The following is a 71,764-nucleotide window of genomic DNA, read 5'->3' on the forward strand; positions in this document are numbered from 1 at the left end:
AATTTTATATTCGTTACGAAATAATATTATGCAATCGAAAACAAGATTTATTAGATTATTGCTGTAACAAAATATAATAACGAAATTCCAAAAGAAATTGAAGTTATTTAGGTGCCAAAGTAATGTAAATGGATATGGATGAGCTCATCAAAATGCCCTATAAGAATGAGTCGAATAATCTTAAATAAAAAATTGCCCAACCTTTATGAAAGCTGCAATTTGCTGGAAAGTCTCTATTTTAATAGGTTGGAAATCCAAAAATAATAACTACTGTATCTCCGTATATAAACAAAAATAGTGTATAATTTAAACAATGCAAGTTGGCGTTACACAGAAATTTACACAACAAATGTAATCCAATTCGAAGAAGAGAGCGAAGACTTGCGTAATTTGACGACCAACGGCCAACGGGAAACGGAGTCACACTAATTTATACAGCGCTGTTACATTTTGATTTTAAATAATTTTATTATAATATAAACTGTTAGTTAAACAACTCTCACTAAACCCTAATCATTTAAATACTTAGCGCACACACGCGCACACACATTCCTCGCTGTCCTTCCTCTCCCGGTGTCTCTCCTCGCTTGTCTCTCTCTCTCTAAACCCTAGAAAGAGAAATCAATACGAATAATTCCATCACGGAATCTTCTTCTCCTGGGGTTTAGATTTTTATTCGCCCTTCGTTTCTCCGTCCTTGTTTTGTGGCTATAGAATTGCGGGATGGATCTCCCGAGTTTGGCTTTGATCCTGCAGGGTGCACTCAGCACCAATCCTGACCAACGGAGGGCCGCTGAAGAGAGTCTCAATCAGGTTCTGTTTTTGATTGCTTCTGCTTCAGTTTTCATTGATTGTGTTTTTCATTTCTTGGTTAGAAGATTGTAGGAGCTATGATGAACTGGGTGGCAATTTACTTTCACAGTTTGCATGATTGATGATTGATGCTTGTTGCTGGAAATGAGTGAGGAATGACTCTTGTGTATCTTTGGTGTACCTTTTGCAGATTCAGTATGCGCCGCAGCATTTAGTGAGGCTGTTGCAGATCATAGTAGAAGTCAGCTGCGATATAGCGGTTAGACAAGTCGCTAGCATTACCTTCAAGAATTTCATTGCTAAAAATTGGGTTTCTCATGAAGCAGGTACGTTTAGGAATCCGTGGCAAAAAAGTTTTATCGTTTGAATCTTTTCCTGTCAGGAGTTCTATTTTTGGTTTCAGATTCTTGGGATACTTGGAAATAGTGAATGGACGAGTTAATTTGAATATTTATTTGCAATGTTTTTTTGAAGTAGTGGTTTGATATCTTGGCCAAGAAATTTGAGATAAAACTTTCTACTAACTTTATAGGGTCTAGTTGCAAGCCAAACTATCCTTGTATCTATCTGTCTGTAAGACCACACATAATACTCAAGGATTGGAATTCTTCAGAGAGTTCCATCTAAAGTAATAAAAGATTATGCCTTTCAGATCTGTTCCGAGCATTTGCAGCTCCTTCTTCCTGGAGATTTACTGCAGACATTAGTAGTTTTCTCTTGTCTATCTCTCAGGAGCTGGCATTGTTCATTTTAATGAAGCAAACTGATAGTTTTAGATACAAATCTATTTGTGCTAGCCAAATTATGTTTATGTTTTGATGAACTTCTATTTGATACTAAAATAAATCTTGTTACACGGGGTTGTAGGCCAACAATCAAGGATCTTGCCTGAGGACAAGGAAGTTGTGAGACAGAACATACTGAACTTTATTGCTCAGGTTCCACCAATTTTAAGGTACCATTACCTTTACCTACTTTACTGTTGGCTTGTTAATTGGGTGCTGGTTGTGTTCTTAAACTATGCCTTTTGATGATACAATTTGATTAGAAGCACATTTACGTCAAAGCAGCAATGACACTTGAATAAGCTGGTGTAGAATGTCTGTTTAGATCACTAACTTTGGAATTTAATCCATTCTTAAACAGAGCACAGCTGGGTGAGTGCTTGAAAACAATTGTACATGCAGATTACCCAGAACAATGGCCAGCTCTTTTGCACTGGGTGAAGCATAATTTGCAGGATCAGCAAGTTTATGGAGCTTTGTTTGTGCTTAGGATTCTCTCCAGGAAATACGAGTGAGTTCATATGTTGTTTTCTGTCTGAAATATATATCATGTGGTGAAAACCATGGCATTGTTAATTGTGGTAAAAGTGGTTGATGCAGGAAGTGTTTGGTTATAAACTAGGAACAATAATTTTTAAGATGAAGAAACATATGACTTATTTCAATTGATGGATATGCTGGCATTATGGTCATGCTTGTGCTGACTGTGTTTGTCATTTTCAGGTTTAAATCAGATGACGAGAGATTACCAGTTAATCACATTGTGGAAGAAACATTTCCCAATCTCCTTAATATATTTAACCGGCTCGTTCAGGTTGCTAACCCCTCGATTGAAGTAGCAGATTTGATCAAGCTGATTTGCAAAATATTTTGGTCATCTATCTATGTAAGCACATCTCCTTTGGTTCAAGCTTATTTTCTAGGCTGCTAGTTGAAGTTTGTTGTATTAGAGCATTTATTATTATTATTGTTGTTGTTGTTATTGCTATTGTTATTATTATTTACCTGGTAATACTTTGCAGCCATTGAGATAAAGAGCTTGTGCATGACAAATGTGTAGATCTTACCCATTTCCTCTGGATTGTCACGTCCTTTTCTAACTCACCATGGGCAGATGTATCATCACATTTTGCTTATTAAAATGAACTTTTTGTTAGCTACCATTTATTTGATTTCTTTGTGAAAGCCTTACCAAAACAGATCTGTATTTGGCATCAAGTTTAGTACATTTGATTCCTGCAACATCCTACTCTTGTCATCTCTCTCAACTACTCCGGTACCTTTAATGCCAGTTGGAGATCCCAAAGCAGTTATTTGATCCAAATGTATTCAATGGCTGGATGATTCTTTTCTTGAATATATTGGAGAGGCCTGTCCCTGCAGAAGGACAACCTGAAGATCCCGAGCTACGAAAAACATGGGGATGGTGGAAAGTAAAGAAGTGGACTGTTCACATATTAAACCGCCTTTACACTCGGTAGGTTCTTATCTATCGTCATTCTATGACCATGGAGTTGGACTTGATTTCATTAATGCTCCTGTTTTCCCTTGCTTCTCCCAGGTTTGGGGATGTAAAACTTCAAAACCCAGAAAACAAAGCTTTTGCCCAAATGTTCCAGAAGAATTATGCAGGGAAGATTTTGGAGTGCCATCTAAATTTGTTAAATGTGATCCGTGTTGGAGGCTATTTGCCTGACAGAGTTATCAATCTTATCTTGCAATATCTTAGCAATAGGTTCGTAATCAATCTTGTGTTTGTGTTTTACTTTATTACTCTCTCAATTCCTTCCCCAGCCTGTTTTCGTGAGCATATATTTATCTCTGTGTATGAGATAGGGGACTTTAGTACCTACCCACTATTGTCTAGAATGGGCAGCAACAAACTATGGTGCAAGCACATAAATATTTATTACGATTTACGATTAGTCGATTACCAATACTCTGGGCATGAGCAGTATGATTGAGGAATATGTGGGTAACAACTTTTAAAATAAATCCAAGTGTAATTTATGAAAATGAACTCGTACCCCAATTGTTGAGTTAATTTCAAATTTGAAGTTTATATAAGAGTAGATTATTAGAGGCTAAATGTAGTTTTTCTGTCCTCTAGTTGTAGTAAAGTGAAGATTGTGCTTTTGTTTTGTCCCAACTGACAGATCTTAATAACAAAAAGAACGAATTATTCCATCGCTAGATATTCCATTTAATTCGCACATACCATGTCAGAGGGTCGATCCTGAGTTTACCTAAGACTAATATTCACAATATTAAAATATCTCCGCTTTGTTTTCTCCTAAATAATGTGAGCAGCTTGAAGCTAATGTACCCTTGTGCTTGCTTGTGCTTGTGCTTGTGCTTGAGTTTGTTTGATTGCAATTCCCTTTGAGCAAAATTTGTATCTATCAGGTTTATTCCTTGATACTTGAACCAAGTTTGCAAATATTAATGCACGTTTGAAGGTTTTTAAATACTTTCTGATCACTTTTTTCCTTATACATATAAAGGTTACTGGCTTTTAGATTATTTGTTGAGAAGTCTGACAATTCTGTTGTTCCAATGATCTTTACAAGCCTTATCTGATGTTCCAACTATTGTGCAGTATCTCGAAAAGTAATATGTATAGTCAGCTGCAACCAAGACTTGATGTTGTTCTTTTCGAGATCATATTTCCCCTGATGTGCTTCAGTGACAACGATCAAAGGCTCTGGGATGAAGACCCCCATGAGTATGTGAGGAAAGGATATGGTGAGTTAACACTGTCATCTCATTTTTAGTTTTCTTTTTTTTTGCTTGGATATTGGAACCGTATTTAATATTTGTACCTTTTTGTAGACATAATTGAGGATTTATACAGTCCTAGAACTGCTGCAATGGATTTCGTCAGTGAGTTGGTAAGGAAACGTCAAAAGGAGAATCTTCAAAAGTTCTTATTGTTTATTGTAGAGGTTTTTAAGAGGTATGTAAATCATGGTACTTATTATTAATCGAGTGATACAAATAAGTTGTATTTGATTGATGGAAATGTATCCACTTATCTTAAATTAGATATGATGAGGCAGCACCAGAATATAAGTCCTTCAGACAGAAAGATGGTGCTCTTCTTGCTATTGGAGCTTTGTGTGACAAACTAAAGCAAACAGAACCATACAAATCTGAGCTGGAGCGTATGCTTGTACAGCATGTTTTCCCCGAGTTTAGCAGTCCTGTAGGGCATCTTAGAGCCTAAGGTTAGATTCACTTTTCGTTTTGTTTCTACCTTCTTGAGGTTCTAACTGCTGTTGAAGCTAATTAATTTTTAAGTCCAGCTCTGTTTGCTCCAATGTAGTCCTGTGAAGACTGATGCATAATATGATAAGCAAAGTGTAAAATTAAAGGAATTTTAATGTCTATTTCTTGTAAAATACGCAGCTATTGTAACACTTGATTTATGATATTGTGCATTTCTGCTTTTCCTTTGGAAATATGCCGTATTCTAGGCTGCATGGGTTGCAGGACAATATGCATACATCAATTTTTCCGACCCAAACAACTTCCGAAGAGCATTACACAGCGTTGTTGCTGGGATGCGTGACCCGGAACTTCCTGTTCGTGTTGATTCTGTCTTTGCCCTGCGATCTTTTGTGGAAGCCTGCAGTGGTACATTTGCCTGGCTTTCTATTGCTTTATGTTTATCTGGACTTGTCACTGACTCAAATATTATTTTAATTGACAGACTTGGGTGAGATCCGCCCAATTCTTCCACAACTACTTGATGGTATATAAGTCCTATCACCCTCTCAAAAAATTCAAAGTCCTATCACTATTGGTCTTTATCCAACATGGTGCATGCTAACTGAGTTTCTTTTTCTTCTTAAATCTTATCAGAGTTTTTTAAACTTATGAATGAGGTTGAGAATGAAGATCTTGTGTTTACACTCGAGACAATAGTTGATAAGTTTGGAGAGGAGATGGCTCCATATGCCCTTGGGCTATGCCAAAACTTGGTAATGCTAATCTGCCTGCATATGAGTATGTTGACGTCATTTCTGTTGTCCTTTTAATGATTACTATTTGATTTTCAGGCTGCTGCATTTTGGAAATGCATGAATACCGCCGAGGCAGATGAGGAAGGTGATGATCCTGGTGCTTTGGCTGCTGTTGGTTGCTTGCGTGCCATAAGCACAATCCTCGAGTCGGTCAATAGCTTGCCTGATCTATTTATTCACATTGAGCCTACTTTACTGCCAATAATGCGCAGAATGCTGACTACTGATGGACAAGGTAGCTGTCATATGCTCATTATGCTTAGTCATTACTTTGTGTATTTTGATCTCAATACATCTCACTTTGCTGCTACAATTTGTCAAAACTTGTATTTCTTAATCTCAAGTAGCAATTCAATTGCAACCATCATTATATCTAGTATAATTCATAATCGTACCCGTTCTTTGTACTTGTCATATCTTTAGATTTAGATGATACAATAATCTTAAGGTCAACCGCTCTTTGTACACCTTCCACTAACATGTTAATCGAGGATTTGCCACATATGGGATATGGCCATGTTTGGTCTTGTTTGTACCTGACAAAACCATGTTCGATCTCTCTCTCTAATCTTATCTTCTGTTGTACCTTAAATCATTACTAATCCTCGCGATCCTAATTCTATCCTTACTGGTGTTTTTCGACTTGATACATAGGTATTCTAAATGCATCTTTATGAATCTTTGTCATGAAATTTAGAAAGGACTTTGACGATATTCCTGTGTCTTATAAATCGATGAGATAATTTATGCACGAAGTGGTTTGATTGGTATACCTGAGATTGAAGTGATATCAGATGGTCTTTTAAATGCTAATCTCTAATCATTCCTCTTTATTGTTTCATTGAATGCATTTTTTCAGAGGTCTTTGAGGAAGTTTTGGAGATAGTGTCATATATGACTTTCTTCTCACCTACTATATCACTCGAGATGTGGAGCCTTTGGCCATTGATGATGGAAGCGCTGGCTGATTGGGCCATTGATTTTTTCCCAAGTATGCTGCAATTTTCTGGCAAAGCCTTTATTCATCACTACATGGCTGTGTATTCTGTTGTGTTTGTTTATTATGCTTTTTTAATAATTAATAACCCTTTGTCTTTTCTGTTGTGCTTGTGATGCATGTATTTTCTTTTAGTTTGGTACTGCCCAAAGGATGTAAATTCTTCTGTAACTATAGTTTTGATCCTGTTGATGTTATGCCCCCCACTTGTATTGAACTATGAAGAGACTGAGATGTTAGATCACTTCGTTTAGCTTCCCTTACACCTTGTTATTTTTGTGGAATTCTCAGATATCTTAGTTCCATTAGATAACTACATATCAAGAAGTACAGCACATTTTCTCACATGCAAGGAACCGGATTACCAGCAAAGCCTTTGGAACATGATTTCATCTGTAAGTTAGTGCTTTATCAAATTTATCCCTTACCCAGTTGATTGTTTCAGGACTAATGATTTATGCTAATCATGCAGGTCATGGGTGATAAAAATCTGGAAGACGGTGATATTGAGCCAGCACCTAAGCTCATTCAAGTATTATTCCAGAACTGCAGAGGTCAGGTTGATCACTGGGTTGAGCCTTACTTGAGAATAAGTGTGGAGCGCTTGCGTCGTACTGACAAGCCTTACTTGAAATGCCTATTGATGGAAGTGGTAAGGATGTCCATGCTTTTCTCGTGTTCATTTCCAGGCTATCTGGCTATACGTATGTAAACTTTGGGATGTTACAAATGACATGTCAGTGTGGATCTTGCGATATTTTATTTACTGCCTCTGGCCAATTGTCTGATAAAGATAAGGGTAATGGCTTTTGACAGGTTGCTGATGCTTTGTACTATAATGCATCATTGACCCTCAACATACTGCAAAAGCTTAATGTTGCCACCGAAGTTTTCAATCTCTGGTTCCAGATGTTGCAACAAACAAAGAAAAGTGGAGCACGAGCTAATTTTAAAAGGTACTTGTATATCTTCTTGGTTGTATCTGAACCCTGCTTAATGCTGAAAAGTTACTTATATATCTTTGTGCTTGCAGAGAACACGATAAAAAGGTATGCTGTTTGGGATTGACATCATTGCTTCCTCTTCCTGCTGATCAGCTACCAGGAGAAGCATTGGAACGTGTTTTTAAGTCTACTCTTGATCTGCTTGTTGCGTATAAGGATCAAGTAGCAGGTTCATGCTTTTATTACTTCATCTGCTGCTAATTTTTCAAATTGCTTTTCAGGCCTGCTTTTTTCATCTGCAGATCATCCCTGTTCTGTGGATTATCAATTTCTATATTGTATGTGTGTTTTTACTTCGTTTCTTTGAACAGAGGCTGCTAAGGAGGAGGAAGAAGATGGTGACGAAGAAGATGATGATATGAGCAATTTTCAAAGTGATGATGAGGAAGATGGTGATGATACCGACAAAGAGATGGGGGTTGATGCTGAGGATGGTGACGAAGCTGAGAGCCTTAAACTTCAGAAGTTGGCTGCCAGGGTGGGTAATTTAGAAAAATTTGAATTGTATTTGAGATCCTTCTATTCTCTAGGTGAGCCAGGTTCAGATGAGAATTGTAGTCGAGAATTGAATAAGATGATGAAGTCTGTGTTAAATTGTAAGACTTAAGTTTCGTTTATAATGTAATGTACTATACAAATAAATTAGGCATAGATTGTAGGACATGAAGCTTGTATCGTATTAGGAAACAAGATAGATTCTTAAAAGTCATAGATTTTGTGATGCTGCTTTCTGAAAATATTCATGTTGTTATCACTAACTGGATGCAGGCTAAGGCTTTCCGTAGCACTGAATTTGATGATGAAGATTCAGATGATGATTTCAGTGATGACGAAGAATTGCAATCACCAATTGATGATGTTGACCCTTTCATTTTCTTTGTGGATACTATCAAAGGTAAGCTGCTGCTGTTTATGCTATTTTGTAGCCAAATATTTTCTTACTTGGGGGTATCCTAATTCCTGCTGTGTTTTGTTCTGAAGTCCTGCAAGCATCGGATCCCTTGAGGTTCCAGAACATTAGCCAAACACTTGATTTTCATTATCAGGCTCTTGCAAATGGTGTTGCGCAGCATGCTGAACTAAGAAGGGTGGAGATTGAAAAGAAAAAATTGGAGAAGGCTACAGGTGCAGTTGCTGCTGCTTCATGATAGTCGTCGGATCCCTCTGAATTTTTTGGTCAGTCACAATGTTGAAGGAAGCTGATGGTCGTCCAATTTCCTATTTTCTGGGGTTGCTCAATTGTGGCTCTTGGGGTCTATGATTATGTGGTCAATCAGGTTCTAGCATTTCCCAAGGTATCTATCTCAATGGGGCCTCGGATCCTGGCATCGATTAGCTAGGTGCCGTTTTGGTAAATGATTGTCTTGTGAATTGGTTCTTCTACATCAGAAGGTTCCAATTGCCTGCCTGTTGGTCCTTGCAGGTGTCCATTTGTACCATTCTTATACAAATGACAGTTTCTCGTCAAGGTAAAAAAAAAAGTTCATACTTTTGAAATCCTTTCTGTTTTGGTTCGGCAGGTAGAGTGAAATGCATATGCATCCTCAGTCGTGTCTTGATAGGTAGTCGGTTGCTGTACTTTGTATTTTTTTTGGATGGGTCGCGTCCTAAAATTTTTGTCTCTGGATGTTGTTGTGCCTATTTATTTTTTCCAGCGTTGGTCTGTCTAGTTGAGAGGTTCTGATCTTTCGCGAGGTGCAGTGCATAGCTGAATTTTCTGCGGAATGTAAACCGACTGTATTCTTTTCACCTGTGTCGTCACTTTTGGGAGAGAAAAAAATATTCAATTTATTCTCGCCGTTTGTACCTCGTCTCTCTTGCTTTCGCTTTGTTTTTTGCTCGTGGTTGTCCATCTTTATTCATTTGTTTGTAATTAAAGTACTTATTCAGCTCAACAATAAACGTATTGATTGTGTTTTTCAGTCTGTACCTTTGATCTTTACCAACGCTTAAGCCATCTTCTGCCAACACTCTTTCTATAGCAAACCATTAATATTGGTTTACTAGTGATCCTATTGGTATGATGCATTTGGCTTCTTTATTATAAGATTCATAATAGTTTGTATCGGAAATATTTGTGATTCTGGTGATAACATTTGTATTGTTTGCTCAAAAAAGAAGTATACATGTTACACAAAATCAGATTACAACAATGTGATTCTTTCCACAACAATATCAAACCCCTATAGCTAACAAGGCATCAAACTCTGTAAAACGATTGTGAGGTCACGATTTCACCGCCATGCAGAATATAACACGCAAAATTATGGTCATTGTAATGAGACATCATTCGTTTCACTTCATCATTACATGAAAGTCACTTCAAGATGAACTGGACAGTAGAATCAGTGCATGTTTTCTCTATCGAAGGTAACACATTTCCGATCAGCAAACCATGGCAGTCTGCATTTTACTTTTGAGTACACAATTCTCGAGGACAAAGGTGTTATAGCTGACTTCTCTACTTCAGCATGACATCAACGAAATAAGCATTCATGGAGATTCATCAACCATGTCATCTATCACTCTCATCTCTAACTCTTCTATGATGGTGCCCAAAAGTATCTCTATCACGATCTGACCTACTGTCTTTTCCTCTACTATATTTGTCTTCCCGGTGATGGGATTCAGACTCATATTTTCTTGGTCTCTTCTCACTTCTCCAATCACGTTCATCCCTGGAGTCTGGCTCACTGTAGCTGGACCTCGACCTTCTATCAGTATTTGAGCCATCACGTGTATCCTTAAGCTCCAACTGTGTTTTAACAACTCTTCTCTCATCATCTTTTGCATTAAATTCAGCTCTTTCATTATTGCCCTTCCCCTGTGAATATCGATAGCCGTCACTACCTCCATGACCTTGACGAGATGACCTGCTCAGCATGATTAGGTCGCCCAGATCTTCTATCCATTTCTGGATTTTGAAACTTGTCCTGCACCCACTTTGAAGGTCTATCTTCTTCAGCACCCCATCCCGTATTAGCAGCTCTCTGATTCAACACAAGTGAAGATTATATGAGGGAGTTGGGGTATTTGAGCTCAAGACTAAATCATAGGAACAAGCTAAATCAACCAATGCCTTCACCAAATCCTTTCCATTAAGGAACAAATCAATATCTAAAACCAAGACAATCAGTCATATCTGTTGTACCTAACAATTTCACAAGACCATATAACCAGATAATGTTTAACATGAAGCACTTCCCCGATTGTAGAAGTAGAAAACTAAATCATATGAGCATAAATACATGTTTGAATGGATTTACAAGTAAAAAACTAAATCATATGAACTTAAAACACATGTTGAATGGATTAACAAGGGATAAAGAGAAATAGATATCTAGTTTAGCGAAGCTTTCCAGATATTGAAGATTTGCGGAACGACCAAATAAACTTATTATTAAAAACATGCAGTCACACATCAAATGGTTTATGGAGTAAAATTTTCTACTTACCTTACCTGTTTATATATTTGGTCCCATGTTTCTGGGACATGAACAACCATAGAAATGTAAGACTACATACTTATTGGTTTTATAGCTTTCTAACATGTTGGTCAGTGTATAATGATTAGAAGAATATTAACATTAAACAAGAGGGTAAGAGAAAAAGAGAGATCCTAATCTTCTTGTAACTTTTGACATATTTCCATAATGCCTTGTAGGCATAATTACCATCTAGCTAAATTCTATCAATCTTTCTGAGCCATGTTATAAGTAGCCACAATCAGTCTTACAGAAAAATCCCTCTATCCTAAGATACCATTCTCCACAAAGTCCTAGCTGTTATTCATGTCTAACAGTTTCCTGTAACATTTTCTTCTTGAGCACATGATAAAATTCTCTGTTTCGTACTGAACTCTAAACTGTTCAAACAAAGAAAATGAGCAGATATTTCTTAAGTCTAGCCTAACTCAGCAATCTAAAAGCAATGGTAACGTCATCTTTCTACCATGTTTCCATCTTTTAACTCTTATGCAGCTGGTTTTTCTATTATAAAAAAAAAATAAAGACCATTTGGACCATTAGGTTGCAGCTAAGTTCAGTACTGAAACGCTCAGGTTCCTCGTTGAACCAACCAATAGGTAGGTAAGGTTTTCAAACCACTAAACTCCCTTATATGATTGAACAATCATTTCTTACAATAATTTGCTGACACTAGGCAAATTTTATATGAAATAATATAAAAAGAAATTGTAACAGGTTTGGCAGCTCAATAACATTTGAAGCAACTGATATTTTTTTCTTTTCTTATCCTGACAGCGGTAAGCTCAAGAATAATCAGAACCTCCTCCACCTGAACTAACGGAGCAACAAATGCAACACCATAACCATAAAATCAATATCATTTTATTACAAACTAACATGTTTTACATTGAACATACAAATTTATACCCCTTAAACTTAGCATAGCACTTAAGTGTGAACCATAAAGTAAGACTGTAAGAGCAGTAAAAAAATCATTGTTTAAATACATACTTGCTCATCATGAGAAAATTTGCAGCTGTCTCCGCGATTACACTCTCCTTTCTGAAAAGCTCGACAGACACCTCGTTCCTCCCTCTTCTGCTGCTTTGTTTCCTCATCCTCTTCCTCCAACTTTTTGTATTTGGTCACGTGATCAACCCTAATAGTCCGACCCAAAATTTGAGCTCCATTTAAATTGTCTGCGCATTTACCCAAAATAGACATGGAAGACATATTCAGAAGAATAAAATTGAGGCATGAGGTAAATAGACTGACCAACAGCGAGATTTGTGCTTCTTTGATCCTCATAGGCAACAAAAGCAAACCCTTTGGACTTTCCAGTAGCTTTGTCTCTGACTAGGTTAACATCCACAATCTCTCCATACCTACATAGAAATTGAGCACAAAAAAAAAAAAAATCAAATCCTATCAACACAATAAATTACAAAGAGAAACTGTATATATGCAGCTGCAGGGGAAGAAAAAGATACAAACTTACTGCGCAAAGACGGCTAGGAGATCACCTTCAGTCAAGTCAAAGGGGATGCCACCAACATAAACATAAGCAGAATCTCTGTACTTAGCATGCCATGATGCATCTTCTGATATTCCTAGAGTTGCCTCCCTTTTGTTTATATTCTGAATACGTTTCACCAATGTCAAGGGATTCATGGCGAGAATGGTGAGATGAAGGCGGCGGCAGTGAGTGTTGAACGGCGAGGGTTCGCTGGATTTAAGAGAGAAATTCAAATTTTGACGGGAATGAATAATAATGTGAGGAAAGAGAAGAAGAAGACAAGGGCGACAGCCTCTCTCTTTTCTTTTCTTTTTTTCTTTTTTTTTCAGAAAAAAAAAAAAAAGGCGAGATGTATTATTATGTGGGTCTTTTACTTTTTTAGTTGGGCCAAAGTTTGGGGTTCAGTTAAATTGGGAATGAGATTTTATTGTTGGGCTTCGTACCAGATTGGGACATCTTAAGAAATTTTTTCACATGATGTAATTTTTTTTAGGGTTAATTGCCCATAAAATACTGAATTTTCATCCAATTTTGATTTTGCACACAAACTTTGAACTGTAGCGTGAAAATTATTAAACTTTAGATTTTATCTGATTTTGCTACTAATCCAATTTCTGGTCAAATATCAGACTAATATGACGTGTCCAATATTTGACGTGACGTATTTATTGTTAATTTCTTATTAATAAAAAAAACACAAAGCAAATAACCCAAATTGTCAATAACTTAATATATCAAATCAAATAATAGTATTTTTTTAACTCTCAAGTTTAAATCAATTTTTTTCTAGTTCACTATTTCACAACTGATTACTCCAATATATAAAATAGAAGTCATTCAATAGTATAAATATATATACTCCCTCCGTCCCACGAATCTTGACACATTTTGCCTTTTTGGGCCATCCCACGAATCTTGACACGTTTCCATTTTGGTTATTAATTATTACCTTATCTCTCCTACTTTATCACTTTTATTACCTTCTCTCTGCTACTTTATCATTTTTATATTTTATTAACTACACACTTAAAACAATAATCTACAACTCCTTAATTCCCGTGCCGAATCCAAACGTGTCAAGATTCGTGGGACGAAGAGAATAGTTTATAAAATAATTAATCTTTAGATAATGAAAATTTAATAAACTTTATTACTTAGCTAAATAATTTTTTAGATTATATTAAGTTATTAATAATTAAAATGTTTTTTGGCTGACACACCTAAAGTCGAAAAATCCCCTTACTATTATTGAATTTATTCAATTAATTAATTCAACTTAAAAAAATACTTGATTTAATATATTAAATTATTGACAATTTGGATTATTTGCTTTGTGTTCTTTTTTTATTGATAAGAAATTAAATAAAAATATTATTTTTCCAATTAATTGTCACGCAAGAATAAATATGCCACGTCAAAATTGACACACCATATTATATATTAGCTTGGTATTTGACCGAAATTTAGATCAGTAGCAAACAAATGAATTACTGAATTTGAGGGGCATTTGGTAATCTGCTTTCTGAATGGATGCCGACTCTTTAGCCATCTATATGATATGAGGTTGGCCAAATCTATACAAATTGATGATCAGAAAGCCGAATTCGATATGGCTTCACGGATAAATACATATGTAAAACTCAATTTTTTAAGTCTAAGTTCAAAACGACAACATTTTTTGAAGCTGAAATTTTGACTAACAAAATATGAAAAATTGAGCTTACATGGCAACTAAAAAAAAAAAAAATTGTTTTTGGACATAATTCCAATTTGTGAGGATCTACTTAATTTTTTTTTTTTGATAAATTAATAGTATTAAATAAAAAAATTTAAAAGTCGCATCACAGAGAATTTGAATCCAAGACTTTTGGACTTAGGCATCAACCCCTAAGATAGCGAAAAACTGACATAGAGAGTTATAAACCTGATACATATTGGAGTAATAAATTTTGGACAAGACAAATTAAGATGTTCAAACCTCTATGATTGGTAGATATTATAGTGGATAATAATGGCAAAATCCTCGAGTTCCCAAAATATCAAAATCCTTGATTTATTTACCCATGTGAGTCAAGATCCTGCTGACCAGAGCTTCCTTCTTGCCAGTAACCGGAAGGTTGTGTACATTCAGGTAATACTTCAGTTCTGACACTGTCAACTCCTTCAACTGCCAAAAATACAAACAACCATTTAAATCTTCATTTCCGCACACAAATGGAACTATTTTACTTTTTCCCAAAAGCATAAATATAAGAATATAAAACTACTACTGAGACTATCGACCATTATTTAATCTGGGAGATATAAATAATAGCGAAAGGCCAGTGTCACCTTTCCATTGTCCGCAAGTTTAGGCCACTCATAGTTTGCATACTCCTTAGTTGCATGATCGGCAATTGCTTTCCTTTTTTTGGAGGCTTCACTTGTTTTTTCACTGCCCATCACGTCATTCTCCTGTTCGAAGTTATCTCCATACACGCAAATCTTGAGCTCTTCTAATGCTTTCACAACACCCGGTCTTCCAAAAGAATAGACAAGCCAACGTTAAGTACAGATTTAAATGATAAGCACAGAACAAGAATGGTGGAGAAGAATACTGATAGTGCAGCTTACGACATTATCAAATCTCACTTACCTGGCCAAGCCTTCTTCATCGGGAAGCGTTTCATCCTTGACATCAGGCATTTCATCTTCATCCAGAGCTAGAGCCTGTAACACAGCATAGTGTTTCTGCAGGGCTGTAAAAGGAATTGAAATAATGTTGTTAGTAGCAGACTACAGAGGGCTTGGCCTTGAAATATATCATTTCAGGATTTTAAGCAGCCACTGATTGTTGTTTCCATGCTGCTGCTTGGTTCTTAAATTGCAACAAATACAAAACATCAAATATTGATTCTCCATTACTTTGGACAACTGACATCAAATATAATAATGCTCATCCATGTTTCTCGGGATAATCCATAAAACAGAGGTTACCAGGGTTCGCAAATTGGCATACTGAAAAGTTTTTCAGTTCAATGCGCTTCAGTAACGAAGAGGCACTCTTTATTTGATCTTCAGATGCTCGGGGTGCCAAATGAGTTGTATCAGTGTGTAACTGCAGACCCACCATATTGTCGTCAATGTTAAATTCTCCCATTGAGAAAGTGAACATAAGTACTATTACCTCTTCAATGGGTCTGATATCATCAGAATATGGAAGATATATCATATGCATTCCAGGTGGCTCAATCTGACCACTGGGACTCATTACCTCATCCTAGAGGCAATTACAAAGGCAATTGTAATATTCAGATTTGGTCTGTTTGGAATAGTGGAATCAAACTAACAACCATTGAAGTCATAATGCTGAACAGTTATTGAACTAATCGTTGCTCAAGATAAAAGATACCCTAACTAATATAAGAAGAAAGAGATAAAAGATCTAAGGGATAAACTATGTGAAGCCTTAATCTTGATTACAGGTATACTCTAGTACAAAAAATACATAAGGAGTTTATTTATTTCATTGAATATAATTTCACAATTCTAGAATAAGCCAAAATAGCATCTCAGATATGATGAATAAATTTGATTCATAGTTGAGTTTCAACTATATAAAAGCTAAGCTCAAATCACTGAAACATATTACTTCATTATTTAAAATGACTTCTTACTTGTGCAACTAATGCAACTAATTGTGGATGTGTGGAACTTCCATAAAATGCAACAGCAAATCTGCAAGTCAAAGTGAGACATTATATAAATTAAAAACTCAAAGGCAAGATCGTTGCAAGAACCCAACATCCAACAGCGCTTGCTCAAACCTGTGACAGCAGACTTGTTACCTCAAAACGGTCGAAACAGATTGCAAAGAAAGCAAATTAAGGCCCCAAAGGTGGGTCGAGGGGTTTGTCAAGGAAGGCAACAAGGGCCAAAGAAGGGGAATTATTACTTTTGATTAATTATCCCCTAATATTTCTTTTCACATTTCAGGATCATTGACCAAATAACATGAGGACTTCATATCAGGCCCACAAACATTTACCTATATGCTTGAAGTAATGGTTAGAAAAGCCATATGTTAGTGGTTGTTGAAGTTCAATGGGAAAATTGGGCGCTTCTCAATTTAAGTTTCCCACATGATTCTAAGGAAGAAAGTAACTCAACCTAACCTTTTACCCCCCCCCCCCCCCCCCCCCCCCAACACCCAAAAAAAAAAAAAACAAATGACTGAAGCAAAACATACCCCCCCCCCCCTCCTCCCCCCAGCACCCAAAAAAAAAAAAAACACAAATGATGAAGCAAAAACAAATGACTGAAGCAAAACATAATATCTTTTCAAATAATTCCTTTAGTCAAATATACTCACCGCTTCAGCCGCAACATGGATCTATGTAGAGCAATGAAAATACAAGTACTTCCAACCACTTCCTGCACGAAAACCATAAAAATAGAGAAAAATCAGAACAATTGCTGCAATTCGTATATAAGGTGAAACAAGAAAATGATGCTAAATCAGAATAAAAAAATACTCCCTTCGTCCTCCAAATGTGACCCATATTTTTCCTTTTTGAGCCGTCACCTGTGTCATTCTCAAATGGGAACTCATTTGGGAGACAGAGGGAGTAATTGGCAAGAAGATTAGCTAGGCTCTTAGTACAAGCAACATGCAAACTTCCTTGATTGAACACAATTCAATTGAGAATCCATCAACCCAATTCATACAGGAGCTCATAGCACATAATCAAGACAAGAAAAATTCTAAAAGTGATAAGAATATAGTAACCTCATCACTAGGAAAAAGAAAGGTGGATGGTCTCAAGTTGTGGTAATCTTCTAAGCAACTTAAAGGCTTGAAACCAAGGAGACGAAGCTGCCCAGTAGACACCCTCTTGATTTCAGAAAGTTCATTGGCTGTGAACATGATATTTTCACTGGCAAAATAAAATGCAAGTTACTGAATACAAAATCAGATAAACAAATTATATGGCAATAAGGACATGTTTACAACGACTGAAGCCAAGAAGCTGTCTGGAATAATGCCCTGAATACAGAAGAATAATTGCATCTAAGAAATAAAAAAGGCTTTCATGAGAGCATTGCCATCTGAAAAAGAGAAAAACGCTACAAAAATTTGTAGTCATTGTTTTCCTAAATACGTCATGACATTAATATTTTGATAATTAGCTTCCTATCCTTGAAGAAAACATTAAATGGTGGGAAATGCAGCAGATTGAAGCTCACAAAGATTTCCTTTTACGTAATTTTGACATTCAAATTCAGTTCAACAATTGGCATCATGTTAGACTAATATACCATCATAAATACAGAACTACAGCTCTGAAGAATCAAATCTATACAGCCAATGCTTCTTAACATAAAGGTCAACTCAATAGAGTAGCCTCACTTTTTGTAAGTCTGAAAATATTTTGGAGGATCCTGCAGCAGAGCACCAGTATCTGAACAGAAGAACGATCTCTCTGCCTGGAAAATCGTGAAAGTCAACACTGGTATCATAAGTTGCGTTTAAGTAACTACTAGAACTAATACAACTCTTTAATTGACATTGGAAAAGAACTACAAGGTCTTAACTTCTAAAAATTTCAAGCAAAACTACTTTTCCTTACAAAATACCTTTATAGGAAGGTTGGTAACTGAATCGAGCCAAGTGATATTCCCTGAGTGGAAAAGAAAACATAAGAGATGCTTCACATTAAGGGAATACAAAGAAGAACACAGAAGTAAAACAGACCAGGATTGGTTGGACGAACAAGAGCATATGTATTTAGTTCAATGGATTTGCCAGCAATGATGAAGTTAATTCTTCGAACTTTGCGTTTTCTGAACATACGCTTTCTCAGCTGATTTTTTATGTCCTCAAATCTGGTACAAGAGGGCTTTGTGAAGATAAATGGAAGAGAGTAAACAAGCAAGCACAATTGAAGTATCCCTTGATATCAACAATATCCATCTCTCCTCTTGTAATTAACAAAGATGGAAAACCCCTTACCACCAATTGGAAAGTATGCATGCCATGATAAATTGAGTACCAATAGAAATGTAAATGATGGATCCACAAGCAATGAATCTGCTTTCCTCTTGACTTAAAATAAAATATGCAGCTATTTTACTAGATCAATAGCATATTCCAATGATGCACTTATTACCTTTAATAATATCATTACAAGATTTGTTAGAAGGAGACACGTAGCATAAAGCAAACATAAGGAGAAAACATAAGAACTATTACTTAATGGTAATGGTATTTGACTTTATCTTTACATTCAAACTTTAAGTATCTGAGTAATCACTTGCGAAATAATCTTTTGTAACCATAATCACCATTGTTATCCAATTAAAAGTACAACATATACATAAAATATAAGTTACATCTGATTCACTCAAATTTCTACAAAAAATAAAGAAACTGGATTTATACAACAGAATAAATTACATCTGCTTGGAATGTTGAACAACATAAGAACATGTCAACTTAACCAAGTTTATAATCAAATAGAAATAATTACCAAAAATCTGGATCACCAAAGCAAAATTAAGTTATAGGCAGCTTAGTCCCTGGGCAAGATTTTGTTAGATCAGACAGGGGAAATTAGAAAGGAAACTGGTGGATTCAAACCTTTCAGCAGCTAAGGCCTTAAACTCAGCCAGATTATTTCCCTCTAATCCCAATAAGTCCTGAATATATGAGAAGCCGAATCAGATGTGCAATTACAAATATATAAACTCAAATACAAATATATCAGGAGGAGGGGAAAAGCTTGTGAGCATGAACCCACAGCATAAAAAGTAGACACATTGAAGTCATCATCTGGTTTACTCAAGGGAAGGAGTTCAATTGAGATTCCAAGATCTTGAGCATCCTGAAAAGAACCCAAAATAGCTTCTTCAAGTTTCTCATAATTTTCAATGCACAACCTATGCTGAAAACAGCATATTTAAACCTCAAAAGTTTTACTATATCTTTAAGAAACACAATATTTTTTACAAATTTAGATGCATGAGCATGAGTGACACCTTACTTTGGCACGTTGTATTGTTGTTCTCATCATATCCAGTTTTGTCACTCCCTTCATATTCCCAAAAGGATCATCTTCATTTGTAAATAACAAAATCCTTTTGTCAGCTGTTTTGGTAGACCTGATCGAATATATCATTATCACCAAAATTATATGAAGATAAATATCTGACAATTGAAATAAGCAAAATAATATGCCCAAAAAGTTAAATAATTGGGTATCATTGTGATTCTCCATATTTAATATCAAAGTACTCATTGCAAGATCACAAATAAAGTATACCCTTTCCGTAACAGTGCTTGTGCAGCCCAAAGAGCATTGTAAAGAGAATTATCACGAGTTCCCTGGTAAGATGCCATACTTGCTCCCGATTTGTTTACTGAATGACTCTGTCCTCATAAAGAATCAGATAAAAGGGGTAAGCCTCAAGACACCAAAAAGAAGGATTTTCATAGAATGAGAATTCCCAATCATTAGGTTCTCTAAATTAAGAACAAAATAATTTTCAGGATAACCAATTGATTTTTTTTTTCTTTTTTTTCATTTCATTATACAGTGTTATGTGGAATGAAAACCATAGTCATATTTTTTCACAGATTGGTTATTGGTAAATTATCAATCTCATACTTGAAATTTTCTCATCCAATACACTGTTTCCATTCTAATAAATTACTGGAAATGAAGCTAACCAAAGCTAATCACAGCTGACCTTGTACGTAGTCAAATTCTTTGATAAGCCTGGCTGTTGGTCGATCTAAATCCTCTCGTTCAGGAACATTAAAAACATATACACCATTCAAGTCCTGCAGATTCTTCTTTTCCCTCTATAAATCAAACATTTAAAATTCATGAGACAATGGTACTTCAGTAGTAAAACTAGTTTTTAAATCAAAAGATTAAGTTCTATCAATTGAATACAAAACGTAGTTTGGTTTTTGGGCAACTAGGTGAATGATTCTTGCTTCAAGTATAATAATTTATCCACCTTTATCTCCTTCTCCATGCATTTTTTAAATACTGTAAATATAATTCTTAAAGACCTATGTTCAAAGAGGGCATCTAAAGGTGACAACAAATCAAACATATCCATTTTCCTCATAAAAGATGGTAAAAGTATAGGAGTCCAAAGGCCCCAAAGCTTACAGTGTTAAAGAAGCATATTGCGACTTCATCATAAGACCTATTGATAATTTGAGTCTTCAAGGACGCCAATATGCTACTGACAGCAACTTCAAAGTGACTAATATCGTTCTGATCTTCCTGCACAAATCATCAGTCCCTCATTAGAAGGAATATCATAAAATCATATATATGCTAATATTCTAATACATCCTGCTTGGATGTGTCCATGCACAGTATGCAGCACTCTTAAAACTATTACAAATAAGTGACATAGATCGTCGTTTAGAATGAATGACCAGCAAACCAAACAAGCCCATAAGAAATAGGACTTGATGCTTATGTCATACAAATTCAAATAAAACTGAACAAAGAGATAAACAAGAGAGAAATAAAAGCTTAAAAATAAAACTATACTTAGAGGGTGTTAGGTTGAGCTTATAAGCTCTCTTTAAAACAGTTTATAAATTGTTTAGGAGCTTATAAGCTCCTTCAAAGTGTTTAGCAAAATAAGCTTCTAACAACTTATAAAAATAAGCTTCAAGAGTTTATAAGCTCCCCAATAAGTTCCTCTACCCCAACTTATTTTTTTATAATCTTATACGTAATACGGAGTAATCATTTTATAAATATAATTCAACTATGGTTTGTTACTTTCATTATATACCCCTTTCAAGGTCATCTCTTTTTTATTTTCTATCTCTAGCTTATAAGCTCAATTATCTAAATACTTTGACAACTTATAAGCTCTTCAAAAACTACATCTTATGCACTTAAAATATCTTATAAGTTGTTGGAGTCTATGAGATCTTTAAAACAAACTTAGCCAAATACCGTCTTAATCATGAAGCATATGATAAAACAAATTCTTAAGCCAGTGAAGGGAAGAAAAATAAACACAACGCAAAACAAAAAATTAAGGGGTGGGGAAAAAAAGCAAGAAAAACTAACTGAAGGGCAAGTGGTGGAGAACATTTTTGGGGAAGCGTCCACCAAATACACCAAAAACTCTTTAGTGGCATTTCTCTCCTGCGCATTTTTTCAAGCAATTTGTTAGCACGCTAGAATTGAGCATTTGCACCAAAATGAAAAGAGGAACTGCTTTCTTTGATCAATATAACCTGGTAGAATTCATTTTCGGGGTCGTCGTCGTCGCCAAAAACATCTTCGGGGTCGATATCCATGAAAAATTAAGCTGGTAGCAGGCTGTCGAGAAGAGCAGGTGCGATTCTTAGAGAAGTAGAATGAAGGAGTGGTTTTTCATTTCATTTTTTTGTGATTTTATAGTACGGTATTGGCTCTTCGGAATCCCGCCTCCTCTTGGCTCTTGCTCTGAGTGCTTGAGAAGCTTCGGCTTCATTTTGTATGGTATCAGTTTTTGCCCCCTTAATTTAGTCGTTTTACCATTTAGGGGTGAAATTTTGCTAATTCGATCAATTTTGCCCTGAAATTTTATGGAATTAAAATAATGGGATCTATATCTATAATACTACTATTAAAAAGTAAACTCTTAATTTCAAATTAATTTCTTTTATTTCATTTTCCATTGTTGTATTCTTTGTTATGTTTTGAGATTCCGATGTTAGAGATTAAAACTTACCATTATTCAAAAATCAAATCCTAATAACTATTTGAATTGTTTTTAAATTATAGCTCAAACTTTGGCCTTATATCTACTGTTAGAACTCTTGATCATATAAGTTAAGTATTTTTTATTCTATAATTTAACTTTAAGACTAACACTATTTTTAATTGTGAATTCAAAATTTAAAACTTGAATTCATGACTAGTACTAGTTTTAATTGTGTATTCAAGTTTTAAAACTCGAATTCACAACCACACCAATTATGTAGCTATGAATACGAGTTTTAAAGTTTGGATTCACAACTAAAATTAGTACTAGTTGTGAATTCGAGTTCAGTGGATAATTTCTAAATTTTTTGGTAATTAGGGATGTCAATCGGGCCAGCTTATTGAGTTTCGGGCTAGCCCTATCGGGTTACAAGCTATTTGGGTGCAAGCTAATCGGATTGGAAAAAAATTCAGGTTAAAAATATTTAACCCTAACCTAAATATTTGGGTTTCGGACTAGTCGGGCTCAAAATTTTATTTTTAAAAGATTTACTAATATATTTCTCCTGACAAGTATAATAAGTAACATTTCAACGTCACTTACATTGCATAATAGCTAATATGCAAGTCTTAAAGATATAAAGATGCAATATTTTTATTAGATAGTAAGTACTCTTTTTAAATTTTTACATCTAAATTTTTTATGTTAAGTATTGAATTAAAGATACAAAGAAGTGAAATGATGAGTATAGCTTTCAAATATTGAATCAAAATACATTTCTTAAACTTTTGAAAAAAATATCTTATTATACTACTCCCTCCGTCCACTAATTGTTGGCATACTTTCCTTTTTGGTCCGTCCACCAATTTATGTCCTACCCATTTATAGTAAGTCTTTATAATTTTTTAATTGGTGGGTCCCAATAAACAATACACTTTTTGTCCACTCAATTAATAAACAATACACTTTGTGGGTCCCTTTCTTCACTCAACTAATAAACAACATATTTTGTGGGTCTCTTTCTCCCCTCACTACACTTTTTCTTAAAATCCGTGTTTTGCCTTCTAGGCCAACAATTAGTGGACGGAGGGAGTAATTTTTATAAGCAAAATAATAAAGTTGAAAATCAAATGACAATAAAATTTTCATATATTCAAGCGAACACATTATTTTCGGATCAATTCTATTGGATTTCGGGTTAATTTCGGGCTGACCTTATCCAGTGTCGGGCTATTCGGTTACGAACTATTTGAGTTGTAATTTTTATTAAGTTGAAAATTTTCAATTCTAACTCTTTTGCATTGGCGATTTAATCGAGTCAGTTCACGAATTTCGAGTTGAATTAACATCCCTATATACGAAGAATAAAATAATAAATGTGATTAATTTTTAATTTTAATAAATATTTTTAATTTTTATAATTTTAAAATGATCATTTTCAAAATCTACTATTTTAAAAATCCATTGTTTCCGATGATTTACAGTAATAAAAGTTCAGCTTCCGCCTCAAAAAAAAAAGTACTGCCTCACACCACAAGTCACACCGTTTGGTCCAAATCAATGAAACAAAGACATATTTAGTAGAAAAGTGACGAGATGCTTCCGGAAAATACAAAGAAACAAACACGCCATTGTTTCCCATTCCAAAAGCAGTAGCAGAAATCAGCAAAAGCGTGTCACATTTCCATGGTTCGTTACAATTTGGGTGTATTTTGAATTAAATTTCAACAACTCCCCCTCTTCACCAATGTGTAATCTTCTTATCCATAATAAATATGCTCTTTTTATTTTAAAATATTTTAATAGAATTCGTGATAATTTTTATATAATGAAAAAATATCCCACCATTTAAAAAAATAAATAGTTGAAAGTAAGAGGTATATGTAAAGACAAAAGATAAGTAAAAAAATATGAGACCATATTTAAAAAATAAAATGTCATATTTTTTATGAACACAATAAAAGAAATAAGTGTCATACTTTTTATGAATGGAAGGAATAATGTTTATCATTTTTACATAAATGAAAAACATTTGACCTAATTCCAATTCGAAAGCTAGATAATTTCACACCAACAAATTAAGAAATTATTTTTTGAGAACATAATCGACAAATGCATCGATTATACTTTTTCCGCCCCAAAAAGTAGTCTTAAAAAAAAAGTCACAGATTTTAATAAAAGTGATTGAGTGTGTTGTAAGTTAAAAAAAATATGTCACCTAAAACTAATATTATTAATAATTATAATATGAATGAAAAAAGATTGTTACATATTGGTAAAATAATTAGTGTATAGTATTAAAAGAATATGTTGTAGCCTGTAGGTAATCTCTCTCTTTCTATATATATATATATGACTTGGGGGATTGGAATCGAGATGGAGTTTGAATCTTATTTCTCACTATATATAGATAAGAGTTTGCACCGTTTTGTATCATTTCGAAGATTGGATAATATTTATATATAAAAATGAACCTTAATAAATATTTTTGAGGGACGTAGGTGGAAGTATATCAATCATATCAATAAGCACGATGACAATTGGGTCTTGTTTTATATGATGGTCGACATGGGGACGGCATTAAATACGATCGTACATGAATTTATGTGTGTATTATATAGATGACGATTATGTTAATTGAAAGTGTATTAGTTTGGAATTAAAATTTTTGTTTTGTTTGAAGTAGCATCAGCATATAGTTTAATAATATTTAAATCATATTTATGTGATCATTTTGTTTAAATACAAATTTTTAAATAAAGTTTCTATGCAACATTCAAATAATTCAAATTTTTAAATAAAGTTGTTTTCATAAATAAAATTGATTAATTTATTAAGTTTAATTTTATGATATTGAATGATGATGTTGCATTATTTTAGTTGGGTTTCAATTTTAATAGTCTGAAAAATAGTTTTATCGGTGAGTCTTAGTGTATACATGCCATGTAATTTGAATACACGTGAAAATAATTATTATCAATGAGCAAGTCGAAAAATAAAGGGTTGAACCTGAGATATATGTCGTTCATTTTCAAAAATAAAATATACTCCAAAATTAACCTCTTCAATTTATGATATCAATAAACTTAAATAGACGTGCTACTACAAAATTAACCTCTTCAATTTACTTTTATTTTTTATTTAAAGAGAATCAATAATGGTTCTCCAATTAATAATTTTCCAATGAGTTGCTTAATAGATATGTAATTGTCAATTGTCAATCTAATATTAAATTTAATTAATACATAATAATAACAAATATGTTATAAATAAATGTAAAAATTCATACAAAAATTTAATAAATTTAAATCATATTTGAAATTCTATTTTTAAGATATATATATATATATATATAATTATCTATAAATTTATATTAATATAAATTCCAACTTTTAAAATTTATTTTTAAGCTAAAGAGTTCTAAAATGAACAAATATAAGTTTGATATTTTTAGTTGCATTAAATTGTTATAACAAAAAAATAGAAATAGAAAATATTAAAAATGATGTCTAACTTAAATATAAAAATTAAAATAAAATAAATATTGAAAAAGAAAAAAAGAAAAGAAAAAAGAACCGTGACATTCAAAGAAAGGAGGTAGGAGAGATGAGAGATGAGAGATGAGATGAAAGAGAAAAAAAATAAAATTTGTGACTTTAAATGATAATAACTTATTTATTTTATTTTATTTTAATTTTTACATCGAATTAAAAATCTTGTCGTCATCTTTAATTTAACATCCATATCAAATATGTTTTTATAAATCAAAGTTGATGATTTCCAAAAAAGAATCAAAACAAAAAAAATGAAAAGTGAAGAGAGAAAATTTTTTATGGGAAAAAGTTTACACATGTTTTATATTATCTCATATAGATATAGATTAATTAATAGATATCTAATAAATTGTGGGATAAATCATGGGAGAGAGAATATAGTTAATAACCGTTAGAGATAATACTAGGGAGAGAAAAATATATATTAGATAGAGAAAATATGGCGATAAAATTTTGCCATTAAAGTGCTCTCTTTCATATAATATATAGATATGTAGATTTGAATATCATTGATATTTGAATGTGTTGATATTGACATGGTTTGGCAGAATTTGACCCATTAAACGGTCTATCACAATACTATTTCTATCTTAATCTTCATATATTATCTAGCTAATTAATATGAATTTATACGTATAAGTTTTATTATATTAATTCCAAAAAAAAAAACATAGGAAAGAGAACACAATAGATAAAATTAAAGAATATGACTAGTAGAATCTTTTTTTTTTACTAGTAGAATCAAATTCACTCGTGCCTCACATAAATAGTCTTGCTTGTAAATAAGTAATTCCTTCACATTATTGATGCATAGGCCTTCTTAAGTGAGAGAGACACATAAGCAATTTGTGTGTTGTTTTGTTTTGGTTTAAAGTTTTGATAGAAATCTATCTATTATTAAATAGAATACATATTTAAGGCATCTCCTTCATTCTCTATCCTATGTGGCACTTCCACAAGTGAGTATTTTGATCATTCTCAATTCTATATTATATGACATTTTTACATATTTGCTTAATCCATCTCACATTGAAATTATCCTAAACTTCATCAATTCATAATCTATATAAAAGGCTCAATCTTCATGTAGACATTAGGCCATTTATTTTTGTTGGGAACCTTGTGGAATATCCTAACCCTTGTTTTGATGATACCAAAATTCATAGGACTTAAATGTAATAGACTAGAATCGTTTTTGAACTCAAGTGTTAGAGTTCGTTTGTAGTTTAGTTGCGGTGTCAAAGACTGAAGACTGAAGAACGAAGACTGAAGACTGAAGACTGAAGACTGAAGACTGCAGTTACCAACTGAAGTATCAGTTGAAGAATCAGTTGAAGACTGATTATTTAATGCGCGCCATGGACTGATACTAAAGTCAAGTATCAATTGAACATTCCTCCTAGGACTGATCTTCCAACGTTCAGAGGAAGCCATGTACGCTCAAGTACAGCCGCATTAAATGCAGAGATATCTCAATATCTTATCTCTGCAGAGGTCATTCCTATCTGGTGGTTACTTTTCAGAGATGTCACATCTCCTGTCCATCAAAGAGAGCCGTTTCCACACAGACAAGGAACCTCGAAGGTTGAAGCCTCAGCCCAAATTCGAATTGCTCTCCAACGGAAGAAATCTTGAGGACGATTTACGCCAACGGATCTATTCAAGAGTTCTCCTACAAATAGCGCTCGAGGATCACTTCAATCTTCACCGATTCAACGACATAAGCTGAAGCTCTGCCGAAATAGCTACTCAGCCTAAAGCTTAAACCGCCCAAAGCTTGAATCGAAGAAGAGAATTCCAAAGCCAAAATCAGTCACTGCTGATTACATACATTCTCTTAGACCCTAGGCATATATTTTGTATACCCAGAAGCCAAAGGTCAAACTTGCTTCAAAGAACTTGTTCTTTGTAAGTATAGTTGGCACTCGTTTAAACCTCTCCCCCATAAGAGTGTTTGAGTGACTCGGAGTTTCAGAAGGTGTTCTGAACTCTGATAGGGAAGTCTGAGCACGAGGTGTGCTTAGCAAGGAAATCCTGCGCGAGCTGTGTAGGTGCTGAAATCCTGCGCGAGGTGTGTAGGTAGGGAAACCCTACGCGAGGTGTGTAGGTGCTGAAGAGAGAGCTATCTTCAGTTCACGGTTTGCAGTGCACCCGGGAAGCACTTGCGGAGTGGATTGTTGGTCTGATCAACCAGCCGTGGATGTAGGAAAGAGTTTTTCCGAACCACGTAAAAGTCTCTGTGTTATTTACAGCTTTCAGTTTTATATTCATAACTGTGTTATTTCAATTGATAAAACTGAATGCTGACTAACTGAAAAGAGAAACCTTAATCCAACTATCTGCTCCACCGAGGCTATTCGAAACTAAGTTTAATTTCCGCTGCGTATGATATCAATCTGACTCACTATCCTCTGATAGTAAGGAAGAGAGATATCATCTTCATCTCTGCAAACACGACTGAAGCCCTTACGTGGATCAGTTAAGTTCCAGTGACTTAACTGATAACTCTTTACTGAAGAGCTTTCAGTATCAGTCGTCAACCCTGTTGGTCAACACTTATTTCGGTTAAACAGGTGTCTTGTTTGCGTGTAAAGTTTCGTTTCTATCTCTGACTGAGATCTCTCTGATTGAGGTTTGTAGATAGTCATAAAAATAGCCTATAGGTGTATTCCCCCCCCATACACCTATTCGAGACCCCCCGGACCCAACAATTGGTATCAAAGCAGGTTGTTCGCAAGAACTATCTGTCTCTGACTAGTTCTACTTGAACTAGATCCTATTTGGGGGAAACGTTATCTTTGATCAAAAATCTCTTCTCGAGATTACCCTTGTGTCTGCTTGGTTTGTGTCCTTATCCTGTCTCCTGTGTGCTTCTACCTTCATTCTCTAACCATGTACAGGAACAAGATGGATCCCTCCAGCGATTATGTTCATACATATTTTCGAGGGATCAGCGGACTTGAGATGGGATCATTGGAGTCTGATGAAGAAGAAAGGTTCATCTTTCCAGAAGAAAATCAGAGTCCAACCCACTCACATTCAGAAACAACGAGCAGATATGATCAAACACGACTAGAGTATCAAAACCTAAGAACAAGATTTGAAAATCTTCTTAGGGAGCACAAACAGATCATAAGAGAGACTGATCAAGTGCAAGATGCTCGATGGATTGTCATGCATCACTTCATAACAGATGAAGACGAAGCAGACAAAAGAAATGTTCAGGCACACAGACTGAACAACAGACTGAAACTACTTCAGACTCAGAAACAAGAACTTCTTCAACGTCTCAAGGAAACAGAGACAGAATTCAAAGCGACGTCAGAAGTCCTTGAAAGAGTGATTCGTGAGGAATCACTACTGCACAGAAGAAAGATGGAACGAGAAAGAAGCATGCAACAACAGCCAACGGATTCAAAACCAAAGGAGAATCAGTCATAAGTCTCAGGGGGAACTTACACTTCAAACAAAGTCATATCTTGTAATTCTCTCTGTGTAAGCCTTTCTCAACAATATCACTTGTATCTATGACTGCTTTTCTTTAATAACTTGTTTTTGGCTGTACTATACTTAAATCTGATGTGTCTAAATGCTTAAATTCCTTATTTTATAGACACGTGTACATTTATTCGAAAACGGTTGTCACATGATCACACGATCCCGCCTTTTTTTACTAACAAGCGGAGTGATCCACGTGGCACGACTCCATTTGCACGGATTTCAAACGTTTATTGAAACCGCCTTTTGCACGATCTCTCACACTATCTTCAAAAACGTTTCATCTTCGACTAAAGATTTTCTCAATCTCTGAGAAATCTTAGTGTGCCAAAATTCTTGTGTGTGTCTTTCTCTGCAAAACTAACAACAAGAATCCACAGTTCCATCTCTGTGAGAATCAATCTTCAGACTTTTGCAGAAAACCTCTAAAAGAATTAAAATGGGAAAATCAGCTTCGCTACAAGTTGTGTGTTACGAATCTGTGGTAACACTGGAGTCGTTCCAACAGCTTGCTGACTTCAAAAAGATCGATGAGATCTTAGGACGACATGGATGGATGAAGTTCGTCCAATGTTCACCAAGTTTTCTTCTCAACGAGTCGATCATCCGAGAATTCTACGACAACATCAAGACGGATGAATCGACTGGTGAACTTAAAACAGAGATTTCTGTTTTCACCAACGAAGACTTCTCAGAATCAACCAAGATGTCCATCAATGTATCTGAAGCTGTGAGAGAGATGTTCAACCTTCCAACTGATGGATCAGCTCCATTCTTCACTGACGAAGAAGCCACTGAGCATATGAGGGAAGCACTGACAAGCAATGCACCTGCCGATTGCGTCATCACCAATGTTCTGAGCATTTCAAGAATTCACACTCATCTCAGACCCATTGCAAAGATAATCAAGAAATGCTGGTTCGGCACTCTTGGATCTCCTGGTCATCTCTCACGACCACACAAACTTGTGCTGATTGCCCTAATGCAGAAAGGCCCATTCAACTGGGAGAAGGCCTATATTCAGATCCTCGCTGAAGAGAAGAAAGAGTCTCACTCCACCAGACATCTGCGTCAAGGAACAAGAGTCTCAGCACTCATCCTCCATAGTGCTAAGGGGACTCCTTGCTTCTGAAAAAACACTACTCAAGTGTCTTCCACCATTCATCTGTTTGAAAAACAGAATAGCTCACTCAGAGGAAAGTCCATCATCTCGACTGAAATTCCTCTCCTTACATCCGAGCCACGATACAAGACTCGAGGCTCAACCAAAAGAAAGCTCGATAGCATGTCGTCTCCAGTCAAGATCTCGCTGGACACCCCACTGAAATCCCACAATGAGGAACATGAAGAAGATGCTCTAAAATCTTCTGAAGAAGTTCCAATGCCAAGCACAGAAACTCCTCAACAACAGACTCCATCTGTCACTCCTGCAGATGAAGAAAATCAACCGACAGAGGAGACTCGAGCAACCTTTGACAAGAAAACAGAATCTGAAGAACTTCCTCTCAGAGGTTTCTTCCATTACTGTCTTGAAGGGTTCAACAAGAAGGAAAAGTTTGATGAAGTTTCTAACGACAATGCTGCTCCCTCATCCTCAACCTTTGTCAATCAAAAAGCCCTTCTCAAAAGCTTCGTGACACGACTGTCTGAACACTGTGTCACAACCCTTTTTCCCACAGTCTTAGCCTCCCTGAATCCTGAAGAGTTCCAAGCTCTTGTCAGCTATTTCTTCTATATCTTCATCAAGACTCTACCCAAATCTCAATACAAAGAGATTGATGAAGTTCTCACTGATGGTGAGATAGAAACTTTGGAAAACAGCATCTTTGAGAAGTTCAGAGTCACAAATGTTTGGGATGGCATCCACGACTGGGCACCCAACTTTAGACTGTACCTCACCTCCAGAGGTCTTCTCAAAGAAGACAATGATGAGGACTTTGAAGTCCACCATGAAATTCCACCTCATCAGTTGGCTTCAACAAGAGCAACGGAAAAAGAGAAGCAATCTGAAGAAGAAGAGCCTACTGAAAATACCACTGATGAAAGGGTCCAGATGCTGGAGGAAAGGATGCTCATTCATGAAGAAGTCTCATATGAGCTAAGAGTAAAAATCGCGATTCTGGAATCAACAGTCGCTCACCTTCAACAACAACTGGACGTCCAGGACAAAGTCATCAATGTCCCCGAATCTGGTAACAAGGAGACACGTGAAGAGGACACGAAAGGAAAAGGGAAGCTGACTGAAGAATCAAAAGGAAGTCCTCCAAGGAAGCCAAACAAGCAACTCCGCATCAACTAAGGACCAAGAAAGAACAAGGAATGTCATCTAAACAGAAACTCATTATTTTGTATATGATGTTCTTGGTTTGTCTTAGCTAGCTCTTCCTTGTTATGATCTTCCGTATTTTTGATTACTTTTGATTTAGACTGTGTTCATAGATGATTCATGCTTTTTCAGTGATTGTCTCTTTTCACACGATGTTTATGGGTTACATTATTCAGGGGGAACACTGTTTAAGTTCATGTTTTTCTTCCTCAGAACCTGACTGACTGTAATTACTATTTGTTGGGAACCTATTCGTATCATTTACTTGTCCTATCTTTAAAAGGGCCTAGGTGTGATTTTGACTGACTGAAGAGATTGCGTCCATCTTTAGACTTTCAATTTCCAACAACTCATTTTTGCATATCTTTTCGAATCTCTGCAAACACTGCTCGCCGCCTATTTACGGCAAATGATTATGACAAATATTCTATATCAGTGCATATCTCATTTTTCTAGGCATTTTTATGTAGGGCACTTTCTACGGACGTCAAAATTTATTATAATTGATTTAGCGCGCACATTTCAAACCGCGCCCACGTCTTTTCGTTTGCCCTAGGAAAGTGTTCATCTCCCACGATCACACTTTCTTCATTACTACTGCCATTCCACCTTCTCCATTGCATCTGCACATTCTCTCTAACATTCCAAATCCACAGCAATCTACTGTGAGATCCCCTTTTGCAGAAATTCTCTTCACTGATATTCTGTTCGAAATGGCCAATACTGACATGAAGAAGACTGACAAAGAGAAGGAAGCTTCAATGAAGAAAGAAGTCAGATATGAACAGACAATACATGAAGAATCATTTGAAAAGAAGCCAGAATTTTTGAAGGTCTCTGAAATACTTCGCCAGAATGGTTGGACGAAGTTTGTCACAAGTGAACCAAATTACTTGCTCGATGAAGCTGTCAGAGAGTTCTACAAAAATCTCAAATTCAACAAGTCGGGAGTACTTACATCGAAGGTCAGCATCATTGATGGAGCAAAACGTATTGAAGAGACTCTCAACGTCTCTGAAATTGTTGGGGAATTGTTCAATCTCCCAAACAACGGATTTCTACTCTCTTCACTGACTGATGATGAAGCAAATGAAACCCTCAAGACTGCGCTAAAGGATAAATCGGAATCAACAAAGAGTCAGATCACTCTGTCTCATCTTCATCCAGAATTTGCCACATTGGGGAAGATTATCCAGAAATGCTGGATAGGCGCTACGGGAACTCCAGACAAAGCTTCTCAACCGCAGAAGCATGTCATGGCTGCTCTGATGAAGAAGGAGTGCTTCAACTAGGAAGAAGCTTACTTGAAGCTTCTGTACAATGAAGCCCACAACACACGACCGGCGACGATGGTTCGACAAGGGAACAGAGTATCTCAGATCATCATCGAAGGAACAAAGAAGCACAAGTATGTGCATTGGCCTCAGATGATCAAATTCACAGACAGCCTGCGCCTCTTCAAAATTGCCAGAAGAGATACCAAACCTTCCTCGAAGGAAAAGGTAATCGACATCTCTTCTCCTCCATCATCAGATTCTGAAGCCCCTGCTTCATCTCAATCAAATCCTCGCACAAGAGTACCTCGACGTACTCGTACCACCCTTCCCAAGAAACCGTCAATACCAACAGAGATGCCTTGGAAATTCTCTCCTAGATCCAAAGGCAAAACAGTTGTAGAGAGTGTACCAGAATCAGCTCCCACTTTTGCTTTGAAAGGAACTCAGGAAGCAGTCGACTTTCTGACTGAAGCTCAACAATGTGCCACCAATCACCTCCGAAGCATTATTGGAAATGTGGATATGTCTCAAGGAGTCTACCGGGACCTTCACAGACTCCTAACGTATACTCTGCTGAAAACGGCGCCATGCCCTAGAATCAACAGTCTTCTCGGCTCTGGAGCTGAAGACTCATTTGAAATGGAGGAGGCTTCCCTACTCAGCCTCTTCCAAATTGAAAATGTTTGGGAAGTAATTCATGACTTCGACAACTTCGCCATGAGCTACTTGTTCTCCTCCAAATACTACAGACGCTTCTTGACATACAACAGAGAAGCAGAAACTTCAAAAGTGCTGAAAGAGCCTCTCATCACAGAGGAAGTCATTCAACAACCAGAGGAAGCTGTTGTTCATCATGCCATCTATGATCAACCAATAACTGACTCAATCAGTCAACCGGAGCCACCATCCACCCATCCGACTGTCACTGCTGAAAAGGATCTGACGAGCATCACGGCGATTGATACTCCTCCTTCTGTAGAAGAAAATAGATCAGCAGACAAAGCTATTCCAGAACGAGTTGATAACATCTTCGAATCTCCACCAACTTCATCAACGTTCTTAAACACTGATGAGGCAATTCCACCGGAAGGCCAAAACATCAGTCAAGAACCAGAGATTCTGCAACCTATTGAAGGAAGAACTGATTACCCTGTCTCATCCAATCAAGCTGAGGCTTCCACATCCAAGACTGAAGAAGAACGTCAACAAGAGGAAAACTCCTCTGACGAATCAGACATTCCAATAGAACACGTCGAACGCCCGGAAGGACCTGCTCTATTTGATTCAGATGAAGAAACTGATACGCGTCTTACTATCTGGAAGCACAATCGGCCACGCAGACATCTCTTAAGGATAGCTGATACTGAAGAAAACCCAATGGATGTACTGCTGAATCAGCTTGCTGATCAAAGGCTTGAGATCGACTCTCTCAGACACGAACTTGAAGGGCAGCGAATCTATGGTGAGAAATTCATGAAAAAGCTCAAAGAAGTCGGAGAACAGGCAACCGAAGATATGATTCATCATGACAAGTTGATCAAGGAGATCCAGCTGAAGATGAAGAAACAGAAAGATTCTCTGATCAATTACAAGCTTGAAATGGTTGATACAAAGATTGGCTTTCCCAAAGTACAGAAAGAGCACGAAGAACTCTACACTCTCTTTCTCGAATCAGAGATTGAAAGGAAGACACACTTCCTCAGTCTAACTACAAAGCTCGAGGAAATGGAACTTGAGTTCCTAAAGAGGTTCATGCCAAGAACAGAGGTTCAGGTACTTGTTGCAACCACGGTACAGCCTATAATGGAACGACTAGCAAAGGTGGAAAGGGAACTCCAACAAACCAAAGAATCGACTAACACCGCTCTTGTTCAGAAAATGCTCACTGATCTTCAAGAGTTACAAAGCCAACTTCCTCCAGCTGATGCCAAAAAGGGGGAAGATGATATATTGAGACGAATGCAAAAAGAAGCGGACATGCTCCCCGATGTTCTCAAAAAGATGGAAAACAGGGCTGAGGAAATCACGGCAAGAGTAGCTCCCACCTTCGCCTCAGTTGAAGCTAACAGGAAGAGAGACAGAGAACACTCTTCTAGTGAATCAGAACTGAAGAGGAAGAAAACAGTCGAATTCAGCTCAACTCTGAAGGAAAGTCAAAAGCTTGAGCATTATCTCAAGAGTGAACTGATTGTATCCTATCTGGAGAAGTTTGAGAGACCAGATAAATGGATACCATCAATGCTGAATGACTGGTGGGAACAACTCAAGGAACGCTACACCAAATGGATGGTGTTTGCGGATATTCAAGGCGAAAAGGAGCGCAGGAATGAAGCCTGGAAGTACTTCCTGATGCATTTACAAGAACAAGAACCTGTTCATCAAATGTTGGAAGCTCATAAGGCTTATGGACAAAGCATACCTGACCCTCAGAAGAAAGCAGTAGCTCCACCAAGGTTCAGAAATGGTGTTGACAGAGAGAAGATCAAGAAAGAATGCAGAGCCGTCTGTAGAATCTGGAACTTTCATCCAGACTCCAAAGAAGCCAAAAAGGTATGGGAAGTTGTTTGCAAACTCTAAAATCAAGTACCTTAAGTAAGATGGCAATACTCTGTAATGTTCTTTTTATGTTCCCAAGATGTAATCTTAGACTGATACTTTATCAGTCTCTCGTTTATAAAAAGAACAACTTCTTATTGATCTCACCCTGAAGACAATGACTCTTTGTCCAGGCTCTGATTTATGGTTTTGTTTCTGTCTTCTTACTGTTCTGTGTTTAGAACTGTTTTCGTTCTTGCTCTGAGTACAAGTTATTTAGGTTCTGTTGTTAAGGGGGAACAGCTTTCACCCCTTGTCTAGAACTTGTACTGTGAGCTCAGTCTTCTTGCTGTCTAGAACTGCTGTGTGGTTTTGGCATCATCAAAAAGGGGGAAATTGTTGGGAACCTTGTGGAATATCCTAACCCTTGTTTTGATGATACCAAAATTCATAGGACTTAAATGTAATAGACTAGAATCATTTTTGAACTCAAGTGTTAGAGTTCGTTTCTAGTTTAGTTGCGGTGTCAAAGACTGAAGACTGAAGACTGAAGAACGAAGACTGAAGACTGAAGACTGAAGACTGAAGACTGCAGTTACCAACTGAAGTATCAGTTGAAGAATCAGTTGAAGACTGATTATTTAATGCGCGCCATGGACTGATACTAAAGTCAAGTATCAGTTGAACATTCCTCCTAGGACTGATCTTCCAACGTTCAGAGGAAGCCACGTACGCTCAAGTACAGCCGCATTAAATGCAGAGATATCTCAATATCTTATCTCTGCAGAGGTCATTCCTATCTGGTGGTTACTTTTCAGAGATGTCACATCTCCTGTCCATCAAAGAGAGTCGTTTCCACACAGACAAGGAACCTCGAAGGTTGAAGCCTCAGCCCAAATTCGAATTGCTCTCCAACGGAAGAAATCTTGAGGACGATTTACGCCAACGGATCTATTCAAGAGTTCTCCTACAAATAGCGCTCGAGGATCACTTCAATCTTCACCGATTCAACGACATAAGCTGAAGCTCTGCCGAAATAGCTACTCAGCCTAAAGCTTAAACCGCCCAAAGCTTGAATCGAAGAAGAGAATTCCAAAGCCAAAATCAGTCACTGCTGATTACATACATTCTCTTAGACCCTAGGCATATATTTTGTGTACCCAGAAGCCAAAGGTCAAACTTGCTTCAAAGAACTTGTTCTTTGTAAGTATAGTTGGCACTCGTTTAAACCTCTCCCCCATAAGAGTGTTTGAGTGACTCGGAGTTTCAGAAGGTGTTCTGAACTCTGATAGGGAAGTCTGAGCACGAGGTGTGCTTAGCAAGGAAATCCTGCGCGAGCTGTGTAGGTGCTGAAATCCTGCGCGAGGTGTGTAGGTAGGGAAACCCTACGCGAGGTGTGTAGGTGCTGAAGAGAGAGCTATCTTCAGTTCACGGTTTGCAGTGCACCCGGGAAGCACTTGCGGAGTGGATTGTTGGTCTGATCAACCAGCCGTGGATGTAGGAAAGAGTTTTTCCGAACCACGTAAAAGTCTCTGTGTTATTTACAGCTTTCAGTTTTATATTCATAACTGTGTTATTTCAATTGATAAAACTGAATGCTGACTAACTGAAAAGAGAAACCTTAATCCAACTATCTGCTCCACCGAGGCTATTCGAAACTAAGTTTAATTTCCGCTGCGTATGATATCAATCTGACTCACTATCCTCTGATAGTAAGGAAGAGAGATATCATCTTCATCTCTGCAAATACGACTGAAGCCCTTATGTGGATCAGTTAAGTTCCAGTGACTTAACTGATAACTCTTTACTGAAGAGCTTTCAGTATCAGTCGTCAACCCTGTTGGTCAACACTTATTTCGGTTAAACAGGTGTCTTGTTTGCGTGTAAAGTTTCGTTTCTATCTCTGACTGAGATCCCTCTGATTGAGGTTTGTAGATAGTCATAAAAATAGCCTATAGGTGTATTCCCCCCCCCCCCCATACACCTATTCGAGACCCCCCGGACCCAACAATTTTTTCCACATTGATATATATTTAATCATTGGAAAATATAGATAAAGAAATACTTATAATATGTATTTCAAATAAATAGTTTTCCACATATTTTTGTAACTGTAATAGATTTTCACATTAAATTTATAATAAACTTCATAATTCAAAATATAAAAAGTCGAAATTAAATTTCAATATTTGCAAACCTAAATAAAAGTATAGATGTTTCTGAAATAAATAGGTTCTTAAACTGAATTTGGTTAAAGTAAATAAAATGATTGTTAGATATATTTTAAATAAACAAGTAATTTAATTTAATTTGGTCATGTAAAATAAAGAAAATGATAGTAAGATATATACTAAATAAATAAGTTCTTCAATTTAATTTGATCGTGTATATAATTTGAAATAATCCTCATTTTCACATTAAACTCATAACCTAAATAAAAAGCTTAATTTTCATTCATATTTTAGCTTTCATCATTCTCGCGTTAATATTCTATTCAACTTAATCACTGAAGATCTAGATAAAGAAATACTTAAATTATTAGTTTTCAAGCTCATAGTTTTTCATATATATTTTTTTTATAATTGCAATAGTTTTCCACATTCAGTTGAATTTGGATATATAAAATAAATAAAATGATACTTGAATATATTTTAAATAAATAGGTTATTCAATTTAATTTGGTCATATGAAATAAAGAAAATGATACTAAGATATATATTAAATAAATAAGTTCTTCAAATTAATTTGAAATAAATCCTCATTTCCAAATAATCTCATAATAACATGGGTATTACTATAAATTGGTCCTCAATCAAAATGTATACTAAATAATTCTTTATTAATTTTCAAACGAATACAGGTCCATATTTTTTATAGTTGCAATAGTTTTTCATATTAGATTTATACTAAACTTCATAATTCGAGTGTAAGAAAATTATAATTAGATTTCAATATTTGGAAACCTAAATAAAAGTATAGATATTCTCGAAATAAATAGGTTATTCAAATGAATTTGGTCGTATAAAAAAATAATATTTAAATATATTTTAAATAAATAAGTTATTCAATTTAATTTGGTCATATAAATAAAGAAAATGATACTAAGATATATACTGCTGAAATAGAAATTTTATTAAAAAGAAAAAGAAAAAAGAGAGACCAAATACATAAGGAAACAAGCAAAAGCACCCGCAAGAAACCCCGGGTAACCAAAAAAGAAACCAAGACTTAAGAAAACATTTTAAGCGGGTCGTCCTCGTCTAAAACATCGTCCTCTTCATCGTCCAACCAATCGCCCCATTTTTTCTTCATTTTTGAAGAGGCCACAACCGACATAGCATTGGCTGCATCGGTAGAGTTAGATGAGTTGATCACAAAGTTTTGCAGTATCTGTCCTCCAGACTGAGCATACTTTATTTTATTCAGGAACTCCACAGACGAAGAAGTGTCAAGACCTGGGCCATGCATATCATCACTGCGTGCTGAGTTTTGGAAATCCGAAGACATGCCATTGATTATGATACGACGGAGCCTGTGCTTGATAGAAGAATCAGAAACTCTCCCCTTCTTGGTGATAGCCCCTTTCGGACGCCCTCGTGTACGAGAAATGGGTCCTGTTGTCCCAGTCAAAGATAGCACAGCGTTGTTGTCAGTCATAACAGCAAGTGGCTGAACAACCAGAGGTGCAGAAGTCCTCTCGTGTTCCTGCTCAACTATCTCAGTTTGGCTCTTTTAGTCATCTGACCCAGGCTGTTCCATACCCTGACTGTCCTGAGGGATGCAAGCATCTGAAGCTCGGCCTCCATCAGAAGGTGGCGTGTCCATGTTATCATCACCAACAAGTCTCTGTTCATCTTGCAACTCTAGAGAAACTAACACAGCAAAGGGATTGGATGAGGTAGGATCTGAAGAAGAGTTAAGTTTCTGTCCAACCTCAGCAAAAGCTTGTCCAGCCCTTGCTGGAGATTCATGACTTCCGGTGGAGGGACGAGGATCAACCCTGTGGTCATCAACCTTGTATTGACCATGTACCCGGCCTTGATGTTCCGTAAAGACCTCCTCGATCGTGGTCGTTTTACTCCTTCTGCATTGGTTAGCAGTATGTCCCACAACATTGCAAACGGAGCAGTAATAAGGCAAATTCTCATATCGAAACTTGACAGTAAATTCAATGTCGCCACACTTAATATCTAAAGCCTCAGGAATATCAGCCGAAACATCTAACTCAACAAGAATTCTAGCAAAGTGACCCACATGAGCCTGTGCAGACTGACCATCAATCAAGATAGGCGTACCCACTTCTCGTGCGACCCCGGAAAGAACCTCTGGGTGCCAATATTCATGCGGCAAGTTAAATATTCTAATCCATACCTGAACAAGGGTAGAAGGCGTTTTGTAGGGATCAAAATTCGGCACCCAGGCCTGGAGATGTAGTATACCTGAGCGTAGACGCCAAGTCGTTTTAATGAAAACCGCTGCCTTATCCTCGTCGGTTGTGAAATTAAAAGTGAAGAAACCTTTTCCGAGAGGATGAATCGACCAACCAGCAGACGGTTTCCAAAGCTGCTGAAGTTCCTCCCAAAGATCCGCTGCAAACCGAGGTGAATCACCTTTGCGGAGGATCAGTCGGCCGTGAACCGCATGAGCGAAACGCCGGACTTGTCGTTGGTGGAAAGAAGGGTCCAAAACAAGGCAACGCTTGAGATCCACCAATTCCGGCCTGAGGATTGTATAGTCATGAGCGGGGACGTCCCTAGGTTTGGAAACTTGCTCGGTCGGACTGCCATCCCTAGACTTCAGCTTATCTGCAAAAGAGGCATTCGGCTGAGGAGGAGGCGACACCTTCGGAGCAGACGGGGGGGCCATCGTAGGGTTTGGTAGAGTAGCAACACCCGAATTTCGCTCTAGAGAAGCGGTCTCGGAGTGCTCTCCTACAACGAAGGAGGAACGAGGAGTATTTGAGAGAAAATTTGTAGAGACGACCGGCAGATTGAGCGCACCTCTGTCGCCCGTTGAACTTAGTCCACCGGAAGCCAAAGACAGCGGCGGGAACCAACCAACGCTCGAGGGGCCATTGCCGCCGTTTGACGCCATCGGACGAAATTCAGCGGCTCGCCGAGGTCGCCGTTTGCAGCCCTCCTGCAAATAATTTGGCGCCTCCGCCTAGGCCACGATTCGCACACAATCGACCTGCCGCCGCCGCTGCCTCCGTCTCAGTCGCCAATCGGTCAGATACCAGATCCTTCCGCCTCGCCTCCCACAAATCTATCGATGGGCCCGTTGCTCCACAGATCTGGAACTGTTTGCTGTCGTAGGTTGCTGCTGACGGCGGCGAGCAGGAGGGAGGAGAAGGAGGGTCGGCCGGCCGGCGATTGCGAAGGTGCTGTAGTCTGTAGACGGACAACTTTTCGCTGCGCCGGGGAGGATGGATGACTGCCGCGGCGAGGCGGCAGAATGAAAGGCCAATATCGACACCGATACTAAGATATATACAAAATAAAGAATTTCTTCAATTTAATTTTGATCAAGTAAAATAATTTGAAATAAACTTCACTCCCCCACTAATCTCATAAAGATATATCTAAATAAAAGGCATAATCTTCATTCATATATTAGCCTTTCATCTTTCGAGTATTTGTTGAGACGGATGATCAGTCAAGGTAACAAATTATATTTACTTATCTATATATTTCAATAACTTAAATAAGTATGAGTAGTAGTGGGTATTACTATAAATTGGTCCTCAATCAAAATGTATAGTAAATAATTCTTTATTAATTTTCAAACGAATACGGGTATGGATTTATAAATTCAAAATGAGTTTAATCAATTGTATAATATCCAAATATGTACATTAAATTTGATTTTTTTATATTTTGTTATTTATCTATGTACTATATCAATTATCTACATATTAGAGAACTCTCAACTATTCTCTATCTTATTCTTATGTGGCACTTGTGGGAAAGATAGATGGACTAATGTATTCATGAAGATTGACCCTTTTATTAAGGTTATGATTGATGAAGTTTAGTATAAATTCAATGTGGGATAGATGAAAACAAATGTATAAATGTCACTCCCAATTCTACACCATATGACATTTATACATTTGTTTTCATCTATCCCACATTGAATTTATACTAAACTTCATCAATCATAACCTTAATAAAAGGGTCAATCTTCATGAATACATTAGCCCATCTATCTTTCTCACATTGATATTCTATAAAATTTAATTATGGGAAAACCTTGATAATGAAATAATTATGATATGTATTTCAAATAAATAGTATTCCATATTTTTTTTATATAGTTGCAATAGTTTCATATTAGATTTATACTAAACTTCATAATTCGAATCTAAGAAAATTATAATTAGATTTCCATATTTGAAAACCTAAATAAAAGTATAGATATTCTCGAAATAAATAGCTTATTCAAATGAATTTGGTCGTATAAAAAAATAGTACTTAAATGTATTTTAAATAAATAGGTTATTCAATTTAATTTGGTCATATAAATAAAGAAAATGATACTAAGATATATACGAAATAAATAATTTCTTCAATTTAATTTTGATCATGTAAAATAATTTGAAATAAACTTCATTCTCACATTAATCTCACAATGATATATCTTAATAAAAGGCTTAATATTTATTCATACATTAGCTTATCATTGTTCCCACATTGATACTTTGTCATTCCTGCATTGATCTTTATTGAACTTCGCCATTAAAAAATATAAATAAAAGGATTCTTTTGAGATGCATTTAAAATAAATAGATTTTTCTATTTAGTTTGCTCATGAAAAATTACTTCAAATACATTATCATTCCCGAATTGATCTAAAACATTCTAACAAATATTGAATCTACATTAAATCTCACAATTCAAAATTTAAATAAAAAAAATTCAAATAAATTACCATTGCCGAATTTGGTCATATAAAATAAATAAAATGATGCTTAGATGTATTTTAAATAAATAATCTATTGATTATATAAAGAGCTACATATTGAAGAGCTCTTCACTATTCTCTATCATAAGTGGCACTTTCACAATTTAGTATTGTTTCACTCTCAATTCTACACTTTATGATATTTTTACATTTGTTTTCATATATCCCACATTGAATTTCTACTAAACTTCATCAATTCACAACCTAAATAAAAGGCTCAATCTTCATGAATACATTAGATCATCTATCTTTCCCACATTGATATTCTATTAAATTTAATCATGAGAAAATCTTGATAAAGAAATACTTATAATATGTATTTCAGATAAAAAATAGTTTACCACATTTTTTTATAGTTGCAATAGTATTTCACATTAAATTTATATTTATGTTAAACTTCATAATTTTCAAGGTCTAAAAAAATTGTAATTAGATTTCGATATTTGCAAACCTAAATAAAAGTATAGATGTTTTTGAAATTGATGAATCAAAAATCAACATTTAACTATAAAACGATAAACGACTCGAGGATTTACGTGGTTCGATCGTTAGATCTACATCCCCGGATGAGGGGTTTGGGTGTTTCACTATATTCTTGGAGAGTGTATACATTTACAACTTGAGAATTGAAAGAATGATTAACTTTTCTAACTTATCTAACTTAACTTACGAGTAAAGAATGAATGACCCATATTTATATGCTATTAAGTGAGTTTGGCCCGTTTCACCTATAAGGCCCATTTATCTAAATAATCAGGCCTAAGCCCTTATTACATGTGTTTTGAGCTTGAAGCCGAGTCGTTGAGCTGTCAAGATAATTCCCGATTGCTAAGGTTAGCCCTGTCAAGTCAGTGCTGCACAAAATATTTGAAATAATAATATTAATGTCAATAATAATAATAATAATAATAATAATAATAATAATAATAATAATAATAATAATAATAATAATAATAATATAAAAGAAATATTTCAGCCATGTTAATTGCACAGCATTGATGCAGAGTTTACTCCTCATCAGAAATAAATATGTTCTTCAATTTAATTTGATCATATAAAATAATACTTACATGTATTTTAAATAAATTAGTTATTCAATTTAATTTGATCATATATAAAATAAAGAAAATGATACCAAGATATATATAAAATAAATAAATTCTTCAATTTAATTAAGTTGTATAAATAATTTGAAATAAATCTTCATTTCCACATTAATCTCATAATGATATATCTAAATAAAATGTTTAATCTTCATTCATATATTAGCTTATCATCGTTCCCACATTGATATTTTATCATTCTCACATTGATTTTTATTGAACTTCGCCTTGAAAAAAAAACATAAATAAAAGGATACTTTTGATATGCATTTAAAACAAATAGATTCTTCTATTTAATTTACTCAGGAAAAATAATTTCACATAAATTATCCTTCCTGAATTGATCTTACACATTCTCATATATATTGAATTTATACTAAGATAAATGTGTAATAAATAAAATTTTCAATTTAATTTTTCATGTAAAATAATTTGAAATAAATATGCATTTCCACATTAATCTCATAATGATATATCTAAATAAAAGGCTTAATCTTCATTCATATATTAGCTTATCAATTATCATCGTTCCCACATTGATATTTTATCATTGCGCATTGATCTTTATTGAACTTCACCATGAAAATAACATAAATAAAATGATACTTTTCAGATGCATTTAAAATAAATAGATTCTTCAATTAAATTTGGTCATGAAAAATAATTTCAAATAAATTGTCATTCTCGAATTGATCTAACACATGCTCATATATATTGAATCTATATTAAATCTCACAATTCACAATTTAAATAAAATGATTATTAAGCTTTATTATTTAAAAATCTAAATTAAAAAATACTTAACTTTGAAAAAACAATAAAAATATATTTAAATATATTTGAAATAAATAGGTTCTTATTGTTTGAAATTTTATTGAGATTATTAACTAATTATTGTTTGATATTTTATTTGTTTATATATATATTTTATAAACTTAAACAAATTCAAAAAATTAGTTGATATTATTATATGGGTTTAGGACGAGAATAAGTATTAAAATCATCACATATCTAATAGGAAAATGGAATACTCCTATGTGGCATCACCATATTTTTGTATTTTTATTTATCCTAATTCTCTAAATATTTTGATATTTATTCATTCTTATTTATCTAAATCTTCTCATCGAACATTGATTTTTTATGAGATTTCACCAAAATAAAATCTATATAAAAGGATGTTCTTACTCTCCAAACCAAAAATTCACATTTAATTGGTGAAGTGATTGAGATTAATACAATTTAAATTGCAATAAAAGTTGATCAAATTTATTTAGTTGAATAAAAAATTATTTAATTTTTTAAAAAATAAATACTTGTGATTAAATAAATTATTTCTTCATTTTAATTTGGTCATGAAATAAGATATTTTGCATAATTTTTTTATTACACATTGATTTTTTTTTATGAAAATTTACCAATTGAAATACTAAATAAATTGATAATTTGAATATCACATCAATTTTCTCAAGCCTTAGACGAGATGATTCTCAGAACTTAGTTATAGTCTTTCAAACTTCAAACAAGATGATTCTCACGAATCGGTTTTATTCTTTCAAACTCCAAATGAAATGATGCTTAAAACTCAGTTATGATATTTTAAGCTCTAAATAAGATGATGCACAAATGGTGATTTTTTAAGCTCTATACAAGATGATATTTAGAAGTTAGTTATAATCTCACAAGTCAGCCCTGGTCTTTCAAGCTCATAATAAAAAGGGTTAATTGCATGTAATATCATGAACTTAACGCGAAATCCAAATTTAGCACGAATTTAAAAAGTTCCAATTAATATCACTACCTATGCCCCGTGTCCAATTTTAGCACCGTTTTTTGACGTGGCTTGTCGGCACATGCTTCGATCCTACGTGGCTTGCCGGTACAAGCTTCCGACCGGCGAGCCAAGCTCTCTCTCTCTCTCTCTTCCGCCGCCTTCACCCTCACCTCCTCCTCTTCCACAGCCCACGCCTCTCACCTCCTCCTCGCGATTCCGGCGACGAGTGCCGCCGCCTCCACCCTCACCTCCTCCTCTTCCACCGCCCACGCCTCTCACCTCCTCCTCGCGATTCCGGCGACGAGTGCCGCCGCCTCCACCCTCACCTCCTCCTCTTCCACCGCCCACGCCTCTCACCTCCTCCTCGCGATTCCGGCAACGAGTGCCGCCGCCTCCACCCTCACCTCCTCCTCTTCCACCGCCCACGCCTCTCACCTCCTCCTCGCGATTCCGGCAACGAGTGTCGCCGCCTCCACCCTCACCTCCTCCTCTTCCACCGCCCATGCCTCTCACCTCCACCTCGCGATTCCGGCGACGAGTGCCGCCGCCTCCACCTCTCACCTCCTCCTCGCGATTCCGGCGACGTGTGCCGCCAATTCCAGAATTTTCAGAATTTTCAAACCCTACCCCCAATTCCAGAATTTTCAGTCGCGCCGCCGCCGCCCTCTGCGCGATTCCCCTTCTCGGCGACTCCCCTCCTCGCGACGCCGCCACCCTCATCATTCTGGTAGGCTGAGGTGGGGGGAGGGGGGTCGGGGTCGTCGCGCCGCCCTCTGCAAACCCGCCGATTTTAGCCCCCCCCCCTCTCTCTCTCTCTCTCTCTCTTCGGAGTACGTGGCAATGACGTGTCTACCGGAAGACACGTCATTGCCACGTGGTTCTGTCGGAAAACAAAACGATGCTAAAATTGGACACGAGGCATAGGTAGTGATATTAATTGGAACTTTTTAAATTCGTGCTAAATTTGGATTTCGCGTTAAGTTCATGATATTACATGCAATTAACCCTAATAAAAATGATGTTTAGAAGTGAATTATGATATTTAAAGCATCAGTTAGTGATGTTCAAACGATTGACGCATTAAGTCAAACATAATATTTTAGGATCTAGATGAGATAATGCTCAAAAGTCAGATATTGTCTTTCGAGTTCTTGATGATCATGAGATGAGATGATGCTTAGATGAAAAATGAGATCTTAAATTAATTCTTATCCATCAATATATTAAAAATGTACAAAATTTATATAAACGGGTATTTTTACTATTCTAACAAAAAGTTATCCTTTAATTGACAAATATAATTAAGATTAGTATAATGTAAATTCTAATACATCAAACTAAATTAATTATATTATACAAAAATAATATAAATAATTTAAATTATAATTTAAAATCCCGTCGAATTTCGACGGGTTATACACTAGTTGACATATAAATAGAAAGAGGAGAGCGGTATCGGTGTGCTTAATGAGTCTGGTGAAATTGGTCCGGAGAGAAAATGCAGCAGCACATAGTGATGTTGCCGTTCATGGCGCAAGGCCATCTCATCCCATTCTTAGCCCTAGCCAATCAAATCGCCCAACGATTCCCCTTCACCATCACCATCGCCACCACCCCACTCAACGTCCGCTACCTCAGAACCGCCGCCTCCACTTCCAACCCCCGAATCCATTTCTCCGACCTCCCCTTCAACGCCGCCGATCACGGCCTCCCGCCGGACACTGAGAACACGGAGGCCCTACCCCTCCACCTCGTCATCAACCTCTTCCGAGCCTCCACCTCCCTCGAAGCCGCCTTCCGCGCTCTAATCCGCGATATAACCGCCAGAGACGGCGCCCCGCCGCTCTGCATAATCTCCGACGTCTTCATGGCCTGGGCTAACGAGGTCGCCAGATCTTCCGCCACCGTCAACGTCGCCTTCACCACCGGCGGCGCCTACGGCACCGCCGCCTACATGTCCATGTGGCAGCACCTCCCCCACCGCTGCGCCGCCGCGGACGGCAGCTTTGCTGTCCCTGGATTCCCCAACTCTCGCCGCTTCCACGTCTCTCAGATGCACCGCTTCCTGAGAGACGCGGACGGCAGCGATCCGTGGTCGAGATTCTTCCAGCCCCAAATCGCGCAGTCGCTCTGCTCATTCGGCTGGCTTTGCGCCACTGCGGCGGAGATCGAACCGCTGGGGTTGGACGTCTTCTCCAATTATACTAAACGCCCCATCTGGTGCGTAGGTCCGCTCATCTCCCAGGGGATGCTGGACCGGAAACCGTCGCGCGTGATCGGCAAACACGCCGGCAGAGAGCCCGGAATCTCACCGGAGAAATGCCTGGAGTGGCTGGATTCCCACCCTGAGAACTCCGTTGTGTACGTGAGCTTCGGATCGCAGAACACGATCAGTCAGTCGCAGATGATGGCGCTGGCGTTGGGGTTGGAGGACAGCCGGCGGCCGTTCATTTGGGCGATCAGGCCGCCGGCTGGCTTCAACTCACGGGACGAGTTCAAGCCCGAGTGGCTTCCCGATGGATTCGAGCAACGGAAGCAGGGGTTGGTAGTGAAGTCATGGGCGCCGCAGCTGGAGATACTCTGCCACCGATCAACGGGGGCGTTTCTGAGCCACTGCGGCTGGAATTCGGTGGCGGAGAGCTTGAGCCAAGGCGTGCCGATCATCGGGTGGCCGCTGGCGGCGGAGCAGGGATACAATGCGAAGATGCTGGTGGAGGAGATGGGGGTGTGCGTGGAGATGACGAGGGGCCTGGAGAGCAGCATTAGTAGAGAGGATGTGAAGAGGGTGATTGAGGAGGTGATCGGCGGAGAAAGTAAAGCGGAGGAGATGAGGAAGAAAGCGGCGGAGATTGGGGAGTTGATCAGAGCTGCTTTGACGGAGGAAGGCGAGCGTAAAGGGTCTTCGCTTAAAGCGATTGACGATTTTGTGGCTGCCCTTCTCTCTCTAAGGGATAACGTTCATTGCTAAACCTACTTTCTTTCCGCATGGATCCTCTATGCCCCGTGTACCACCACCCTTAATTTATTATAATTTTTAATTATATTTTTTTAAATTTTAATTTATTATGCTTTAATATTATAAAAAAATAATTAACAAAGATTCACACATTCAATTATGATTTATAATTATTTTTTTATATTTATTTGAATTAATAATTGATTATTTGGGTTCATTAATTCAAAGTTAGAGTATATAATTTTTTAAAATTTTAATTTATAGTGATAAATATTAATTAGAGTTAATAATATAATACTCCCTCCGTCCCACGAATCTTGACACGTTTGGTTTCAACATGAGAATTAAGGAATTGTAGATTAATGTTTTAAGTGTGTAGGTAATAAAGTATAAAAGTGATAAAGTAGAAGAGAGAGAATGTAATTATTATCTTATTTGGAAATATGTCAAGATTCATGGAACGGCCAAAAAAGGAATACGTGTCAAGATTCGTGGGATGAAGAAAGTAATATTTTTTATTTTTATGAAAAATAATTATAAAATAGATAAATTAAAAGTGATACACACAAAATAATGGAACAGATGATCTCATTTGCTTTTTTCTGTAGTAAGCGGGAAATCATGTTTGGTTTTGGAATAACTAAGCCACGTAATTATCCAATTTTCAGTGTCTATTATTATTACATTTTTCGTTTTTAATTTCATAATTTTTCTTTAATTTCTATTTCTTGCATTTTAACTTAATTGTTAATTGGCATTGACTACATTCCATTAAAGTTTATAATTATTTTTGGCTTTTAATTTTCTTTTTGGTTAATACTTTATTATTAGGACAATTATTCCATAACTAGGATTATAATTTTATAGAGATTTATTTTTTAGTAATGCATGCTAATTATTATTATTATTATTATTATTATTATTATTATTATTATTATTATTATTATTATTATTATTAGGGTTAATTGCATCAAAATACCTGACATTTTTCCAAAATTTGGTTTTTTGACAAACTTTTTAATTGTAGCAAAAATTTTAGCTACGTTTCAATTTATTGCAATGTCCATCCCGCGTATATTTTTGGTCAAATCCATGCTGAGGTGGACCTCCGTAAAACTTAGGTGGCATGTCGTGTCGGGTAATGAAACATTGTCGTCTCAAATCCATTGCAATAAATTGAAACGTAGCTAAAATAAATTAGCCGGAAATGAATGGATTTGGCCGGAAATATACGCGGGACGAACATTGCAATAAATTGAAACATAGCTAAAATTTTTGCTACAATTAAAAAGTTTGTCAAAAAACCAAATTTTGGAAAAAGATCAGGTATTTTGATGCAATTAACCCTTATTATTATTATTATTATTATTATTATTATTATTATTAGAGTTGGTTACTCTAGGCATGTAAAACTACCCAACACTCATCCCATCCAACCTTACTCAACTTTTTAATAAAATATTCATTTCTCTCTCATTCACCTACACAGTTTTTACTCCCAATGGTGACACCAACCTAACCTACATATTTTTTCTTTTCACTTTATTTTTAATTATCTAATATCTAAAATAAAATTAAAATTAAAATTAAAATTAAATATTTATTTATTTATTTATTATATTTAACAAAATATAATAAATGTATTTATTTACTTTTTAAAAAATTTATAATCATATTATAATTAAACATTGTCATATATCATAATTGATACGTAACTCAATCACAAATGAAAATTACAAGAATTAAACATATAATTGAAATTAAATAAATCAAAGTACAATACGTGAAACTTAAAAATACAACTAGAAAATGTAAATTACATATTTAATTGGGATGATTTGAATCCATAACTTAGAATGGAAACAAATTTGTGAGGAAAAAATTGAACGAAATGTTAAATTGGGAAGAAATATAGAGATTTGATTTGTATGTGAAAATATACTGAAATTAGGTTCTATTTATAGAGTTGAAAATAATAATAAAAAAAATTATTATACAAATTTATGTAAGTAAAATCTAATACACCAATTGAAAAATTGACCCATGGCAATAAAGAGAAAATGAAGTATGGGGTGACCTGGGGCGGCAGACTAGCCGGGTCATGGTATTTGCATGACTTTCTTATTATTATTATTTTTATTTAAATGGGGTGTTTGTCGTATTTGGTGACCCTCATGTTTGGAGTATGCCTAAATGCTCATTGAAACATGACTTATGTTTGAAATAAATGTGGTATGGCAATAAAGTAATTAATATCTAAAGTCAAAAAATTCGAATTTGAATTTACCGCAACACGGTCTTTAAATTTATTGTTAACTAGTATTCCCCGCGCATACGCACGGGGAAAATTAATATTGTTTTTTTATGAAGAATTAATTATATATTGATTAATCATGTATTGTGTTAAAATATAAAAATATATTGTGTTATATTGTATAAAAATACATAAATCTTTGATGAACAAATAAAATGATCATAAAAAAACATTGTGTACATAAATAGGGGGGCTATGATGAAACAATAATAAAAAATAAAAAACTAACAATTGTAATATTAACTAAAGCATGGTAATACAATTACATTTATATTTATATTTTTAAAAACTTTTTTACAGACAACATTCATTCTATTTTTTAAAAAGAATATTCATTATACTTGATATGTTATTATCATTTTTGTCACATGCTAAAATCTTCAACCAACTTCGACTTTTTACTCTTGAAATAACAATGTAGTCGGGTTTGGTTTGAATCTCAATAGCAAATTTAGGAAAAATAATAACATTGAAAAATCTGAAGAATGTGTTGAATGCGTAAAAAACGACTTAATAATTTTACACATAAGAATCATATTAATAGATTACAAAGTAAATAATGCTAAGGTCCATTAATCGAGGCAAGAGCCCATGTTTCATTACAACATTTTCTATCTTGGAGTGGACCATCGAGGTTGACCGCTAAGATTGTGGTAAGGTTAATCGTCCAAGGTTGTACGAAGCTAAGCTCTAAAGTTGGCGGAGCTGACCGCCAAGGTTGATGTTTGGCAGAGTTAAAGTGCTAATGTTGATGCGCTACTGAAACTCTTTTTTTGTCTTATTCTTTCGTCCTTGATTGAATTCCATAAGCCTTGACTTGATCTTCTTTGATTCTTTCGTCCAAGTTTAATCCATCGCCTTAATCCGTAATTTTTATCTATTAGGCTTAACCCAAAAAGAGGAGCATAATATTATCCGCATCAAATGCAAAGTTGACCATAAAATGAAATTGGAATGTTCTTGACATAGATTGTTATTGGCTTTTGTCGATTGTCATGGCATACAAAATAATAAGAGAAAATTGTCACCGTTCAAACGTGAATACAAATCGTGGATCTAATTTAGCATAAACGAAGCAATAATTTATGCACGCACATTTTAGAAATAAATTCTAATTGGTTGATTTTCATATGCTGTTTAATTTTGAATAAGGAAATTTGGGGTGATATACAATTAACTAAGAATTGAGTTAGTATTAAAAATAATATATTAGATATATCATAGTATTTTCTTTTATTATAGATTTTTGTGTATAATATATGAACATCATTATAATAATTTTTGCTATTTTCATACTCCTTTTAGTAATTCAATAGATTTGATATGGCAAAAATATTTAGAATTCACAAAATTAAGTAGAAACTTATATATAGTTTGATCACTAAGTTTACATGTAAATAGGTTTTATTTCATAAAAGTTCAGTTCATTCGAATTTAATAAATTCAGACAGATACATATATACTTGAGATTATAATATTACTATGAGAAGTCTTGATAAGTAGTACATGTTATACTATAATATACCCCTAAGTCTAATAAGACAAACATTACAATAAGTTTACTCACCCGTTCGCGTGGATAAGTGATTATGTATTCTTTTCTTTTTGTGAAAGATTGAATTAGTTGAATTGAGAGTGGATGAGACGGGTAGATGGAGACAAAGATTTCAAATGGATGATAAATGAGGAACAGAACATCCGACATAGACGATTGATGGCTGGAAGAATTGACAAAAGAAGATTGAAGCATTGACGGAAATAGCATATTTGTAGAAAAATTCATAGTTGTGTGACCATAAAAATATTATTTTAAAATTAATTTATGATTTGAAACTACTTTATATATCTATAATTGATATAGGCTTTCCAAATTTTCATGTATCTCATATAAATGAACATTGATGGATTAATGTAACAGTTAAATATATATGAAAATAATTGACTTTATATATAATAAAAAAATTGGTTAGAAACAATTATTTAAGTTATAATTATAGATTTTCATAAATAGAATAATTAAAAGAATAGAAAAGTGGAGTTACTATTTACGACAATCCGATTTCGTTATTATATATTATATAGATATATAGATTTATCCCAAAAAAATGTTGGACTATAATTCAATAGAACAAAGAAAACACGTAGCATTGAAGAATTTCATTGACAATTTCGATGATAATGCATTATGCATATATATAAAGCATCTCTTATGATTATACATTTTGAGGTGTTTACTTTGCATGAATGATAAGATGCATGATTGAATATTTTGAGTATGATATCTACAATTTCACTCTTTTAATGGGATGAGAATCAAACAAACTTAATTTAAAAGATAAAAATAATAAAAAGCATTAAGTATCTAAAAATTTTAATCCATCAAAGTAAATAAGGAATTTTTATTTTTATCAATCAAAATTAATCTCCAGAGTAAGCGTCCCCTTTTTATATTGCAATACTGCATCCATTTATGACAACCGTGTACCATTCAAAGGTCAACGGTCCATATTGGTTCCTAGTTTATAAAATCGGATTTTTTTTATGTTTGATCCTCCCCTATATTTCCATGTTTGCCTCACCAACACAATAGCATTTCAGATTGATAGTACTAAGACACGAGATATAACACAAAACTATTAAAAAAAATATTTTGAGGAAAAAACTATTAAAATTTAATTAACTTAATAATGCAATCAACTTTCCAGGCTTTCCATACATATACACATGTCCAATAATACACAACAGAGTGTAGTTACTCAAGAGTAAAAATGTTATTAAGGTGTGCCACATGATCAATATGCTTCTCATCGCAAAAACCATACATCTCTTCCTCTTAAGCTCACAAGTTTAGAGATGCTCATCGTCTGTAGAAGTAAGTTAATTACCTCATCTATTGTGTTGTGGTGAAGAGAGAGCTTCATCGTTGATGCATGAAGGCCTTTTTGCGTTATAGTAAAAATACGCAATCATTTGAACCAGCTCATCCGCCGACCTAAAGTCTGCACATCATGGCAAATCCAACCCTTTTTGAAAGAAATCAAGAAACCTCCATTTTCACACATACAATATAAAGGAACAATATGGCTTACCTTTCTCTCTATACAATATCTTGTTTCCGCGTAAGAATAGTAACTGTGGGCATTCTCTAACTTTGAGCGCATACGCTAAATCCTTCTCAATATTTATATCCAGCTTCACTGTCTGCAATGCACAATTGAGTTGGTACGTGTAAATATAGAAGCAAAGCAATAACTAAGGTGATAGAAGTTTCACAAACTCGAGGAGGTAATCGATCTTTAGCTTTCCAGTAAACCTCTGCTGCTTTTTCCAACTCCTTTAAGACCTTCCAGTTATCACTTGCCCTGAAATAGGAGCAACCATTGATGAACACCTTAGCAACATCACAACAAGGTAACAATATCCAGCATTGAACATCATACTGCTCTCTGAGACTTGCTCGATTCATATTCAATTGAAAAGGATAGGATTGCAGAATTCCTAATTATGAACATCCTCTAAAACTATTGTTTCTTGCCTGTTGTATCTCTCAAAGACAAGGACGATCAGAGGGCTTGGATGGAAAGCAAAGCTCTCCCACTCGAGACAGTTGATCTCTTTCACCAAACCATAATCAATCTCACCCTCCCAGTCGATCTCCGTGCCATCTTCGCCTACCACATTCTTTATGGAGTGTTGATCAAAATACTCGGAGGCTCTGATCCCCCACCCCACCTCGGCGTCCAGAGGCCAATCCGGATCCTCCTCCTCAACCACCATCTCCTTTTCGCCTATATCGACACCATCCTCATCATCAGAGGTGTCATCATCAGAGGCAGCTTTTTCCTTCATGAAGTTTTGCATTTTCTCCAGAACTTCTGGATTCTGCTTCCGGATTGACTCCAGCGTCTGTTCAAGTGAGCCACGTATATAATCCTCGACCGCTGCTGCTTCACTCCTACGACCGCGCCTTGGCTTTTTTGGGATGATTCCAGGATATAGATCCTCTGGATTTTTACCTTCCTTTTTCGGCTCTTTAGATGTCTGGCGTGACGTTTTCCGTCTGCGCTCCGATTTAAGATTTTGGGTAGGACTTTTGTCAGGATTTTGATCAGAATTACTCAATGCGGCATTGCATGAGAGGCGTCTAACGATGTGATTGGGAAGTTGTGACGGAAAACTCGGATATGAAACAGAAGTTGTAAAAGAAGTTGATATCTTGGCCCGTGTAGGAGCAAAAAGGATAGAAGTAATGTTTACAGGAGAAATCAACGTTTGACGATTTACTATGCTGAAAGCCATTGTCTCAGAACTGCAAAACTGGATTCCTATCAACAGAGCTGCTCAAGTGAAACAAACCAAAACAAAAATTACCAAATCTGTAAATCAACGGAACCACGCACCAAACATCAAACATGTTTATACAAAAATGTTGAAACAATTAATGGTACATAAGATTGTGTGAAAAAAATCAAACCAGCAAATCACTAAATCCTCTAGACGAAAAACAAATAGTGGTCGAGTAAGCAAAGCATCGAACACATGGCGTGCAGTGCACTGTCCATAAATAGTTACTAGTATATGAACTTGAACAACCGTAGACCACAAAACTTCGGAATCAGCGACAAATCCCCTTTTTATCTCATGTGTTATGTGTGAAGAATACAGAAATTGAGAGAGAGAGAGAATTGGAAAGTAATCAGGATTTCGTGAGATTAGGGCACACCTTAACTGAGAATTGTTGGGACACGGTCTGAGTTGGAGGAAGGTGGCTGGAGCAGCGGAGTTCGGCCTCACCGGTTTCTTTCTGCTTGAGAGTTTTGCGTTGCTACAACTACAAGCCTACAAACACGTGTCGGTGTCTGTGTGTGAAGCGGGAAGAAAATGAAGTATACGATAATTAGAGCCTCGGCCTTATTTAGCGCCAAATTTTGGGCCTCTTCGGCCCGACGAGCCATCAGGCCAGATTAACTTGACATTACAAGACAGTTGAAAATCAAATAAGCCAAAATTCCAAAATATTTCATCAATTTCGAGATTAAGTTTATAGATTTATACTACTCCCTCCGTCCCAATAATAGTATCCCATAAAAATTATTTAAATATTATTTAGAGAAAGAATATATTGTCAAAAAGAGAATGAGACATTACTATTAGAACGTCCCCAAAAAAATGAGACATTACTATTGAACGGAGTGGATGATAGTCCACCGCTATCAAAAAACCAAAATAAACAAAGCAATCAAATGAACTGGAATTAACTCCACAGTTAAGAACAATTTTGGAGAAATCTAGTATCAGGATTAATTTTGAAGTGGCTGAGAATCAAGTTTGAGTAAATTGGTAAAAAGAGAGAGAGAGAGAGAGAATAAGAAAAAACTGGAACAAAAGTAAACAAAATTAGGTTTATAGTTGATAATCAAATTGACGCATTTACGTGATTACGTCTTGATGCTGGTCAGCTATTTTAATTTGAAGCACTCGCCTTCACGGCTTCACACTCAGTAGAGATTGATGGAATTTTGCGGTAACGCATTAGGGTTAATTGTTTATTTTTAAAATAGGGTTAACTGTTTAAATTAATTCGTAACATCTTGTATTCATGTAATACATATAAATATATTATACAATTATTTATGAGAATTTGGTCAGTTCGGTTAACCAGGTATTTTATGATTAAAAACAGAAATTGAATCGGTATCTCCGATTTTTTTTTTTTAATTAAAAAAAAAAACTAACCGAACGACTCGATTAACCATAGTTTCAATAAGTCTCGATACAATTTGTTGGTCAGTACACTTTATCAATTTTTTCTTCACTCCTAATTTATATACAACTAGTACGCCCTCCCGTGCGATGCACGGCGATTATCGAATTAAGCGACATAATTAAATGAATAAATATAAATATTAAACAGAATTAAAATATAAGAAAATGCAAGTATACTTTAAAAATGAAATAATATAATCGACATCAGTTACTCAATAAAAATCTGAATACGAAACCGTAAATCCTGAAGGAGGGGTTACTAATACGATGCATGGGTCAAAGCATTTTTTATACGAAAATATTGTGATGATAATTTTTTTTGATCCATCCATGAAAAATATATCACTTTTATTTATAATAATAGGGTGTATATTATTCCATCACAAATCCACTCACATTTTATTAGATCTCGTGTCGTTCAGGATGTGGCAAAAATTTTATGAACGGAGAGAGTAATTATTTAAAATTTTAAATTATGTAGTGCCAAAAAATCATTATTTATGACTTAAATTAATTTATAAGAAAAACTTATATTTTATTATTCAAACATTACTTTATTTGAAGTAGTGTAAAATAATGAATATTATCAACCCAATGTATATTAAATTTGATAAATATCATATTACAAAAATTATAGCAATAATACAATCTGACATTTTTTATATATATAAATCAATTATTAATTGATACATATTACAATATTCAATTTATTTTTTTTATGTAACTAATATTTAAATAATTATTGTACTATATCAATTAACATTAGATTGTAAATGAGTGCGTAAAAAAAATGAATCAATAATTAATAGGATTTGATATTCAATGAGATATTGATGAAATATTTAAATGTTACCACGATTTTGAAGTAAATGTTATTCTATTATATTTATTTCAAATTCTATATTGAAGTAAAGGCCACGATTTTTTCTAACACCCTATTCTATTATATTTATTTCAAGCTCAGTTACCAAAGTTGTTCTCAAAACGTTATCATCTTCCTCATCTCTCTTTTTTTTGAATCCCGCCATAAAATTCAGATCCCTTCTTCACTATCATATTCTCTTTCAAATCCGGCGATCCGTCGTCGTTTGTTGCCCTCCACCCCTCCCTAAAAATTCATAAACTTTCTCCCCAAAAAAATCTAGCAGCATGTGCCATCGCCGTTCCGCCGCCGCCATCTCTCTCTGCCATCGACAGGTCGAACAACAGTAACTAATTGGACCACCGCCGTCGTCCTTCCATTTCTCGGTCGAAATACAAATTCGTCCGGCCAACACCTGCTTCTTTATCCCTATTCATTTTAAAGCTATTTATCCCTCTTTTTAATTTCGATTCTCTTTCTACTTGATTCACACAAATCATTTATGAAAAAATCGAAATGAAAATTTGATTAATTTGTAAATATCATTTCGAATTATTTTTATGATTTGAAAAAAAAATTAATATTCAATATTCAAATATTTTCTCAAATATACCATTCGTATAATCTCAACTTTCTTAATTCGGCTAAGTTTTCATTTTTGTGTTGGTCTCTTATGTATATAAGAGGGATGTATTGTGAATTTTATCGGGTGATTTTTGAAAAAATTATTGTGAGTGAATTGTATCCGGTGATTTTTTAAGAAATTATTGTGGGAGAGAACGTTAGTCTGGAGTTCTGGACTGTGTCGAATGATTTCTGGATGAGTTATTTGGTTTCGGAGTTCTGGATTGTGTTGAACGATTTCTGGATGAGTTTATTTGGTTTCAGGAGAGAATGCTAGAAGAGACGCACGTTTATTTGAATAGCCTAAAATTTTGGAAGAAAAAAACTGTAAAAGATTTGCCGGGAAAAAGTGTCCGTTAAACTGCTCTTTTATATATTATATAGATTTCATTTTATTTAATATAAGTACTTATTTTTAAAAAATGATAGTAAATATTATATTAAATATATTATTTTGCCGCGCGCTATAACTTTTTTCTGTTTAAAATTAAGTCAAGTAATAATTTATCACTATAGCTCCAATAAATTTTAAGAATATGTATTTCTTCAGCATGTTGGATTTGTGACTGGCGTTGAAGGCTATATACTTTTATGTGTGAATTGAAGAATACAAAACTTTTATCATATTTATACAGTTGAATTTCTTATATGTTGAAGTTCGATTATATTCGTGTTGTTTTTAAATTTTCTCTAACTGGCCCATCATTTAACTCTCGCTCAACTAAAAGGGTGTTTGACTAAATTTATTTTAAAGAGCTTATAAGATATTTCAAGAGCCTTATAAGATGTAATTTCTTGAGTGCTTATAAATTGTCAAAATGTTTGGATAATTGAGCTTATAAAGCTAAACATAGAATTTTTAGTTAGTGAGAGAAAATTTTTTTTAGTTTAAAAAAACGAATTACATTATATAACATACCAAAAAAAAAAATAGAGGACTAATTTATTTCATTCGTTCTTACAAGGATCAATCTCCTCGTCAAATAGCCTCTTTACACATATGACTCTATATCATACTTTCTGCGTCTCCTAAGTTTCTCTAATCGTTAAATTACACAAGGAGTATATTATTTTCTTGTTTCGGACAATATCCATTTTTTTAAAACTATAATTATTTATTTTTATATGGTCTCACACTCAATTCAACCAACATCGATCACTCATATCTACTTAACAAATAACTATCAACTATTTTCTTAAAACTCGTGTCCACAAAAAATTGTGTACTCTTGATGGACGGAGGTATTATCATAAATTTGACGGTGAATATCCAAAATATACCACAATTATTTCGATTTGAATTCATTGTCTAATGGGTCTTGACTTGTCTGACGGGTTAAAATCTTCACTAATGCTAACACAAATTTCGTATAACTTATTAATTAGATTTGGTCCAATTTATTTAATGCAAGGGGTATTTTTAGGATCAATAGATTTATTAATTTTGCATATACGCACACTAGCATTTGTATTTGTGCAATACAAGGGAAATATTTTTATAATTTTTTATACATAAATAATTTATATAAACTCAATTATCATATTTATGAATATAACAAAATATATAACATTAACTGAGTATATTTGATGAGTTGAATATAGAAAAAGAAAAGAGGAATTCACAATAATAAAAACAGATATTATAAAAAAGTAAAAAAAAAAAGTTAAAAGAAATAAAATAAAAAATAGATTGAGAGAAGAGAGATAATTTTGTTAAGTTTTAATTTTTAGATAAATATAACTTTTACATTTTAAATTCAATATTAAATATACTCAAATTAAAGTTCTTGTCGTGATCTTTAATTTAATATGCATATAAAATATTTTATAATTAGTCGAATTTTACAATTTTATAAAATAAATCAAGCATTAAAAAAAGAAGACAAAGAAAAAGGAAATAAAAATAAAAATATATGTTTACAATAAATTTTTAATTTTATTATAGTCACAAAATTGACACTCAATTTTGAAATTGATATTAAATTGAAAATTATATTTTTAATATATTATAGATTATATATTAGGTTTTTATGATGGTTAAAAAACCATAACAAAGAGAGAGAGAGAGAGAGAGAGAGAGAGAGAGAGAGAGAGAGATAAAAAGTATGTTTCGTCCGAGGCGTTTTGTGTATCAAGATAGGCCTGAATCGGATGGTTATTGGATATTACTCATCAAGATAGAGATTGTAAGTAATAGTCCAAAATAGAAATGTCAACCTGAATGTATGTAAAATTTGAGTATATAGATTTGTTCACAAAAAGAGGAATCATGGAAAAAGCATTCCTCATCAGTTTTGGCTGGGCTTATAAATTCTTAAACGACTACTATTTAGGAGCTTATAAGTTTTTTCAAAGTCTTTGACAAAATAAATTCTTAAAAAACTTATAAATTATAAAAATAAAAGGTTATAAATTTTTAAAAAATAAGTTTTTTTTACCCCAACTTATTTTTTCATTATCTTATAAGTAATTCATATTTTACAAAAATAACTCTAACTATAATTTTTATTTTCATCATATATCATTCTAATTTCATTGATTTTATTTCACCAATTTTTAATTTTTGCTGGCCCATCCTGATATGTATATCCAAAGCCCATATTTTAAGGGTATTTCGCAGATATTTTCGCAGGTATTTTTTCGCGGTTAAATGAGTTTCGCGAGTATGAATAGTATGTATCCAAACTCACACCCGTAAACTAAATGGATAATGAATTATATCCACGAAACTATCCATAAATATCAAATGCATCTTAAATTTACACCTATTTAGATAGGATAATCGTGTCCATTACCCATAAATTGTCGTCCCTTCACATGAGGAGTAAATAGAGAGGAGATCGACGGTTCTGCAACTTTTTTAAAAAAACAAATCCGTTGAGTAATTTTGAGAATAATACGTAACAAAATTTTGAAAAGCGAAAAAAAGGACACGGATTCTGTGCAAGTGAAGGAGCCGCAAAAAAAAGAGCTTAAAATGCTGCATGAAAAGACCATTCTACCCTCGGGATTTCTCGATATTCTTCCCAAGCAATAATAAAATGTGCGTGGCCATGTCGCACGCAAGGGAGGACCTTAACCTCACCCAAAGTAGAACACCAAAACCGTCAAACCTACTATATTTTGCACCCTAAAAAATTTAGCTTAATTTAGGGAAGGAAAAAAAAAAAAAAGTCACGGCTACTACAAACATCAACACCATACAATTTCTACACGAGTTAGTCCTCAAAAGAGCGATTTCAGCGACCTAGCTTTGATCGGCTTTCTCATCCTTTTCTTCCCATTATTCCTAGCCTCTTCCCCCTCATCCTCCTCATCCTCGTCTTCGTCCTCATCCTCGAAAATGAAGTCCTCATCGCCTATGCTAGGGATCATTACCGGCTGCATTTCAACATTTTTGGGCATGCCGTTGCTATTCTTGCGATCAGTTTCGCCTCTTCGCTTGCCCCACCGCGGCCCGAAGCCCGAGTAGTAGTAGAATTCATACGGATTGGATGACGAGGCTGCCGGAGCCTTCTTCGGCCGGGGGCGGCGCGAGGCCTCCGCCGCCGCCGGCTTGACGGATTTCCTGGCGGCATGATTATGAGCGACGTTGGTGTTGTAGCTCTTGACCAAGGATAAGTGGTGCTCGCATAGCGAATTTCCCTCCGCGGCCTCTCTCCGGCACTGCCAGCTCTTCCCGTCGGTCTTGCAGCAGTAAATAATAGTAGCCTCGTTTTCTACTGGCGGCGGCGGCGTATCCTCGTCCGCCGCCTCTACCTTACGCGTGGAGATCGGATATTCTGATCTCGTAAGCTCCCTATAATCCAAAATCGAACTTACGCTAACGTATAATATAAGGATTTGTGCGTCATTTTGAGAAATATATGTCGACGAATTAAAGGGAAATTTTCGTATAAATACTGTCGGGGGCAGAAACCCTAACCAAAATTATCAAGAGCCCAAGGAAACCAAAAAAAAATGCAGAAAACTATTCGAATTCAATAAGCAATAGACGGGTTACCTCTCAGCAACTGAAACGCGGTGGTCGGAGCTCCCATTTTCAGCAGGAGCATCCCTCCCGTTCATCTGCAGGAAAATAATCCGATTTCGAGAAACCAAAGCAGCGGGGAGGAAATAAATCAGATAAAGAGCAAAACCTAGAAAATTTTCGAATTCCTAATGCGAAATAACAGCACCAAATCGAAGAATTAACATTGTGCGCAGAACCCTAAGTGAGGGGCGGGAGAAAACCCTAGAAGAGAAAGGAGAAATACAGGCGGAAATGCACGGGAGTTGGAGAGGAAAAAGAGGCGGGCGGCGGCAGATCTGAGGCCACGAGGGGGGGAAGAGATGATTTTAACTGACCTGAAACGGCGGAGGAGGAGACGACGGTGGCGAGAAGGTCATGACGTCCCACGGCGACTGATTGAGCTGGCAGACATGAGTTTGGAGGAGGGGGCCGGCCTTGAGAGACGACGACGCGTAGAGCAGTGGAGAAATCTTGGCGTGCTTGCGTATTCTCATGGCGGGGGCGGGGGCGGGGGGGCGGAGAAGTTTGAGGGAGGGGGGCGAGGGGCCGTTGAGCACGATGAAGTAGATCCAAAATTTGCTTTTGTTTTTCTTATTACTGTTTTTTCCCTCTCTCCTCTCTATATATATCTGTTTGTATTATATATATACGTAGGCCTATTTATTTAATGATGAAGTTAAATATTCTTATTTCGATATTTATTTTATTATTACTAGTTAGTTGCAGGGAAGTCATGGTCCCACGGCCAATTGGACTGACGTATATTTTATTTTTGTAATTTTTTTAGAATTATAGAGAGATCGATGCATATATAAAATTGTACTGTATTCATTCAAAACTCATTGCTTCTATCTTTGCTACATTGCAAACAGACCTTAATTTGATTTTTCTAAATACATCAGTTGTAGAGAGTAAAACCAGATCTTAGAAGAATCGCACGGGAAATTACTGTCATTTATATTAACTTTTGAAACTTTGGGACGAATAATGATATCATATACTACCAGACAACTGAACAGGGATCAGAATAAGTAGGTTCTAATCAAAATACTAGAGATTCGAGCATTAATATTCAATATATACACTAATATACCAATATATACTCCCTCAAAAATATAGATATATATATATATATATATATTCGATATATACACTACTTTTATACTAATATCAAATCCTATAGATCTTGGGCTTAATATCTGGTGGGCCTAAGAAGCCTTGTTTTAAAAGGCCCCAAGCCCAATGAGTTTAAGGTCCAATTATAATATTTTTAAAGAATGTCGAGAAATAAATACTACTCCATGAAACAAATTCAATATATATTCCGCCAAAATATAACTCTATAGACCAAATTTTAGTTGATCGGTTTTAGCTTGTTACATTCCAATCCTCATTTTGCAAAATTAGATTAGGATTTGATTCCTGCTATGAGAATGGTGGTTTGAGGCCGTCAGATGGTGGCAAGGAATTCTGAAGTTTTTCAAGGGAAGCAGTTGGAAGTCGAGTGTATTGTTAGGAGGATTCAAGACTTCTATATATGTATTAATTTCTTTATAAACTTTTTTCTACCAATGATGTTCTTTGTTACCTTTGTCAATAAGGCTTTGGTAGTGTACTAGTGTTCTAATTAGAGCATCACAAAACTCTGGGTTTTGCTAATTTTATTATCTATTTTAGTGGATTTAGCAAACGTTTAATTTGGTGGATGAGATAGATAAGACTGATAAGATTGATATGATTGGATGTGTGATTAAATAATTCACCCAATTTTGAGGTGATAAATAATCACCCATTTGGATGATTAGATACAGCCTGAATTATCAATTACAAGCTCAATCATGCAAATCAAACCCTTGATAAAAATAGATTATTTTATCAATCATGTCTTATCACTTGTATTCTTTTTCCCTTGGTGAGGTTTATTTTGAGTTTTACTCACAATGTTTTAATGCGGCCGTGAAGTGTTCTAATAGCTGAATTCGCTGCAGGGTTCCCCTTACTCGTTGAGCACTTGAGCTTAGTGCATGTCCTAGTATGTTGTATTTTCCTATTTTTATTTATTTAATTTTATTTACCCGTCATATATTTTTTGATGATAATCTTATGTATATTTATATTTATTTATTTTGATATTCCTCATTTTTTTAAAAAAAAGTTTAATGTACTTAAATTGTGGAGCTTGGTTGTATTCAGGGGGGGCTAGAGCCCCCTCCCAAATTTTGAGTTTTTTTTTAAATATAAATATATATAGATATATGTTTATACCTATTATAAAATAATTTTGTTTTATAAAAGAGTATTTGGTTATTATATTCTCTCATATATATACTTAATTTAAGGATAATTCTGTTATTTAAAACTATATAACCTATGAAATATTGTTTGTTATATATTATTACTATTATACTTGTCTTTTAATAAAAAATGCCTAATATGTATGAAATGCTAAAAAAAATATAATGTATTGAAACTAATTTGTAATATATAGAAAATATATAATCTATGAACATGTTGTTTGTTATTATTATTATTATGCTTGTCTTTTAATAAAAAATGTCTTAAATATACGGAATGGCCAAAAAAAGTTTTGTGATATATTGAAACTATATAATCTATGAAAATATTGTTCGTTATTATTAGTATTATGCTCGTATTTTAGTAAAAAAAAATACCTTAAATATACAGAATGCCCAAAAAAAAAATTCTCGGGGACTACCGCGCGCCCCCAAACCCCCGTACAATTTTAGCCCCCCCGAACTTAATTCCTGGCTCCGTCTCTGGTTGAATTTATGTTTTTATAGGTAGTTGTGACTTGTGAAGATTGACGAAAAAGAAGGCAAAACATGACTGTTAGTTGAATTTTGGAGATGGAAATTGAAGCTCGATTCTTGGGATGTTTGTGTAATTTTGGATCCAAAGTTTGTGTTTCAATTGGGCCAGTGGCGCAATTATGCCAGCATAACAATTTTGGCTCGTTTAATATTTTTCATGTTACTATTGTCAAGAATAAGCCAATGTTATATTACATGTCAAATGGTATTAGAAACTATATATTTTAATTGGTGGGTGCTTGGCCCAACATATATTGTAAAACTGACATTATCTCTGTTAGGTTTAGGCCATAATAATGTGCTTGGGGCACGCTTTTGGAGAGTTTTAAGAGAAGTTTGAGGTATATTGATGGGAACTTTTTTAAAAGAAGAAAGGAAAGAGAGAGATAATATTTTTTTATATAGGAAAAAGGTAGTAATTTAGTCTCTATATCATAGATATTTTTTATGGCGCTTGGCACCTTATACTCAAAATTCAATCAATCAGACTCCCACGTTTCAATTTGGGTGTAATTGTACCCAAATTGGAATATGGAACGCCTAGTGACGTCATTTGTATTTTTTTATTGCACTTCACCTCCACTTTATCTGCATCTAAGAGGAGAGAAAGGTGATTAGTGGCACACACAAGCAAATATAAGACAAACTAAACTGGAATCACTGAGATATCACCAAACATACGACAAACTACTCATCACAAGCAAAATCAGCAGACCTGGAATCTTATTAACATAAAGATACATGCAAAAGTGGCACAAGATATTCAACCTAGCTGAATTTGGTTTGGAGCTGCGCATGATTCTATTTAAGAAACTACGAGTCGACGACAATAGCGACATGACGTGTTGAAGATAAAGAGCGAATTGCGACAGGTCTGATATAATAACTGTGTTCAATTAATTTGAGTTAATATTTGACGAGATTTCTAGAGTTAATTAGTGGAGTTATGAGTTTGCGGGTAAATAAATTAAACCCAAAATTTCCACTGTTTATAATAAATTTCCATTTAACCATTTCAACCACTGAAGGGCTATTTGGTTTGAGAAAGTGAAATAAAACAGTTTTTTCTATAAATTAAATGTGTTTTTCTGATTGTTAACCTCGTCGAAGGGGCGGCAGAGGGTGGCGAACTCGTTGCACGCCTCATTGGTGGCCAGTAGCTTTGCCATACATTCCCAGTCGATAGTCCTTCCCAGTTAATCAGAAGTAGGTTTTGCTACTGCCTAAAGTCGCACATGGGTCTGTCGTCACCGTCGATCTCCTCTCTCTCCTCTTAAATTCTAGCGACGCAGAGAGAGTTGAGGTGCAGTACAATAAAAAAAATACAAACAACGTCATTAGGCCCCCATGTTCCAATTCAGGTCGCCGTTAGACTATGAATAAGGACTTAATTGCACCTAAATTAAAATATGTGGGGTCCGATTAATTGATTCTTGAGTACAGGGTGCCAATCCCAAATGTCGTAGGGGTGTCTATGATTGAGGCTAAATTGCTAATATTTCATTTTTTATATTGAGCTAGTCCCCTATATATTCAGATGCATGGTGCATTCGAATATGTAGGGGATCTAAAATAAAAACACTTCTTAAAATATAAAATATAAATAATTTTCAGCCATTAGATCATCAAGATCTACGGTTGATTCGTAACTCTGTTGGATGAATTTGTGGTCATGAGTTCGAATCTCAAAGGTAACAAAAATTTATTTTTCACAATTCGTAACCCTGTTGGATGAATTCATACGTGTTCTACATAAAATTCGTACATTGAAAAACGTTTTTATTTTTATTTTAAGAAGTGTTTTCACAGTAGCCCTTCCACATATATATATATATATATATATATATATATATATATATATATATATAGGGAGAGGTTCAAGAAAGAACCACTAAATAAAAGAAGAACGGAGAACCATTTTCAGCCATTCGATTATCAAGATTTACGGTGGATGTATTGTTGGATGAATGCAGATCCTGAGTTCGAATCCTGAAGGGAGCCATTTTTTTTTAATTTTATTGAGTGCATTAATTTTAATAGCGAATGCATTAATTTTTACAGTGGATGCATTAGATTTGATGGTTCTCACGTTCTCACAAATAATGTAGTTATCTATAGAACCACACCATATATATATATATATATATATATATATATATATATATATATATATATATATAGGGAGAGGTTCAAGAAAGAACCATAAATAAAAAAAGACCGGAGAACCATTTTCAGCCATTCGATCATCAAGATCTACGGTGGATGCATCATCTTGTTGGATGAATGCAAATCCTGGGTTCGAATCCTGAAGGGAGCATTTTTTTTATATTTTTTAGTGCATTAATTTTAACAGCGAATGCATTAATTTTTACAGTGGATGCATTAGATTTGATGGTTCTCTCGTTCCCACAAATAATGTAGTTCTCTCTAGAACCACACCCTATATATATATATATATATATATATATATATATATATATATATATGGTCGCGTTCAATGGAGACCACTAAATATTCCAAGAACAGATACCAAATCTTAATCGTTGATCTTATATAATCTAACGGTCACCATTTATTTACGCCATGTTCAACGGAATTTTTTTGTTTAACATATACATGGTCGAATCCCACAACCCCTAAAAAATCAGCATTTATTCACGCCATGTTTAACGTCTTTGATGAACGTTCAACGGAATTACTGATATGTTCAACGGATTTGATGAACATTCATCAAATCCAATGAACATGGCGTGAATAAATGCTGATTTTTTTGGGCTGTGGGATTCAACCCTGTATATGTTCAACAAAAAAATTTCGTTGAACATGGAGTGAATAGATGGTGACCGTTAGATTAGATAAGATCAATGACTGAGATTTGGTCTCTGTTCTTTGAATATTTAGTGGTCTCCATTAAACTCTTCCTTATATATATATCATGACTATGTATAAAAAAAAATTAGGAGTGACTACGAATGATTACCAATTGAGCATCTAGCTTAGTTGGTGAAGATGCGTTCTTATGTTAACAAATGTTGCAGGTTTGAATCCCGGATCGATTTTTTATTTTAATAACATAAAATTATATTTTTAATGTATGCAATTGATGTTTCGTAAATGATACATTTTATGAAATTAAGTGACACTATTTATAAAAATAAATGATATATTATAAATGACACTTTTAATAACAAAAAACGATACTTCGTAAATGATATTTCTTTATAAATTCAAATGATATTTTGTATAAAAATAAATGATATATTACAAATGACACTTTTAATACATGCAAATGATACTTTTAAATGACAAAAAAAAATTGGTACTTAAAAAAAAAAAAAACCGATTCAAGTGAACCAAACCGAACAGGACAAACCAAACCCGAAGGAGGATAAGACACGTTCTTGTGAATATAAGACAGACGACATGCGTGTTCACCGAGCAATATGCTCAATTGGTAATTATTCATAGTCATTAAATATATATCCACATCTTTACACAGGTGGATGCACCGTGCACCCACAAGTACAGGAGAACTTGTGTTTGCTATTTAAGTAGCAAAACAAGTGGTGGCCCACCTGCAAAGAAGGGCACACGCGCTCCTTGTGGCATGGTGATGTCCACGACCATGAGCATATTGGATTGGTGCGTGCATTGCACGCCCCTGCTGTGCACTTGGTTGCACGATTCGTTAGTTAATTGTTTTTACTGTTTGTTTTGTTTTTAAGCTATTTATCTTTTAAAAATATAATTTAATTTTATTCAATCAAATTTAAATTATAGTAATTCCCCTTTCAATTTTTATTTTTATTACTTTTTAGAATAGTTACTTTAATTTTTTATTATGTTTTATTATTTAAAATATTAGTTTGTCAATATAGTAATATTAACCTGTATTCAAATTATGTATTATATATATACGCGTGGAAAAAGTAAGTATTATGTCATTAGGATCCATAAATAGTTAAATTTAAAAAGTTGAGGAAGTTTTAATTGAGAGATGTGTAAGTGGCACACATGTGGTATATGACAGAAAATAACAACCACAAAGAATGCCCTTGTTAGGCTACAAAGGCTGAAAGGCATGCTAGTATATAGAAATAATATTTCCGTTTTACATCAATATAAAAGTATATCGTAAAATAATTGGGTTGTATATATAGTTTCCCAATATAAAAATATGATCATTTTTTCAAATATTATGAGCTAAATTTATGTTTATTTATATCAAGAAAATAGCTATGCATTCTTTTGAAACTATGTGAAACTTTTGTGTCCGTGAACCACTTTAAAGTTGAAAATATTGTAGAGTTGGAAATAAAGTTATTATGCAATTTAATTGGATTTGGAAAAAGACTAATTGTTGGCCTTTTTATTTCACCGCTAAGGTTGCTTAATTTATTAAATCTTGCTTGTCATGAGTCATCAGAAATGAAAATTTGGCTGAATCATTTTATAAAAGATTTATGACGGAAATCTAATTTCTTAATTTTTTTTAAAAATATTAAATACTTGGGTTGGCTTCAATTGGGCTTAACTTTAAAGCACACATGACAGTTGATACTACTAAAGATTTGAAAATTGCTTATATACATAATTGCATTTGTATTCCTCATAGCAATAATTTTTATTTATCGAAGTGTTATGATAAAACAAGATCCAAATTCATAATAACGTTTCTGAAAACTAATACAATCGAAATTTTGTCACTTATGAGGGTTGGGTGATGCAACCAATGAGAAACCAATCAACTCGTCTGATTTCTTACTGCCAATGTAATGTTTTTAATGTTATACTGTTTCTTATGACAAATAAATTGATTATGAAACGTACAAATTGTCAAATTGTTATAAGAGCATCAACAACCCTTGCACCCATAGTGGGTGCAATAGAAGTGGTTCCACTTCTATTGCACCCACTCCAGCAATGGTATTGCATCCGTCCGGGTTCAATAGATTTTAATTTCATTTTCTCTTTACTTTTATTCTTTTTTCAATTTAAATTAAACAACTTCAATTTTAACAACATAAAATTCATTCAACTAAAAATCCAAACATTACAAATAAAAAAAAACAACAAATATTTAAAACATCTAATTTTCGAAAAATTTAAAGCCGTCGAACTACGGGTCAACCGGACCAAAGCGTGCCCATAGATGCTCAACCAAATCATCGCGGAGGCGAGCATGCAATCGTGCATCCTTCAAGCTTGCATTCCGTGCCAAATAGGCGGCGAACTCCGGTGGTGCTTCGGAATTGAATTGTGTTTGAGGAGGAGAACTTGGTCCCTCGTCGCCGTCACCGTCAAAATTACTTGTATTTCCACATTCATCCTCAATGATCATGTTGTGCAATATGATGCATGCAAACATGATCGAACTCATTTGCTCCGCCTTCCACAAACGCGACGGCCCTCTGATTATACCCCACCGAGCCTGAAGAACACCGAAAGCTCGTTCCACATCCTTCCTTGCAGCTTCTTGCATCACCTTGAACCTCCGCATCTTCTCATCGTTCGGAAACTGGAAGCTCTTCACGAACACCGGCCAGTCCGGATAGATGTCGTCTGTTAAGTAGTATCCTCGAGTGTGGTGAGAATTGTTGGCGAGAAAGTGCACAGCCGCTTCATGCCCCGCTAAAACATCGTTGAATAGCGTGGACTGGTGGAGCACGTTGATGTCGTTGCTGGACCCAGCGACTCCAAAGAATGCATGCCAGATCCACAAATCTTGTGAAGCAACGGCCTCTAATATAATTGTTGGCTCGCCTTGATCCCCTCGAGTGTAGGCGTCGTGCCAAGCCACGGGGCAATTCTTCCATCCCCAATGCATGCAGTCTAGGCTCCCCAACATTCTCGGGAACCCATGACGGGCTTCGTGCATTGCAGTGATGCGTTGCACATCGGCAGTTGTTGGCTGCCTCAAATACGTGCCGCCAAAGATACGAACGACGGCCTTGCAGAATTTCTTCAAGCATTCCAACGCCGTCGTCTCTCCTATACGGAGATATTCGTCACAACAATCAGCAGCAGTTCCGTATGCCAATTGTCGAACAGTGGCAGTGCACTTCTGGATCGGGGAGAAGCTTAAGCGGCCAATAGCATCCGGACGTTGTTGGAAGTAAGGATCGACTTCTAGCGCATTGACAATGCGTAGAAACAACTCCCGGCTCATGCGAAATCGACGGCGAAAGAATTGTGGCCCATAAACAGGATCGACAGAAAAATAATCGTGATGGAGGCGATCGGCTCCACCTTCACGGTCACGACGAACCACTGTCCGCTTCTTCCTCGGGCGTGGTGGAGGTGGATCGAAACGATATGAACTTGCCACTGTCATAAAATTCACAGCACATCTCATAAAAAATAAATCGGGGGCTTGAGTAGGATCGGGAAGAGGAGGAAGTTGTGCGGGATCAACATGAACTTCTTCGTCGGATGAAGAATTATTGTTGGAAGAATTGGTGGATGAAGACATTTTCTTTAAGAATTGAAGAGAAAATGAGTAGTTTGATGTAGTGTTTGTGATTGAGGAAGGAGATATGTGATTATATATAGGTGAAAAAGAAAACAAAAAAAATGGTCGAAGGAGACCGTTGAGAAGCCAACGGTCATTTGACCGTTTAATTTTTTTTATCCATTTAATTTTTTTTAATTACGGAAATGGGCGCGTGCACTACAGCCATTTCCTTCGCTCCACCTTTGCAGCAGGTACGTTGAGTCGCCCCACCTCCATTGCACCCGGGTGCAACAACGGTGGCGGGTGCGATAGGCCGGGTTCGATCCGGCCATTGCACCCGCCGTTGTTGATGCTCTAATTGTAAAACTTGTTCCAATGCAAGTAGGAGCCATATGTTGCACATCTACATAAAAGTGACTGAATTTTTATTTCTTGCATTAATGTCTATGTATATAGTACCATGTTCCATTCAATACTTTGTAATGGATGGATTTGAGCCGGTCGATCTTTTCGGGCCAATTCGCCGGGTTTCTAGATTGGCCCGTTGATCAGACCGGACAAGATATTTTTAATATTTTAATTATAACTTTTTATAAA

The 71,764-nt window shown here is 35.3% G+C and overlaps 6 protein-coding genes across 6 annotated transcripts; 2 read left to right on the plus strand and 4 right to left on the minus strand.

Annotated features, from left to right (window-relative positions):
- Positions 1 to 536: 536 nt before the first annotated feature.
- LOC130998050 (importin beta-like SAD2) lies at positions 537 to 9,546 on the plus strand. Its single transcript, XM_057923489.1, has 22 exons — positions 537 to 813; positions 1,004 to 1,139; positions 1,681 to 1,768; positions 1,960 to 2,109; positions 2,322 to 2,484; positions 2,891 to 3,075; positions 3,160 to 3,333; positions 4,198 to 4,343; positions 4,431 to 4,554; positions 4,644 to 4,818; positions 5,075 to 5,234; positions 5,311 to 5,352; positions 5,463 to 5,581; positions 5,660 to 5,858; positions 6,483 to 6,614; positions 6,912 to 7,015; positions 7,093 to 7,272; positions 7,437 to 7,576; positions 7,654 to 7,793; positions 7,936 to 8,102; positions 8,393 to 8,519; positions 8,606 to 9,546. Exons 1-22 carry the CDS (start codon positions 724 to 726, stop codon positions 8,770 to 8,772), a joined length of 3,108 nt encoding a protein of 1,035 aa, XP_057779472.1. The 5' UTR covers positions 537 to 723; the 3' UTR covers positions 8,773 to 9,546.
- A 310-nt stretch (positions 9,547 to 9,856) lies between these two features.
- Positions 9,857 to 12,928, minus strand: LOC130998041 (zinc finger CCCH domain-containing protein 42). Its single transcript, XM_057923479.1, has 4 exons — positions 12,590 to 12,928; positions 12,367 to 12,476; positions 12,103 to 12,290; positions 9,857 to 10,614 (listed from the first exon to the last, which is right to left on the minus strand). The coding sequence occupies exons 1-4, from the start codon at positions 12,760 to 12,762 to the stop codon at positions 10,471 to 10,473; spliced, it is 615 nt and encodes a 204-aa protein (XP_057779462.1). The 5' UTR covers positions 12,763 to 12,928; the 3' UTR covers positions 9,857 to 10,470.
- A 1,567-nt stretch (positions 12,929 to 14,495) lies between these two features.
- LOC130998056 (ATP-dependent DNA helicase 2 subunit KU70) lies at positions 14,496 to 22,064 on the minus strand. Its single transcript, XM_057923494.1, is given in 20 exon segments — positions 14,496 to 14,774; positions 14,939 to 15,125; positions 15,243 to 15,345; positions 15,584 to 15,704; positions 15,774 to 15,866; positions 16,264 to 16,324; positions 16,959 to 17,020; positions 17,376 to 17,523; positions 17,997 to 18,073; positions 18,224 to 18,267; positions 18,342 to 18,472; positions 19,227 to 19,285; positions 19,387 to 19,470; positions 19,630 to 19,747; positions 19,909 to 19,973; positions 19,975 to 20,015; positions 20,336 to 20,450; positions 20,770 to 20,886; positions 21,697 to 21,774; positions 21,867 to 22,064. Coding segments are annotated over 20 exon segments (1,881 nt in total). The 5' UTR covers positions 21,930 to 22,064; the 3' UTR covers positions 14,496 to 14,660.
- Positions 22,065 to 46,541: 24,477 nt separating this feature from the next.
- LOC130998063 (UDP-glycosyltransferase 92A1-like) lies at positions 46,542 to 48,401 on the plus strand. Its single transcript, XM_057923500.1, has one exon. The coding sequence runs from the start codon at positions 46,847 to 46,849 to the stop codon at positions 48,314 to 48,316; it is 1,470 nt and encodes a 489-aa protein (XP_057779483.1). The 5' UTR covers positions 46,542 to 46,846; the 3' UTR covers positions 48,317 to 48,401.
- Positions 48,402 to 53,266: 4,865 nt separating this feature from the next.
- Positions 53,267 to 56,001, minus strand: LOC130998071 (thioredoxin-like fold domain-containing protein MRL7 homolog, chloroplastic). Its single transcript, XM_057923506.1, has 5 exons — positions 55,342 to 56,001; positions 54,154 to 54,955; positions 53,896 to 53,980; positions 53,708 to 53,819; positions 53,267 to 53,617 (listed from the first exon to the last, which is right to left on the minus strand). Exons 2-5 carry the CDS (start codon positions 54,915 to 54,917, stop codon positions 53,505 to 53,507), a joined length of 1,074 nt encoding a protein of 357 aa, XP_057779489.1. The 5' UTR covers positions 54,918 to 54,955; positions 55,342 to 56,001; the 3' UTR covers positions 53,267 to 53,504.
- Positions 56,002 to 60,848: 4,847 nt separating this feature from the next.
- Positions 60,849 to 62,494, minus strand: LOC130998076 (uncharacterized). Its single transcript, XM_057923512.1, has 3 exons — positions 62,218 to 62,494; positions 61,874 to 61,938; positions 60,849 to 61,669 (listed from the first exon to the last, which is right to left on the minus strand). The coding sequence occupies exons 1-3, from the start codon at positions 62,374 to 62,376 to the stop codon at positions 61,096 to 61,098; spliced, it is 798 nt and encodes a 265-aa protein (XP_057779495.1). The 5' UTR covers positions 62,377 to 62,494; the 3' UTR covers positions 60,849 to 61,095.
- Between the last annotated feature and the right edge of the window lie 9,270 nt (positions 62,495 to 71,764).

The sequence above is a fragment of the Salvia miltiorrhiza genome, chromosome 1, assembly GCF_028751815.1.
Source record: "Salvia miltiorrhiza cultivar Shanhuang (shh) chromosome 1, IMPLAD_Smil_shh, whole genome shotgun sequence".
Lineage (NCBI taxonomy): Eukaryota > Viridiplantae > Streptophyta > Magnoliopsida > Lamiales > Lamiaceae > Salvia > Salvia miltiorrhiza.

What these genes read in the sequence shown, in the direction of transcription:
- LOC130998050 (XM_057923489.1), top strand. Translation starts at nt 724, where the DNA reads ATGGATCTCCCGAGTTTGGCTTTGATCCTGCAGGGTGCACTCAGCACC. An exon ending in CAGGTTCCACCAATTTTAAG is followed by an intron (nt 1,769 to 1,959) that starts GTACCATTACCT and finishes ATTCTTAAACAG; the next exon opens with AGCACAGCTGGGTGAGTGCT. An exon ending in GTATGTGAGGAAAGGATATG is followed by an intron (nt 4,344 to 4,430) that starts GTGAGTTAACAC and finishes ACCTTTTTGTAG; the next exon opens with ACATAATTGAGGATTTATAC.
- LOC130998041 (XM_057923479.1), bottom strand. Translation starts at nt 12,762, where the DNA reads ATGAATCCCTTGACATTGGTGAAACGTATTCAGAATATAAACAAAAGG. An exon ending in CTCCTAGCCGTCTTTGCGCA is followed by an intron (nt 12,477 to 12,589) that starts GTAAGTTTGTAT and finishes ATTTCTATGTAG; the next exon opens with GTATGGAGAGATTGTGGATG. An exon ending in AAGCACAAATCTCGCTGTTG is followed by an intron (nt 12,291 to 12,366) that starts GTCAGTCTATTT and finishes GTAAATGCGCAG; the next exon opens with ACAATTTAAATGGAGCTCAA.
- LOC130998063 (XM_057923500.1), top strand. Translation starts at nt 46,847, where the DNA reads ATGCAGCAGCACATAGTGATGTTGCCGTTCATGGCGCAAGGCCATCTC.
- LOC130998071 (XM_057923506.1), bottom strand. Translation starts at nt 54,917, where the DNA reads ATGGCTTTCAGCATAGTAAATCGTCAAACGTTGATTTCTCCTGTAAAC. An exon ending in GTCTTTGAGAGATACAACAG is followed by an intron (nt 53,981 to 54,153) that starts GCAAGAAACAAT and finishes CTCCTATTTCAG; the next exon opens with GGCAAGTGATAACTGGAAGG. An exon ending in AAGATCGATTACCTCCTCGA is followed by an intron (nt 53,820 to 53,895) that starts GTTTGTGAAACT and finishes TGTGCATTGCAG; the next exon opens with ACAGTGAAGCTGGATATAAA.
- LOC130998076 (XM_057923512.1), bottom strand. Translation starts at nt 62,376, where the DNA reads ATGAGAATACGCAAGCACGCCAAGATTTCTCCACTGCTCTACGCGTCG. An exon ending in CTCCTCCTCCGCCGTTTCAG is followed by an intron (nt 61,939 to 62,217) that starts GTCAGTTAAAAT and finishes ATTTTCCTGCAG; the next exon opens with ATGAACGGGAGGGATGCTCC. An exon ending in CGCGTTTCAGTTGCTGAGAG is followed by an intron (nt 61,670 to 61,873) that starts GTAACCCGTCTA and finishes TTTGGATTATAG; the next exon opens with GGAGCTTACGAGATCAGAAT.